This window comes from Mercenaria mercenaria, chromosome 3 (genome assembly GCF_021730395.1).
Source record: "Mercenaria mercenaria strain notata chromosome 3, MADL_Memer_1, whole genome shotgun sequence".
Classification (NCBI taxonomy): domain Eukaryota; kingdom Metazoa; phylum Mollusca; class Bivalvia; order Venerida; family Veneridae; genus Mercenaria; species Mercenaria mercenaria.
Window position 1 is genome coordinate 64,325,699 of NC_069363.1, and position 72,089 is coordinate 64,397,787.

Sequence of the window (72,089 nt, forward strand, 5' to 3'; positions counted from 1 at the left end):
TGAACTCTTCAAAAACGATGCACTATTTGGAAGATATACGAGTTTTCCTCAAGAGAGAGAGAGAGAGAGAGAGAGAGAGTATCACAACCGATCAATAGCAAATCAAGTGATATATCATACATAGACAAACTTCTGTAACTTATTGTAATGCATCATTATCATACTTCTGATTGACCAGTTTGCATTGTCCTTACACCAGTATCATTTCTAGTATGACTGGGACACAGTACACTTCTGAGTTTCAAAACCAGCTTTGTTGCGCTTCAAAATGGTAGCAACTCAATTTGATAGTCACTACCAAAATGCGTTGCTACCATTTTGAGGTGTAACACAGCTTCTTCTGATACTCGGCATTCAAAAGTTATGGATTTGCTTACATTGTGTCACGGACACTACAGTGTTTCAGTGGTCTTGAAAAGCCAAGTTCAAAAAGAAAATTATGAATAGACACATTTAAAAACCACTTGTAAAGATGAATAATTCTATTCACATACTTTCTCTTTAATATAAAAGTTATGCATATGGTAAAAATAGAAAATGCATAACAAACCACAGACTTAACTAAAATGTCTTTGTTCCGCCAACAGTTGTCTGGTTTTTCAATAAAACATGCGGCAAAATAATTTCTAATCAATCATTGTTTGACGTATATGATGCATAGCTTACAGTAACTCCTTATCTATTCAACACACAATGTTTAAAACACATAGATTTTCAAGTGCAAAAAAAAACATAACGGTGGAAATACTCATGTTTGGACCCATTCTCTGGTCTTGTAAATGTTTTACCGATAAAGGTATCGCATATGTACTTTGATTTGTAGAAATACATCACAGTTTTATCAAAAACATATGTTTTGATACATTTCATATAGTAACATTATTATAAGTGCACATAACAGGCAAAACTAAAAATGAGCATGGCGATATTTCAGCAAGTCATCGATAAGGGAGACAATTCAATATTTCACAAATGCTAAATTATCAGAATGTTCTCCCTTATTTATAATGATGTTTTCTTTTATCTTAATGCTAATTTATGAAAAATGAACTCATTTTCTGTTCATTTATTATCAAAATAGTCAGTGCAATATAGAATTGTTGACACAGGATCAGAGTCATTTGATGTGTTTAACGTCATACCAAAAATACAAAAATAACATCATTTGATTTGTCTCAAGGGTATTTCTATTAAGAAAGTGAATTTTTTTTTTTTTTTTTGTTTTACGAGATGTAGGAAAAGCGTTGTGGCACACATTCTTATATGTAGGCCTATGTAAAAGACATGTTTAGCATGACCTAATAGTATAAACACAATTCGCGGTTGATTGATATCAACTGGCTCAGTGACACCGTTAGCATTTTCATAACTTGTCGGGTTTGTAAATGTCAACGGAAGCTTGCTTTGTTAAAAAGGGCAGAATAAAATTATTTGATGACCGAATTGTACGCTTAATATGCTGGTCATTTAAACTTTTGGGGTTGAACTAATTCCAACTTAAACTTTTTGGTGTGGAATAAGAAGTATGTAAGGAAATATACATAGAAAAAAAAGTCCTCAAAAATATCAAAGCACATTTTTGAGATATTGCATCTGGAATTCCTAAGTAACGTCTACATGCATATAATACTTATTGCGGCCGTTACTGTGGACCATATGCTGTATTGTTCTTTTACTAGTAAAATAAAGCATAACGATGTTCCTTGAATATCAGTAAAAATGTAATTTTAAGATCTCCAGCACTTACTGATAGCCTACCTTTAGTATTTTACCATCTTTGTCAAAAAGCGTTCAGAACATAAGTGTCAAAATTCAGGACAGAGTTTCTAACAAAATGATACATACAAATTTCTAAAACAGACTCGTCGGCAAGAACAACGCATTCATAGGGGATTCGCGAAACAAATATGTATTCGCAATGTTACTTAAGATGGGTGGGGTACTTGATATTAATATTTGCTCGCAATTCATAAACATTTACGACAATTATTCATGCTTTTTGAAATGCTTTGTTGTGCAATGCATGCATGTGAATAAAGAAATGATAGAGAGATCTACTTATATTTTTAATTTATTTCATTGTAGATAAATTTGCAACATTTTGTGAAATTAAAATCTAAAGGAAGTTGCCCTTAAATATAATATTTTCAGAGTTTGGCTTGGATTTATTTTGAGGACTTTTCCCCTGTATTGTATACTTAACTGAAGATTATAAATCAGCACTAAAACTTCATGTTGGAATTAATCTGAGGTAAAGACATCTTGTCTAGTATTATAACCGGCCTATACATCTAACTGCAAAATTATATCTTACTGTGTGTAACGCAAATAATAAAAAAAAACAATATGTTATGAGTGTTTCATATAGCGTAAACTAAGATAAACTACAGGGAGAAGTGAAAACAACTGAACAACATCATGAGAAACTACATCAAAAATGAAAAAAAAAAGGAAAATGCTAGCACATATAAATATGATAATGTTTAGATGTTGTCTAATGTATATGATGTAAGGATGTTCTACCGCAACTTAAAGCTACCAAACGGTAGTAAATAGAGAGAAGAAAGTCACAAAGTTGACCTAACTGGTGCATGTTCAAGCAATCAAGATAACATATGTGAAGCAATCCTACTGATTTAATTTGAAATCTCTAGTATGACTAGCCTGTCTAATACATGTTTGTCTTGCTATCTATGGCAGAGGTCGACTCGAATTTCAAGAGAGTCTACGTCGCACTGTACTATATTGCCTGATTGTTGTTATTCTTAAAAAGGTTTTCTTCGTCAGATACCTGTGCATTCAGTACACTGGCACCAGACCAGAAACAAAATGCCACTGTTCTTGTTATACCATAGGCCACCACTAGCTATATGTAAGAACCAAGGTTCTTATAACATATGGTAGGATACAGCATATGCATTGGCATTTTTCTTTCTGGGTAGGTGTCAGTAATTCATTAAGTAACTATTATGTCTTTTTCCGTTAAAGCAGAAGGTTTTCTAGTGGTAGTGTACTCTTAAATGTAACAAAGGGAGATAATTAAAGACAATTTTACAATGGAGATATTTTTTCAGAAATATATAGGTTCCTGCACAATGAGTGACATAGGGATGTATTTCAATGGTAAGTAAAAGTATTTCACAGAAACCCATTAACAGTGAAAATTTTCATACAAATCCCTAGAAAAAAATAACTACTATTTCGTTGGTCTTATCACTTAAAATTTAGTAAAACACACAGTAATATGTCGAAATAACGTTATATTATTTAAATAAACCTAAAATAACAAACCTTTTAAAGTAACCGCAATTGCAAATAGTCCTTCTTGAATTGTTAAAGTAGTGTTTATTTCCTTGAGTAATTGACCTGTTAAAGTAACAAGTTCATAGTGCCAACTAAGTTTAATTTTAAGCAACTAAATAAATATATGTTCCTGTTATGACAAGTGATGAATTGATCATAACTGTAAGGTCAGGTCGCCAGGCGCATTTATGGAATTATTTAATATATTATAGGGCGTTAGAAATGTGATATGAACTTTTTTGAATATGTACTACAGAAAATAATGAGAATTGTGGCAAAAATATTAATGTGGTTGTGGAAGCGAAAAATAATATATGACGCCATAGCTTAAATTAGGTTCCGGTCGAGCTTTGTTTCAGTATTGATCAATGGTATGAAAGATATTTAAGTTTAAAAGAATTTAAATGAACTCAGTCTAAGTACACACGTCTTCATTGTTGTAATAAAATACTAGTAATATTCGATATAAAAAGCTTCTATTTCCCCGTAAATACAGTTAGTAGTACTGGCTTAAGTGCAGTTCTGTTATATGTAAAGTTAATATTGTATCCAGACTGTAAAAACTACGAACCCGTTATTATGAATTTCAGTTCAATCAAAGTGTTTTTTACATTTTCTCAAGCGAAGCTTGGAATGCATCTATTAACAGCTCTACTGGAATGTGTTCTTACTTTGTGTGAAAATATGTTTCAATAAAATAACTGCAACTTGTCGTCAAATAAGAATAATTTACTCCCAATGTCTAAGATTCATTGGAATTGGCGTCATACATATGAAGTATATCTCGTTACTAACATACAATTAACATATACAATGGTCTTATGATCACAAGATAAACCCATATAATCTCTTTAGAGAAGGAAAACACGTAACTTTGTAAGGGAGTTCAGCTGCCGTACTAGAGTTAACACGTAAAATGGTACATGTATTAACTAACAGTTTCTACTCCAGTGATGATGTCATACGAGATACATTTTCTGCCCGAATCCAAACCTGCCTCTACGCTTAGTATGTTAGGTACAAACTAATCATGGCTGTCAGAGACACATTTGAAAGTACCAAGAACATAAAGATGAAACTTCATTCTATTGAGTACAGATGTTGATGAAGAAGTATATATGCCAAAAGTCAAACTGCTATTCTACTTAAAATTATATTTATTCAGTACACCATTAAAATCAAATGTGAGGTCCATATGGACTCTATACGTCCAACAACGTTAGTTTTTAAAAGATCCGGGGTTTAAGCATCAATGTGAAGAATACAATCATAAAACTTTCTTGATTTAAATGTTTGTCTATCTAAAAATCTGCCGTTCGATCCATCAAATCCATATTAGGAGTTCAAATAAAATAAGTTTCATATTATGGAGTGGTAGTAGTGCCTTTTTTGTCTTTGTTTTAAATTAAACAAATGACACGAAAACGTTGTTTTATGAAAAATGATATATCCTGAAAGTTTTAAAACATTTCATAAAAACAAATCATAATCACATGAAGTCAAAATTGAAAATTTATAATTTTTTGGCATCCAAATTGTCTTAAATTTATTAGAACAGTAAAGTTAAGATTAGAGTTAATCAAGATATTTTAAAAATAAAAAATGTTCATATACCCACTAATGACCTGCCCTTTAACATAATATGAACGGCATTGTTTTTATTATACACCTACGCATTTTCTGTCTTAAATATATCATGTGTTTTACTAAGTGACTAACGTACACAAACCCTGTATTCAACTCTTATCGGATATGGAGAATATTCAGCCCGAAATGGTGATGGGGTCTCGAAATTAAATGTGTCAAAAACTTCACCGGTTCAAACGAGTTTTCATTCTTATTGATCTAAAATTATAGTTAATTCTGGCTGATATGACTCTAGAAAAATATAGATCTATATGTATACCCTTTATCTGCAATGATTCATTAGGCTCTCGTAGATATTGCCAGAACGGATCTCACACGGCTCATGCAGGCCTGGCAATATCCACTTGAGCCAAATACAGCATTGCAGTCGAAGATACTGTTATAATAACGCTGTTATATTGAAAGAGAAATCAAGGACAAAAGGAGGACCAAACATTAGTCCGAAAAAAAAAAACAATAATGTCATTTATCATTCCCACTGAACTGCAATGTTCCCATTTAACACAAAAATGTTACGTACTAAAGTGATTAATTGTTATTCGGTCATTTTGGTGAATTGCAAATCAACCATCAGTCAGCGACAAAGTAAATGGACCACATTCCAATACTTTAAAAGCAGAAAACCACACATGTCTACTCAATTATCGATATATGTTTGAAACTATTGTTCACTAATTGAACAAATAAAACAATGATATCTTGTCACAACTACAGTCGTACAAGCAATTACTATGACATTTTACTAAATGATTAATTACTTTTGACGTCAGTTGCACATGTCTTTATATACTTATGAGATATATGAATAACTGCTTCTCTAATTTAGACGTTCTTGATATAATTAATCCCGGCTTTCTTTCCTAATATCTATTGTGCTAAGGACTTTCTTCAATATCAAATCTAGGACATCTTAGGGTTTTCATGTCCAACTGGATGGGGAGGATAATAAAGTTATCATATACAAAATTAACAATTCCCTTAAGATAGGATTCAGTAGAATTTCCTTGCATCATTTCTGTATAGGTTAGAAGGTCCTTTTTAATATTTAGTATAATGTTCGATCATACATCTCAAGGAGAAAAATACATTTTTCTGCACCTCTTTGGCGTTAAATTTCATCCCAAATTGACGAAAAAAGAAAGAAACAGGAGAGTAAATGGTTCCTAGTGTAATACCAATAAATAGTGGTGTGCTACCATGGAAGAGGACGCATAATGGCATTTGTCTTCATCTGCATGTTTCAAACTGTGTAGTCCGTCCATTAAACCTCTGTTTCGAGTTTCAATGCACACTCTTAGATAAAAACCCCACTGAAAAAAAAGTGTGATTTAAGCACGTAATCTACATAGCCAATTTTGTCTTAAGTCATGCGTTCATACTTCTTTCTGCCATGTTGATTAAACTGTCAGCAATCCTGAGCTTATAAATTTCTTTACTCAATATATTTGTTAGATCATTATTAAAGTATATACTTAACCATATAATTACATCGTTGAATATATGAACAATTTCTATATGAGCCGCGCCATGGGAAAACCAACATAATGGCTTTGCGACCAGCATGGATCCAGACCAGCCTGCGCATCCGCGCAGCCTGGTCAGGATCCATGCTGTTCGCTTCCAAAGCCTATAGCAATTAGAGAAACCGTTAGCGAACAGCATGGATCCTGACCAGACTGCGCGGATGCGCAGGCTGGTCTGGATCCATGCTGGTCGCAAAGCCACTATGTTGGTTTTCTCATGGCGCGGCTCATATAATTATACTTAAAAAAAGTTTATGAAATCATACAAAAAATAGTTTACGTGTATTTATATTTAGATTAACTTTTCATTAGATTTTAAATAGTACACAAATAATATATATTATGCAATGTATAGAAGTATACTACATCTGAAAAACTGGAAGCTTTTTAACACCGACTGTTACTTAACGTCATTTAATTATGAATGTAGTTCTGCATACGTAATCAATTCATATATTCAATAAAGTTAAAGATATTATATGAAAATTTTCTACATTTTAAATAAATATTTAATGATGAAATGTTTTCGTGGAAGATGAGCGTCAGATATCTTTAATAAGTATAAATATAAGACACAGATGTTTAAATAAGTAAAATTAAAATACATTGATGATACAAAAAAAATGAATCTATAATGGGATATAAAATGAAAGCCAATTTCTTTACATGTCTTTCACATCAGTCTTCGTAAAGATAAATGACATTTATTTGATTATTGTAAAATGTTCATGAACACAACATTGTTTACTGCCTTTGATGTTTAACTAATTACTTTAAAACTTTTGTCTCAGAGTTAATTTTATTTCCGCATGCATTACATAGAACGTTAAGTTAATGGATTATTTATTTCAGCATAATAATAAGGAATTTGGGGTTTTTGCTACCTCGTTAACACTATGTCGCCGCTTTCTATTTGGTATTCAAATTGTTTTCTTATTCTTATAAAGTAAAATTCCTTCTAAGTATTGTAGATTAATCACTAGACTGCTTTCTTTAATGTTACCATTGCAATTCCCAATGCTTTAGCATAGATGCTTGTACTGATATTAAAATGTAGCACACGTTTTTTTTTTTGCGAAATTTATCCATTCCTGCAATCTTTCTAAATGAATTTATAATCCCTGGCCTTTTATTTTGTTTCTTTGTGATCCTTGTAGGACTATTAAGGTAAATCTGCACATGCAAATCAATTATTTACCATTAAGCAAAACTTCAGTTGACACCAAGAAAATACGGCAAATCGTGTGCTTGGCAGTTTTGCTTCCTTGAACAATTTGGACCTTGGTGGATGTCTATTAGAAAACAATAAGTGGCCTTAACAGTTGATTGGAGCGGTGCTCTAGTTTTTAATGTGTTGGCCGCTCAGTTCGGGGGTTAAAGGTTAAAAAACTTAATATCTCAAAATAAAGCACAAAGACCTTTGCATTTTGTATGACCATGCTATAGAAATATATTCATGAATATTACAACTGTGAGAAGTTTCGTTAAAATCTATGTTAGAGAAGTACATCCATTAGCAGAAATGTCATCAAATTTGAGATTTTCCAAAAGTCACATCTTCTGAAAATTTTCTAGAGGTGAAAATGTTCAGAATCAGTGTAGAAAACAAATCAAGCACATGAATTTCTTAGTGCACTACGATGCTTTGAAAAAAAAAAACAGAGTTAACTCAAATTGTACATTGAACCATGCAGTTCTACTGTATTAGAAGATACCGACAAGATTTACATACATGTCCAAATATATCATTGTATACGTGGACCATTGAACTTGATGGTAATAAATCACACGCTATTTTTGCCGTCAATTAACTGCAAAATTATTCAACCATTTGATTGATTATCGACTTTTATAATTAATTAAGTCAAATAACACCGACGTAAGGTTGATATGTTTTTATGTTTATTCATTGAAATGAAATATCCTACATGTACTAATGTAACACGTGTCCAGCAATATTGTTAACAGTAAACAAGTCTGATCAACGATGCTTGAACGACTCTAATTCGAAGATGGTCTTTTCGTACTCTTTAAATATAACGTTATACCTTGACAAAAACATTTACAATTTGCTTGGATTCATTATGTTCTGAAATAAAATGTGGTTTTCTAAATTCCAAGTGAATCAAATCATTTTGGAAGTTAAAAATGACATCATTCGTTGTCGCACAATGAACTAAATAAAATAGTCCCCCGATTTCTTTTTTCAGCGTTTGTACTGGCGGTAAAAAGGCATGTCAGCGTTTTTGTCTGCTGTGAAAAAGAAAACTAACCATAGATTCATTATGTTAATTTAAATAACACAACGACACTTAATTTGAAGACAAAACGTATTTATTTTAAGTTAATACATATGTTACTATATATAGTAACAAAAATGAATGTGTTTTTAGCAGGTTTTTGCTTTCACGCACTGATTATCACTTATCGGCCCGGGCCGAAAACTCATAATCATAATCCGCCCGGTGAACACGTGCGCGTGAAACCAATAGCTACATAAAACGTTATCATAGACGTTATAATGGTCTGTCACTGGTCTACACGTTAAACCGTTGTTTATCGCAGAATTACAATTCTTGGCTTAAAATCAGTAATAAAACATGACATGCACATATTTACTTTGGACCCAGAGTTCCGAGTTTCAACAGTGTTCGAGTATGCATTGGAAAACAGCATGATTCGCACCGATTTCGACGAAGTTGCGGGTTTCTTCTCAGTGAAAATGAATGACTGCTTTTCATAAACATAGACCGAGATATCTAGCTAGTAGATTCTAATAAAATCGAAGTTTTTTTTTCTTGTTTTTTTTTTTTTTTTTTTTCATGAACTGGCTCAAAATATGTGTTGTTCCATATTTTTAGAATGGCGATTTGATGAGTTTGATAGATACATTAGATCTACGAATTTACTTTTAGCTCCTGACCGACAAAAAATTCTGTAGATCTAATTTGTCTTAATGTGCAAGAATAAGTTTACTGTAGAACACTCACTTAGGACTCCAAATTGCTTCCGGCTACGCACAAACACAAATTTTGAGACAAGAGTACCCCAAACTAGGCTATTTAGCCATAGAAATCTAGCGACAGGATTTGTAATTCTACCTTCCTTGAGTAGTACAACAAAACATATGTATTAACGCGGAGGTGATAATCGGCCCGAAATTCATAATGGCCCTCGGACCATTATTCATTTTTCGGGCCGATTATCACCTCCCAGCCCGGCTCTGTCGTGTATTAACCTCTAAATAATTAATTAACTTATCCCAAGACTAATGTCTTATCAAAATAATTGGATGGTTCAATCTCCAAGGGAGAAAATAGTTTTAATTTTACAAACTCTGTTTCGCTTGAGTTGTTATTCTTTGTTAGCCGAGGTTTCTTCTGATATTATTTTCTCGAGTTTCAGTGTTCCAAGCATTTTATCAACATGAAACGTATTTAACTTGTACTTTGAATAACAAGACTCGATTTGAATTATAACACCTCTAACGTCAAAAATGTGGGCTCCCGCTTCAGGGGGCCGTTTTATCAAAGTGTCGCAGGTAACGACAAAAATTGGTCGCAGACGTTATTCTGCGACCTTGTCTTACGACCGTTTTACTAAAGGTGTCGTAGGATCGATGTCGCTACAATGTCGCAGTCTTTGTCGTAGACAATAAATCACGCGAGTCACAGTCTGTGTATACATTTCCGGTGACGTCAAATTGTTGTCTATCACAAAATGTCAGACGATAAGGTCACTAAAAAATCGAAGTGGAGCGAAGGGGAGGTTATTTTGTTGGTGGAGGAGGTTACCGGGAATGAGAAATTGGGGAAAAAGTTTAGCCCGGACAACACAGCAGTTGATAGGACCAGGTTTTGGTCTGAAACTACTAAAAAGTGAGTATCGGAAATGGTTGCTTAACCCCGCCCACCCAAGTGTTTATAAACAAGGCAAACGTGGTTGACCTACTTTGTTGAGGCGCTTTTAACTCCTTGATAATATAATCCTTTCATACGATTAAAAGATTTTTTTTTACTTGAAAACATGGTCCGAATTGTCCCTAGTCAAAATAGTTCGACGTTCAGATTGTTTATTCTAGGGCAATCTAAACATCAAAACCGTGAAGGACCAAAATAATGGAAGTTAAATCATAGTACACAGTCGTGCAAACAGGTAAAGTTATTGGTTTTATATATAGGTGTAAACACAAAGGAAACGCTGATCGTGTACAGTACACACAAAGTTTAAATCACCAGAAAATGTGTAAGTTTGAATATTATTTGATAATGTTAACATATCAGTAGATTAATGAGGAATTGAATCCCCTGGTAAGCAGTCTAACATGTATATTATTAGTGCATCTATAGTATCAGTAGATCTATTAATTATTATTCAGATCAATATAAAAAATCTAAGCATTGTTCTAAACCTGCAGTATACTTTATACATGATTGAGTATTTTATGGGCTAGCCTAAAACATATAAATATTTTTATCATTGCTGGCTGACCACAAAGGCATCCAAATTTGTTAAGGTTCATGAAAATTGACACCTTTTAGTTTTAATTGGATTGCTTTCTTAACCAAAAAATCACAGTTTGGAGCCTGTATGGCCAAAATCATATCTGGCTATTATAATTCTATGTGAATGCAGCTGCTGCCAAGATGTGAAACTTAGTCTCCGGTGAAAACCTATTAGAAAGTTTTATTTTTTTTTAATTAATTACATTTCAAAGTAATTGACACCAGGTCTGTTAGAAACATGAATTTCTTTATATAATTACAACAATTATTTGTTGTCGTTATATAATTACAAGATTGGCAGGTGTATATATTATATTGAAACTAAGCCTTCAGCAGAGTAAAAAATCTAAAGTCCTTAGTGACTTTAAAAATAGCTAAAGGAAATAGTCAGCTTACTTCTGAATTCTTGGACAGTTGCTTCTGACTAAGATTCTGACTAAGATTGGAAATTTTTGCAATATGAAAGAAACAAAGAAATACACCAAAGTCAGAAAAAAATGATTATACTGTAAATATGTAATAATTGTTAAATTTAAAAAACACAGTGTAGTAAAATAATAAGCAGTGAGTGGAAGCTTATTTACTTCAGCTGTGGCAATTCAAGATCCATGCAGCCTGACCATAATCTGCACTGTCTGCATGCTGTTCAGTTTTTAATTATCCCAAAAACTATAAATGGTACTGACCTAATTGGAAGATAAAGCAGGCCATTTTATAAATACATAGCAGGGTACAGAACAAAATAACCATCTCAAAGTTTAATTAATGTTTCTTTTCTTTTCTTTTTTCAATAGCTGTTAATTCTTATTTAAGTTCAGAGTTTATATTTTCGAATTAATATGAATTAAAATGTAGTGCCTGAATAAAAGTGTTCATTTTGTATATAAACTTTTACTTTTAAATAAAAGATTTGTCACAAAATTTCAACTTGTGTAATCTTTCCTTTTTTATGTAATAGTGACAAATGCAAGTCTATTTTAGAGATATTCCTAGGGACATGGCTGTAAGATATTGGTTGTAGGATATAGGCTGGCTGCATTCACAATCTTTAAGATAAAAAAATGTAATATCATAGTCTATGAGCTTGTCTGATGACAATAATAATGAAACAATTTCTGTATTACTTTAGACAATAATCTGGTATTAACTTTCAGAATCAATGCTGTTGGAGGAAAGGAGAGGAATGTAAAGCAGGTAGAGAAGAAATGGAGAGATCTTAAGGTCAGTGGATCTGTTAGTATTCTAATGTTTAGAAAATACACAGATTTTATTGTTGGTGATTATAGAATAAATATAATATTATTCCTGTAACTGAGATAAATAATTTAAAGCACGAGAGTCATCTTACACCCTTACACCTTTTCCAGCACCGTTAAAAATACCAGAAATCCCCGTCTGGTATGCAAGAAAACACTGTTTTATAAGACTGAAATGATTTTTTTCGACTGCCTTTATTTTGCCACAGTCTATGTACTGTGAAATGATTTTTTTTCGACTGCCTTTATTTTACCACAGTCTATGTACTGTTCATTTGGAGAAAAAAACCCATTGGATGTTTTTTTCTTTTCTGTATACAAATAAATAATTCCAATTGCAATTTTTTCAGAAATAATTTTTAAAATGTTTTTAATTTTCAGTTATGTAACAATGTGTCAATACTGGGTAATAGTATTATATATTTCTTTGTTTCAAATAGTATTAAATATTTTTGTTTCAATTAAGACAGTATAAACTTGTTTTAGTTTGAACATTACTCAGCTTGTAATTTAGAATTAACCTAGTATTACTAAATTGTAATTAATTGTAATTATGTAGCTGTGCAATTTTCTTGTAGAGCCAAACAAAATCAAGGGAAGTGAAGAGGCGGACAGAGGCCAAGAAGACAGGAGGGGGAGTAAGCGAAGTGTAATATTCTATATTAATTTTTATATGATTTAGTGCATTACACAAATCTAATATTAATTTCAGTGGAGTATATTGTCTTACAAGCTGTTATTTGTCAAATACACATTAATGTGTATTATTTACATTTGAAATATCAGGACTTTTACACATTTCACTGTAATTTTCCAGAGTTTTATTTTCTTTGTTGTTGTAGTAATATGAATAATTTATTGTATAATTTCATAATGATTTAGCTTCAATAAATTTGTTAACTTATCCTAACTGCTGTCAAATGTTAGTTTATTATCAATCAAACCATTATGAAAAGACACTTGTGTAATATCCTCTATTTGTTCAATTATTCAGAATTATCCGAGAACAAACGGTATTTGGTCATATAGGAAAACTGAGTCTGTATTGACAATAAGTTCTAACTTGGCTTTTATGAATCATTGTTGGAAGTTAAAACGTTTGCTTCATTGATAACTAGGGGAAGTCAAGTCATAGAGATTCTACAGATGACAGGTATAAACCATATACAGTACAAAATGTACCTCTTTATAAGTATGGCTGGCTTTTAAATACAAGAACTCGTCTAACAGGAAATGCCCCCCTTGGAACAGAAATTATATGCTCACTGTAAGCAAAACAAAAGCTTTACTGTTCTGGCTCAATGTGACCTTGACCTTTTGACCTCTGCTGGTCATGATCAACTTCACTATCAACTTTCATGATCCTAGGCCCAAGCGTTCTTGATTTATCATCCGGAAACTGATTGGTCTACATACCAACAGACAGACTGACAGCCATCTGTAAAAAATATACCACTCCTTAGATGGGGGGGCACAAAAGTCAGCTGTTCTTCTTCAGGAAAAAATGTCATAAAAAAGCAACAATAAATTCCTTGGTCTACATTATTATTTCGGTAAATGCCAAAAATGATGTTGTAAAAAACACATTTACAGCAAATCCAAATAAATGATTTCATTGAAATAATCGGACCAGCCGTGACCTTTTCTCCGAGCCAGACCTTGATGGTGGCAGCTGGCAGACAGAAATGTCATCACTGGTGTCACTTTCTGCCAAATCTTCATTCAGTGGTATCTGTCTATCAATACAGAAGTTGTGAAGCCTCACACAAGCTTCTGCGACTTTGCAGCACTTGCTTGGTTTCAACATCAGACATCCCCCGGACTTGTGTAAACACCTGAAAAAGTTAACAATGATTTATTCATGGAATAGGGAGGTAGAAAATTTTGGAGAAAGTCATTCAAATGTTATACAGTACTAAGCTATAGTTTTACTGATTTTTTTCAATCTCTGTGGCAAAACAAGTTCTCACCTAGAGATAGCTAACTTACAATGTAAAGTTATCACTCTCAACACTAACTCACAGTAGTGTTAATCAATGGGCTATAGATATATTTGTTTTACTTCTGTGTATTAATGAAACCAACATAGTTGTCAAGTTTGAATATAATCGATTCACAGGTTAGAGATCGAGTCCTGGAAACATGATAATATCAGAGATCACTATTACTATATTAGAGACTTATGCTTACTGGAACAGAATAGTAGGAAAGCACTTGTATGTCAAACAAAACTAGAGCTATCACTAAAGGAGATGAGAATGTACCCCCAGCCCCCCACCCCCCTGCATAATTATGTGGACTGTATGTATACAGTATAGTAACAAAAAGCAAGTGCCATAACTATGCAGAATATTTATCTAAAAGAACAAAACATGCCCCATGCACAACTAGAGTTGGTAATGATCACTTGTGTGAAATTTCATTAAATTGTGTGTGAGGGTTCGAAAGATTAGGCGCGCATAAGATTGCATATGCAGACTGTATGTACATAGTATGTTAACAAAAACAAAGTGCCATAACACTGCAATTTTTGTTCTTGAAAGAACCTAACATGCCCCATGCACACCTACTGTTGTTACTTATCACTTGTGAGAAGTTTCATTAAATTATGTTAATGGGGATGAGGAGAGATGGTGTGCACAAGACAGTGTCTATGTATATAGTATATAGTATAGTAACAAAAACCAGAGTCCCATAACTCTGCATTTTTTTTCTGGAAGAACCTAACATGCCCCATGCACAACTACTGTTGTTACTGATCACTTGTGTGAAGTTTCATTAAATTGTGTTAATGGGGATGAGGAGAGACGGTGTGCACAAGACTGTGTCTATGTATATAGTATAGTAACAAAAACCAAAGTCCCATAACTCTGCATTTTTTTTTTGAAAGAACCAATCATACTCCATGCACAAATACTGTTGTTATTTGTCACTTGTATGAAGTTTCATTAAATTGTGTCAAGGGGATGAGGAGAGATGGTGCTCACAAGATTGTGTCTACGGACAGACAGACAACCTGAAACCAGTATACACCCCCTTACAACTTTGTTGTCGGGAGCGGGGGTACAATTACTCATATGTACAAATAACATAAGCTTTTTTTTTTCTGAAAATTAATATACAATTATTTAAGGAAGTCATATCTTACTACAGTAATATTACATTAAAGCTCAAATCTTAGCAGAAAAGGGTTCAAGGTTTCTTTCTTTAACACTTATCATGATGTTATTGCACTATGCTGACAAGGTTAAGAATATAAACAAGAAGCTGCTGAAATTACTTATGTTTCAACCATTTATATGCTATGAACTTACTAGGTATTTACATGTATATATATTACCTGAATCTGGATTTAAGAACCCCAAAAGCCTTTTCTACAACAGAACGACCAGAACTGTGATGATTGTTAAAGTTTACTTCAGCGACTGATGAAGGATTTAAGATTGGTGTCATAAGATAACTCCTGAGTGGATAACCACTGTCTCCAAGGAGATATCCTAAATCAGCAGACTCCAAAACATCCTGGAAAAAGTACACACATGAAATTAATAATCCTTCCTCTTATAAGCGTGCCAGAGAAAGTTCTACATCTGACTTAATGCCTCTGTTATATAACAAAAATGAAATACTAAATATATTGATGTGTTATGTATATTTTAAAAATGAAAGTATAATTGACACACCAGGCAAAAAGCAGACTGTTACACAAATGGACCAACTTATCTGTTTGTGGAAATGTCTGCCTGGGTACAACAATCTTGTGCAGAATTGAAATACTGCTTATTATAACCATACAAAAAGGTATGATTTGCAATGAATGCCTTTGAAAATACCTTCAATCCACAATTGTTGAAGATGAAAGAATCATGTTGAGATCCAGGCCACCTTGCAACAATATCCAGAAATCTGAAAATTATACATGTAACTGGGTTGGTAATCAAGCACATTTAACTTAATATACCATGAAATGGTAGTAATATGTCTAACAAATAAATATAGACTAGTCAACCAATCAACTAGAGCATTTAATAAAGAGAAATTGTTTAAACTTAAAAGACAGTATTAATAAATTAAAGCATCTTTAACTTAACAATACATTGTAAAAAGTGGGAAAAGTGTAACTAACAATCAACACAGGATAGTTTTAAAACATTTGATTACTCGAAATGAAATTTAATGAAATGTAAATGAAACAAATATAATACACATACCTCATATTACTGTCAACAACAGCTTGCATATTTATGGCATGAAACCCCTTCCTACAAACATATGCTGCCTCATTTTCTGCTGGGGCCTGTGTTGGCAAGAAAAAGAAATGCCTTTAATATACATAATGTGGTACAATATTAAATATTATAATTCAATCCTCTTGATGATGGAGACAAATATTTCCAGTTTTGATACCATTGCATATGAATATCAGCCTGTAAATCCATGCAGTTACATTTCAAAAGTATGTTAATACTTTTGAATATTTTCACAATTTTTATTAATAAATAATCATTAATTTACAGAATATTATTCCTATTTTGTGGGACTCACAAAGGACAAGAAAAGTCCTTACTTTTTTGTGAAAATTCTTCCAGACAGTCTGTCAAATGAACTGATACTAGTAACTGATATACATGTCCACTATGCAATCAGATCAAGATCTTAACTGATTGCTAAAAATATGATTCAAAACTTTTAATTGCCACTGCCCTGAAATTGATAAGTTCATTGTAAAAATTCAGCAGGGTCAGGTGGAGTTGGTTCTAAAATGCTAGCGCAAGTATAAATTCACACACACACACACACACACACACGCACAAACACACGCATAATTAGGACATTTTTTCAATAAAATATACGAAAACCAATTCATACTGTCAATCAAATAAAATTAAAAATTAAGTGCTGAAAAAATTGTTCAATAAAATTGACTGAATGATACCTGTATAGGAATAAGTGTTCCGTCAATTGCTCCTATGACATTTGGCAACCCGCATTTGTTGTAAAAACTGTACTTTGTACAATTCAGGCTTTCCAAGGGAAATCTACAAAACCAAAAAAAAACGTACAATTACCTATACAAGTTTATCAGCTTCAAAATGTTGTCATGTTAATTTCTACAAACAATTGTTTGTTATTGTTATACAAAAGCCTAGCTCTTTACCAAAACTAGTATAACCTTGAACTGTGCTTGCTGAAATATCTAATTATGTTGACATAATTTCATGTAAAATTCAGTTGAAATCAGTCACAAGGTTTAGAAAAGGTTGTGTTGTAACACAAATTTAGACAGCCACTGATAAACTGCTCAGCATCTAAATGTCCAAGTAAATGGGCAGACACAAGCAAAACACATCTGTACAGTCTGATCATGATCTGCAACATGAAACTCCCTATGAATTGTAAATGCTGCTGCCTAAATTGAAAGATGAGAAGGTTTAATACCTTATGGTGTCTAATTTGTCATTAATAGCTGTGACAACTGACTCGACTGCATGGCAGACACTACTCCTGCTTACACCATGAAGGTCTGCTACCTCCGAGTAGAAGCTACCTTTAGCCAGGTATCTCAGTGTAACAAGAACCTGAAATATAAATTATTTTGCAATCATGTATATGACACTGGCAAGAGTAAATAACGGCATTACAACATAATTTACAGAGCTGCATATGTATATACTGCCTCTAGAGCATAGTGGTAAAGTGTATGCCTTGAATGTTGGAGGTCTGGGGTTCGATCCCCGCATACCAAAGGCGTGAAAAAAGGTACTGGTAGCTACCTTGCTCGGCACTCAGCAATGAAAGGGTTACTACAGAGGTAAAATAAGCACAGATAAGTACCTGTTACTGGATACCAGGTTTGTTGCACAAGAGCTTTGTAGCTTGTGTTGCATTCTACTGTATGGGATGATAAAAAAGCCTGCAGCAGTGTGTATATAATGTATATAATCTGTCTATGATATCGGTTGTCCGATTAGCTCAGTTGGTAGAGCATCTGACTTGCAAGCAGAAGGTCGCAGGTTCGAGTCCTGTATCGGGCTGCACATTTTTCCGCTCCTATTACATGTCTATGATATCCGATTAGCTCAGTTGGTAGACACACACCACAAGATGAATGCGCGCAGTCTTGTCAGATCACAGGAGCCTGAAATTCTATCTATAATGCTCCAAAATGGCTAAATATAAAAATGACCCCTCCTATATATATAGAATTTCAGGCTCCTGTGGTCAGATGCAATGCTGTTCGCTGACTGTCTCAAGTTGAACACTAACAGCATGGATCCTGACCAGACTGTGCAGATCCATTACAGTCACAAAAGCACTTAGCTGGTTTTCTCATGGCACGGCTCATATTTTAGTGCTCTCAGTAGTCAATTAAAAAGGCTCAGTTAGAGCTTACAGTATGTTATACTTATACTGTATTAATTTATTAATTGTCTTGACGACATAAATCAGACTTATATCTTATCTTATCTTATGGTAAATGCCAGCCTGTGTGAAATCGGTCTGCCTTGCAGGTTGATAGACAATTCCTCTGCCTGTCTGCTAAATTATTTCCATAAAAGTGACTGTCTTCTCAGTAGATCTATGTGGTTACAGCGAAAGTAACAAAAAACCTGTGCTTTTTAAGGAGTTAACATTTTATTCATTAGCTCAGGTACATTGATATAGATGTAGGGTCCATTATAGATCCTAAACAAACATTGAAAACATTACTCTGTGCTTTCAATGTTTGTTATATTTTTCAAGGTCAAGGCCATGATTTATACAGTAGGGTTACAGGTAGATGGTTACAGGCGCAAAGAAAATGTAAGAAGCGCAAAGGATAATAATTTGGTAAAGTGAGCGGAACCGCAGTAATCAAAATTAAAAGGAGGGCTCACCTGAATTTCTGCACTTATTGAACACGATCTCCGTGTAGGTTTCATCAAGTCGTCAGCGAGTAGCCCTATCAAAGCTTCGATCGACACTCTGTCTAACCGGTATCTAGACATCACCTCAAAATCTCTTAACTGATCCAATCCTATCCTTTCACGGAACAGTCTATCATTTCTCCTTCCTTGGCAATTGTACAAATGCAACAATGCGGCCATATTGAATACAATAGACTGACGTCGCTAAGACGTCTACGACGGCACGTATGTTGTCGTAAGTCTGCGACATTTTCTACGACGTCGTAGACCACGACAAACGTTGATAAAACGGTACCGAACTGTCTGCGACACCTCTAAGACAAAAACATGCCTGCGACATGTCGTAGAACGTTGATAAAACGGCCCCCAGTAGACTAGTCATATTATCAACAACGAAGTCAAGAACGGGACGACCGATGGTGTTATGAAAATGGTCATCAAGAAGATGCTTCGCAAGGATAAAGACAATAGCAGACACAGTATGGTTGAGACTGTTCATAAGAAAAAACGAAATGTGCAACATCCCTTATGTTCCTTAGCGCCAGTTTAAGCAAAACTTCATTATAAAAAAGCATATTGAATTGAATTCATTATTCAAAAGTAACCATGCATATAATAACAACACAGAGAAGACATGGAATGTAAAGTATCCCCGGCAGCTTAAAACGACCTATGTTGGACAGAAACATTTAATAGATTGCATGAATCTAATGACCAGAAATAATAAAGCAGTCATGTGCTTGAATGGTTAACAATGGTTAACAAATTGCCCGATCCAAACCTAGCAACCGAGTCCGTTATACAAATATCAAAATAAAGTATGAAACATTATATTAATGCATAAAATACAAATGTTATTTTTTTGCAGACACAATTTCAGTGTTATAAAAATGTGTTTTCCTGTACTTGCATTTAATTCATATTTTGGTTTCCTTTTAAGACATCTAATCATCATTATTTTGAAAATTCTTTGTGCATTTAGCCTCGGATTTTCGGTAGCTGGACTTGCCTAGCACAATGCATTCTCCTTGCATTGTCTAGTGCACGTGTGCTTATCATGATAGCTTCAGCAGCATAGCGTTGTCTAAGTTGTTTCTGTGCATTTTAGCTAGAAACATATTATTTCATGATATAGAGGATATTTGTTTGTTTCAGTGAAATATCAATTTTATTTCACAAGTGAGCATCAAATACTGATATTTTCACGAGTGGCGTAGCCACGAGTGAAAATGACTTTTTTTGGTGCTCACGAGTGAAATAAAATTGATATTTCACTGACACAAACAAATTTTCTTTTTATTTCAGGTGTAAAACTCTACTTTTGTTGCGTTATATATAAAATGTCCAAAATCGCGGGAAAGATCAACAGAAAGCATAACACAAATGACGTCATTTTAACGACGTCATCGTCATTATGGTCCCCGGTATTCATAACGCTCGGTATACAATTTGACTTTAATCGCGACGGAGGACCGGAACTAGTTCGGCAAAAACAGTGAAAAATAAAAATGATAATCTACTGTTTCAAAACTTTGGATTATCACTTTTATTTCACTGAGAAAACTCTATAATTCACTGGAAAACATAAAATAAAATATTTATATTTCGTACAATGTGCCATGATATTTTATTAAATTTCTGTAATGATGTTATAATAATAAAGTCACTGTCTTATCCCATTCAATCAGCATTTGTTATTTATTGCCAACAGTCAGAAGCGACAGCCGCTTTAAACCTAGCTCACTTTTCATCATGGTTAAAACAACATGCCTTAGAGAGTGAGGGAGTGTCTTTTATGTCCTACTGATAAGATAATGCTGATAAATTCATAGTTTTTACAGATAAAGATGTCTATACTTTCAAATTTTACTAGTTAAGGACTTTTCCCTTAAAAGTTTGTTGTCACAGGTAAAAGTAGCTACAATATACATGTATTTAGAATTATATGCTTTTAGAATTTTAAGTGGAGTGAGCAAAAAATCAAAATTTATTATATGAAACCATATCAAAATAGAAATTGGTATAAAGGAACGGCTGCCTTTTACGTTCTTTCAAAGTATTACAAAGTAAAGGAGCAAGGAAATAGCATATTCATACGCGGTGGTGTTTGGATTTTCAAGTAACTTAGTACGCCACGCTGCGCGCCTGTAATGTCGTTTGTAAGTTGTTAAACTTTAAAATTTATACGAAATGTTATGTTCAATAAATTCTAGGTTTTAGGGATAACGCATGTTTTTTCGTGTTATAACGTCTGCAGAATCCCGAGGGATTGGTTGGTACCCGAGCCCATAGGGCGAGGGTACCAACGTATCCCAAAGGATTCTGAAGATGTTATAACACGAAATGAACATGCGCTAACGCTATTCTAGCATAAAAAGCGAAAGAAAACACTAATATATGAATACATTCTCCCTCAGCGTCATTATTCCATGAAACGCGCGGGAACGTCTGCGTGTTTTTTTTTACGTTGACGTCATTTCGTTTTGAATTATCCGTTTTGGGACCGAATGACGTTTACGCTTTGCCACAGAACGCGCATATATAAAAAGGTGTTATAACAGCACGTGAGCGCGAGAATCTCTCTGTTAACACACGTTTTCACTCCTGTTAAAACACCTCCGAAAAGTGACAAGAACAGCAGTTTTATGCTAGAATAGGTATTTGGGAATAGCTGGGTTGTTTAAAATTCGGCGTTTCAGAAAATTACAGAAAATAAGAATTTGGATTTTGACCAATGAAGTATTAATAAAATAATTAAATACTATTGTTTAACTTTAGCTAGTACTTTTAGCTTTTGAACACAAAAGCTACTAGCTACTTTTAGGTAGTAGATAATATTTCTAAAGTTGACCTCTGTTCTCCCATCACCACCCCCAAAAGAATAAGTGAACAGTTGGGGAGGGGGAAAGGTGGCAAATGTCCGTTCCAATAATAAGCAATGGGAACAATGTCAACTGATGTGGGGGAGGTGTTTAGCAGACCATTTTTGTGCCCCCCCCCCCCCCCACACACCCCCATGAGTGGTAGGGGCATATAGATTTGGTCTTGTCCATGCGTCCGTGCGTCCGTCTGAAGTTCGTGACGCGCCTAGCTCAAAATGTATTTGATATAAATTAATGAAACCTTGCATGAGTCTTTATCATGACATGAACTTGCGCACCGCATATGTTTCGTCTGGCTCCGCCCACTATTTCCAGAGTTATGGCCCCTGAAATAGTCAAAAATGCACATTTTCACCTTGTGACACGCCTAGCTCAAAAAGTATTCGATATAAATTGATGAAACCTTGCATGAGTCTTAATCATGATATGAACTTGCGCTCCTTCTATTTTTCATCTGGCTCCGCCCCCTATTTTTAGAGTTATGGCCCCTGAAATAGTCAAAAATGCACATTTTCACCTTGTGACGCGCCTAACCCAAAAAGTATTACATATAAATTGATTAAACCTTGCATGAGTCTTTATCATGATATGAACTTGCGCACCTCCTATTTTTTGTCTGCCTTCGCCCCCTTTTTTTAGAGGTATGGCCCTTGAAATAGTCAAAAATGCACATTTTCCCTTTGTGATGCAACTAGCTCAAAAAGTATATGATATAAATGGATGTAACCTTGCATGAGTCTTTATCATGATATAAACTTGCACACTCTTATTTTATGGCTGGCTCCTTTCCCTATTTTTAAAGTTATGGCCCCTGAAATAGTAAAGAAATGCACATTTTCACCTAATTATGTGCCTAGCTGAAAAAGTATTTGATGTAAATTCATGAAACCTTGCTAGACTCTTTATCATAATGTTACCTTGGACACTTGGCATTCGTCTTGAGAATCTTAGCGCTTATTACAGAGTTATGGCCTTTGAAATAGCCAGAATAGTGGATTTTTTGTTTGTGATGCTCATAGCTCAAAAAGTATAAGGCCTTGAATAATGAATCCTTTTCATAAAATGTTTGTTTAGGCTATACCCCATTAAGACTGCAAACATTTGAATTATTACCCCTTATTTGTGACAAATGTACCAGTGGTGGGCACACACTGCGTCCTACAGACACATTCTAGTTCAGGGTGTGTGGTTACATTTCATTGATGTCATTGTAAATGTCCCAAGATGTAATAGTATTGTTTTTCTTTCTTCTTTTTTAAACTTAATAGAACAAATGGCCTGGAAATGTCCTTTTATGAAAACTTAGTTGTCCAGAAAGTTTTATAACAATTCATCAACAACATAAATTCAAAAATGAGAGTTAAAAAATTATTGGTATCCCAGTTGGCCGAAATTTATTTAGCACCAAAAAGTAAAGTTGAAAATAATGAAAACGTTCGAAACTTTAAAAATTTCATTTCATCTGGCTCTTTAACATGGTTCAAAACATGGACGGTTCAGACGATAGTCTGAAATAGTGTCACACATTGATTTATCACACTTAACGTCAGTTATACATGCCTTTATATACTTATGAGATTTGCTTGTCATATATGGACGTTCTTAATATGATTATTTCCGGTCTTCTTTCCAAATGTCTGCTGTGCTTTCAGGACTGTCTTCAATACCAGAAGTCTGGAACAGATTACGGTTTTCATGTCCAACTTAACGGGAAGGATAATTATAGCTATCATACATAAAAATAAGCAACTGACTGTTTTCATGTCTTTCTTCTACAAAAACGGGTTCATTGAAATTTCTGTATAGGGTAAACAATTGTTAACTTTTTTTTCAATTTTAACTATAGTACGACCATTCATCTCCAGGAGAAAATTACTTTTTTCTGCGCCTTCTTTGCACTAGATTTTATTCAAAAATGACGGAAAATGGGAAAAAATGTGAGATTAAATGGCTCCTAGTGAAATGCCAATGAATAGCTGCCATGACACATAATGGCTCTTGTCCTATCTTCTTCCAGATTCGTGTGTCAAAATGAACCTCTATTCCCGGGTTCATTGCACACAGCTTACCATAGATGAACAACAGACCGTAAAAATGCTATTTAAGCACGCATTCTACACGACAAATGCTACAAAAGAGCAGGATAGTCGAGTGTGTGTGAGTGGGGGGGGGGGGGGGGGGGGGGGGGGGGTGGTAATTAGAATTTATTTGCCCTAGAATTACATGCAATACCAATCATGAAATGATTCTGATTTATGATCACTTGTACCCAGCTTTTGCCGAAAATAATACATGTATGTACTTCTACTAAGCTAGTCCACTCCTTTCAACATTTTGACAAACATGTTCTTTGTTGTTTTTTTCAAGTAGTTCATTTATTACCTGAAAAATAACAAAACAAATCAAACTTTTATAAATGTAAAGAAACACGAGTCACTTCCATAAATAAAATCTAACCACGGTGAGCTTTTATATGCACTGAAAGGTTTCCTTAAATAACTCTCGATATGCCTATCCTGACCGGTATGAATGTCACATACACTTACTGAATGGCTTGTCGGTCAATAGTCAAAACAATTGCCCGAGGTATGACATGTCTTACATGACATCAGAAATGAATTTTCATAATTTAGTGGGTTTTTTTTTTAATTTTTCACTTATTAGCCCAATAAACATGTGTTGAATATAGACCACTGAGTCATACAGTACAAAATATGCACCAATGATTGATTTTAGTAAGGACTTCTTATTTTACGCCAAGCAACAGGTCGGCAACTGCGCAAAAGGTTGCGCAAGCGCAACTTCAGGAAATACTCTCAATGCAACACACCGACAAGACTTCAATATGTCCGAATATGTCATGCATAGTCGTGGTGCATTGAACTTGGTGGTATTAAATTACAAGCCATTTTTTGCCGACAATTAATTGCGTTTAATGCTTTGGTGTGATTGATCATCGTCTATCATAATCAATTAAGTCACATGACACCGATGTATTTTAGGATTTTTCATTGCGATAAAAATTTCCTACATGAACTAATGTTGCACGTGTCCAGTTGTTGTTTAACAGTAATAAAACCTTTTCAACGATGTTTAAACAACTCTAATTTAAAGATGATCCTTTAGAAAATATTTTGATTTTGTATACTATAAAGATGATATTATAACGTAGCTAGAATGTTCTACAATTTGTTTGAATTTACTATTTTTCTGCAATAAAATGTGGTAAACTTATTTTGACCGAAGAATAATTTGGAAACTAAGCATTGAATCCCTGTCAGTGGAACATAGAAATTGACCAGCGTTTGTTATGGGCGGAAGTGAAACTTTATGTTAAACAGTGGTAGTATCCGATAACGGTGGGACAAGAACACCATTTGTGCGTATCTCATGCCGTTAACCTTCGTATGTATTTCATCGCGACTCGAACAAAAGGAAAGATTTCTGTCAGATACAAAGCACGATGAAAAAAAAGCATTTTTTCGATTACCCATAAAGTTATCCGCTACTTTGAAGTCCATAAAATCCCTTAAAAACGGAATTTTGACTCAATTAATTCAAATTTGAGTTACCAACACGAAATTCCAACTAAGTATCCGCAGAATTTGATCGTCTGTCCGTCTGTTAGCTTGTATCTTGTATCTCTCAAATACGACAGAACATTAGCGCCAAGTATATATGTTGTGTATTAACTTCGAGTGTATTAATTTAGAGATGCTAAACCTAAATTTCGAGTTACTACCTGAAATTCTCGACATACGTAACTTAGGTTTCTCAGTTAAGTGACTCGAAAATTTGATTTACGTTTCTCGAAATTTATAGTTATTTTCTCCAAATTTCGAGTTAATAAAGAAATGCAAGAGGCATTAATGCTCTTCCGTAGCCAAAAATGCTAATGACCTACATGACTGTTTGATGACAAAAATGTAAAGCGGATACATCTACCTGCATTATCCATATACTGTAAAATTATTAATATTCGTGTGGGACTAATTTTCGTGGAGTTCAAGGCTGAGTCAATCCATGAACTTTAATCCCAACAAATAAGTAAAATTCCCATTCATTTTATTGTGAAATCCACGAATTCATATCCCCACGAAATTGCCGTTTTGAATAAAACCACGGAATTTCATGCCCACGAAATTTAATGATTTCACAGTAGACGAATTTACTCTAGGCTGGACAACGGAAGTAAATTTTCGCGCATACACATTCTACGTAGGACAAAAAGACATGGCCACACATTGTACCCAGCATGTAGGAACTTGAACATTTACTTCCAAATATCAATGCATAACCTACCCTAGCCACTACACCTACTCCAGGTATCAAACTTTATCCAAGATAAGTACCTACATTTACATATATATTATGTTCCAAAGGTAGGTGTAAACCTTCCAGATATTGTCAAAATAGTAAAATGTTTTATGTTCGAACACTACCCAGTTATCTTCTATGACATTTCATCAAAATCAAGAGCTATACGGGTATTCGTTCTTGGTATGATTCTTCGCTCAACGTTCATATAGGGTATGTCTATATGCCATTACCATCTAGGCTCAGACTTGAGCATGCTTAAAAAGTGATAATTTTAAGAGCGAACACAGTCAATCATCTTACATTACCATCTAGGGCTACTCGAGAGCTTCACAAAGTGCCTAAATTTGGCAAGGATCTATACATCTACGGATACTATTATAGTTAGTAACTCTAAATTTCGAGCCATTTAGTCGAAGTTCCAACATACGTAACTCTAAACTTCGAGTTAGATATCTCTAAAGTTTGTATCTCGAATTTTAGATACAGTATATGTTACTCGAAAAATTCGACTGCGTAACTATAAAATTCGAGAAGTATATCGAAATTCTGACTAAGTAAATCGAAATTTTGACAGAGGAACTTAAACTTTCGAGTAAGTTTCTCTAAATTTCGAATTAATAAATAACGTACATCTGGCACTAATGATCTGGCGTATACACTACGAACGGGCAAAATGTATGTACATAAAAAACAAACTTGTAATACTTGGAGTATATTTTGATGTAAAACTTTAATAACTTGTCAATAGGGATTTTGACAGCCAGTAAAAATATATCCTCGTATGTTCAAATGCACAAGAAATGTCACTTCTTGCTTTCAATCTCTAGGCGTTGAATTAACTAATAAAATGCGAATAAAAAGTCGTTTGTGCGTACTGTATGTGTGCATCATGTGTATATTCTGAATGACTTTTTAGTTCTATACAAATGCGTTCGTATTTTCAAAATTCCAAGAAAATTAAATCATTTTGAAGTTAGAATTCACAGCAATCGTTGTTGCACATTGAACTATATTCCCCATTATTTTTATCAGCATTCTTAATGGCGGTAAGAAGGCATGCAAGATTTTTCGTCTGCTGTGAAAAATAAATCTAAACATGAATTCATTAATCCGTCATCTCAGTATAAATAAAACCCCAACATTTCATTTAAGACAAAACGGATTTATTTCAAAAACAAATTATCCAAGTGCAAGGGAGAAAATAGTTTCAATTTTACAGTCACTGTTTCGTTTGAGTTGTTATTCTTTACTAGTTGGGTTACCAAGCGAAGCGTTCGCATAATCCTTTGACAAATATTTTAACTTCTTAAACTGTTTTAAAGAGAGCATTTAAACAACAATCTCAAAATGTTTCCTGTCGTAACCCAGGTTAATTATTTGGGAATGGGTACCAGCCTCTCCCCCTTCTATCTATTCCATCTGCATGTGCTGGCCCAATGCCCGCACCGCCCCACACTGGAAGACCATTCGATCCACCTCGTCCGCCAAAATAATCTTGAATTCCTCCTCTAACCTGATTACCGAAACTTCGAAACTGCATCGGATACTGAAAACCCCCAGGATACATGCCATTTATCATGTATTGTGGTTGTGCTGTTGTCATGGCAACACACGCAGCTAGCACACAGCTACACAAGACTGTTTGAATTTTCATCCTGAAAATTAAAAGAAAATGACTTTTATCAATCAAACATACAATGTCATTTATAGATTAATCAGACTATCACTGTGAAGGCTATTAATACCCAAAAATGTCTCTTAACCTCCAAGCGAGACCTTCACTTTTGACCTAGTGGCCTTGGTTGTGTGATCTGCACATTGTACTGATAAGGTAACACAACAACGTATGCAAGCTTTATGAAAATCCTACCCGTAGTTTAGAAGTTCCAAAGTCTTTTGACAGTTGACTACCAAGACCCACCATAACCTAATGACCAACGTTTTCCTCACATGAACTTCATGAAAACCATTCTGATAATACAGGTATAATACATGCATTGACAAGTTGATAATTAGCTACCCTTCATGAGTTAATGTATTTTAACAAATTTATCCGCTAATTCTTTTTAACTGTTTTATTCAGTCGATTGTCTTGTTTCCTATATGTCACTGATAGGTTTTAAAACAAGTTCTCAATTTTTCGATACGAATCATGTATAATTAACGTTATGATTACACAAACGAATACGGTTATTTTGTGGTGGGTCTTTAAGATAACGCCGAGTGAGAACAAGAAACATGAGGAACACGGACCTTTCAGTGTATGATAAATGTCCCTGCAACACACAGTCGTTAAATAGACATTAACACATGAAATTAAAACGTATTTTCACCAAAAACACAGCAGGTCAAAGCAAAAGACGATGCATTCAGGCTAAAAATGCCAATTATTTAGGAATTGCGAAGGAAATTCGTGTCAGAACCGCTTCTGAATGTTACATTATCAATCCATGCACATGAGTTTATTCCTACAAATATGCATTTACAATCCTGAATAGTTGAAATATTGTTAATCCAACATGCATCTGAATTATGCACTGGCTGCCTAGTTGCAAAACTTTATATAAAACTGTTCCACTATTCGCCAAAACACTGTACGCCTATTCGAAAAAGAAATGATGAAGTGTTTGGGCTTATAGGCTCCATACACTGTACTCATTGAATTAATAAATACAAGTTAAATGTACTGTATTTTACTTGCGACAGTCAAACAGTATTTACTGGTCTGTTTCACCAACGATGTCCTTGTCTTGGACAAGAAATAGAATCTGTGTACGTGTTTCCGCTAACATACGAGAAAAATATATATTATTATGAATGAAAACGAGAAAAAACTGGATGTTAGCTTCGATCTGCTTGAATTTGAATGATATCAGCGATGCTTTGGAGCCACATACTATTAAAATGAACAGAAATTACCAGTTACCGCGTCGACGGCAACTGTTTCTTCTGTGAATGATGATAAAGTCCCCGTCGTAAAGTCCGAACAAGTCTCTGAGATGCCGGAAATGGATCAAACACTGAGTTGTGCCACGTAACGATTATATGAATGATGCGTTAGTGATTAATGTGTAAAGAATCTAGTTATTACTATAAGAAATAATAGGTTAGAATTTATAAGTACGCATTTACCAAATTAAATTGGCTGCGCCGCGCTAGACCAATTTAATTTGATAAATGCTTACTAATAAACACTAACCTATACGAAAAGTGGAATCGAAACTGAAGTAATGACATATAAACTGGTCCATGACTGTTCTGAAAACGAAAGAAATTATAACTATTATTTTTAACTATTGGTTATCATAAAACAAAGTCAACACATTGAAATATATGAATGAAAAGAACTTTGAATAGACGTCTAGTTTTTTGACTAAGCGTTCAGTCCGGATTTTAAAAATTTTGCGATTAGTGGGCCAGTAATGTATCGAATAGTGGCACAGTGTAACCGGCATACATGTCTCAGAAAAACACATTTTCCTGGAAACGCATTCGTTACCATAGAGCCATGCTAGTATTTATCGATGCGTAATATATTTATCTACGAAGTAGCAAAGGTTTCAATTCTTTGCAAAAGCTCAAGATACATGTATTTCAAAGAACTGATAGTTTCATTACAAAATTGAACAAATAAAATACCAACATGTGATTTGATTTGAAATTAAGTATATTATGAGTTTTAACAGGCGTGTTTGGTATCAACGTAAACAGTAGCTCTTAAACAATACGTAAATTAAAAAGTATGCGATATTAACGAAATAAACAATGAAAATCCAAACCATCCGCTACAGCAAATATTTGTGTTTTGATTTTTGAACACCTAGTTTTTGGCAACTTCCGTTTGGGCGTACAGATAGTCTATACACTGTGTTAATGTGCAAAGACTCGACTGGCCCGCTTAAAGTCAGGACTTAAATCCTTTACCCGTGATTTAATCAGTTCGCATCCAACTCTTGTTGCTTTTTAATTTACGAATTTTTACCATGAAATAATGACATAATTTTTTCTTCCGTTTGTATACATATATTTGGTTTTTATGTAATTTCTACGGGGAGCAATAGTTCCAATTGTATGTTATCTACTAACTTGGAAGTTTCGAGACACTAATTCGAAACTCGGAATTCAAATGTCTGGTTACCGACTACTCTGTTTATGTCTTGGCTAATATTACATACCTTATGTAGCACTCCACCCCTCTCCCCCCCCCCCCCCCCCCCCCCCCGCCCGGTAGGCCCAGAGGGTCATAATATGATAATCGAGCAGCCATGGCAGCCATCGCTATTTAAACTGTTTAAGTCTGGGGTGTTTTCGAATCAGTTCGAGTCCATTTGGCAAGTAAGTAGATGAAAATCATGTCCTACATGAACGTGTAGTTATAAATACGGTCAAGATTAGGTATCTGGGTAGCTCTAGATTTTGAGAATTGCACATAGAATGTGATCGAGTAGCGTAGTAGTGTTCAAACTTAGTATATTTCACTATTTTCACCATATCTGGAATAAATTCGACCAGGTTCGAGCCCCTACCAGCAGAATATATTACACACATAGATGTAAGTATATATTCTGGTTATAGTTTAAAATCTGGAATAGGTAAACACACACCTGGCAGTAATGCTCTTCCGTTCATGTCATATAAAACTAGTCTACCGGTTATGAAAGTCAAGTAGTGTATATATATACACACTAAGTATAGTGTTCTCATGAAAGCTCAAATGTGATGATGTTAAGCTCAGCTCGAGTTACTCGTGCCAGTCGTAACTGAATAGTATCATAACTTCTTTAAGAATGTGATTGAACCTAATAAGCTACGAATACCATATTCTGATAGATATGGTCTGACAAGGTTTGTGTGCGCTGACAATTTAATAAGACTTGCAACCCACGTCCTTCAAAGAACGCGAGAACTCATAAACATTGCTTGTATTTGTAAACTACCCAACAACTTTAACTAATGCAAATTCTATCCGATTCTGTAAACAAAATTTTTAGAATTCTTAACGATTCTGAAAAGTTTCAGTTTCAATTTGATAAGAACACCAGAAAGACCTTACTTCAACATTTTGAAGACACATTTTATTAAAGAAAATTTTACAAATGTTATAAATATAAGAAATGAAAGAAATGCCTGCTTGCTATTTTGTGTTTTTATCTAGTTTTTAGACGGATTACTAAATACAGTCAAAATTGTAGTTGTATATAAAGATATGGTGACGTGACAAAGCTGTCTTTAGAATGGCTTGTATGTAAAGAATAGACCATGAAAATAATTTTACTATAGAAATAAACGGAATACAACTTTTAGATTTACTTTTTCCATTTCTTCATTTTCTATATAAAAAGAAATCTCACCTTGATCATGTATTACAATTCCCACTGATGTACGCTGGTAATGTTACTGTCTTACTGCGTGGAAAATGACTTACTATGACTATATCAATAAAACTCGAATAAAACCCAACATTTATGACAGTTTATTACGAATGATCTGAGGGCGAAACCTATTACATGTTTCATTAAAGCTTGTCATTCGGATCTTTCAATTAATGACCGTAGCGCATGTCCACATGTTAATATTTGACAATGTACATGTCTGCAGCTAAACATTATAATATATAGCGGATGTTATTTTAGTTAATTAATGTTGTAGATACTATATTGCATATGTAAAAAGGGCTGTAAAAACACGTGGACAATGATTAAGGAAGACAAATTTCATCATGTCGGTAATAAATCATTTTAGGTGTTTATTAATGGACACTGACCGCCCGGCGGATGAACAAAGAGTCATTCTTCTTGTCGATACGCTGATCATGCATTCGTTGTTACATAAAATCCCTTCACTTTTACATGATATACAGTAACTTGTTGCGCTTATTCGAAACTGCTTTACTTAAGGTGTAAGTAAAATATGAACCGGTTAAACGTAAATTTCATATTTAAATTTCAATATGCACACAGCGAGCACAGTAGTATGTTATCAAACGATCAATACATTTGCATAATATACACTCGTTCTTTTCTCAAAATCACGCAACATATCTGCTATAGACATTTACTGGAACTTCAAACTTGAACAGAATTTGATTGCGGCCAATTGAAAGTTCGATTTCCACTTTTATGTCAGCTACACATGGACCTTATCATTTAAATAACCACCAAGTGAAGGTTTAATCGGTCCTCTGGAATCATGGAGCTCATTCAAATAGTTTCGCTTAAGCTTAGTGCTAGACGGCTCTTGAGTTACTGCACATAACATTACCTCCTATGAACAATTTCATTCAAACCAAGTGTACTGTTATTTTGCTTGATTGCATTGCATGCGTCAAGGGATCTTCTAGAATTTAAGACGTACCCGACTGTTAACTGTGAAGGTCATTTTTCAAAAGCAGTTTAACTTAGTCGTCAAAAAATCGCTATATATTGTAATAAAGGCGTAACACCTTTGATTACATTACACTATATATATCAATCGACGGTCAATAATTTGTGCTATCGATTGGTCTACAGTCAACAATAAAACTGCTGAGCTAGAATTAAAATTTGAAGAGAAAAAATATTCGAAGAATAAATCTGATGTCATGTAAGTAAACTCTTACTGAATGACTGAAGAATATTTCTGATGTCATGTAAGTAAACTCTTACTGAATTACTTGCCAGTCAATAGTCAAAAGTACAGACCCTCGGTCCGATATTACAACATTACTCCTTATATAAATTGCTGGTACACAGTTTTGGCTTTTGACAATGCTGAATTTCAACAAAGGTTTTCTGGGCTAACGTCTAAAATTGAGAGAAAAAAAAACACCTGAAATTTATTCCTTATGTTATGTATTGAAACACTCACTGAATGGCTTGCAGATCAAAGGCAAAAAAATATTAGCCCCCGGTCATTCGGGACTAGGGCAGATAGTTTTGTCTATTGTCCGAAAAGCCTTGTCTCGGGCAAATAGTTCTGACTATTGACCGGCAAGCAGTTCAACAAGTGTATATCAACACAGTTTTCATAAAAATTCAGTCTTGCGAATAGTATGTGGACACTGTCCCTGAAATATACATAGACCCATTTTCCTTGCTGCATCATAGGGGCCTCCGCGGCCAAGTGATTAAGGTCCCTGACTTCAAATCACTTGTCCCTCATCGATGTGGATTCGAGCCTCACTCGGGGCGTTGAATCCTTCAAGTGAGGAAGCCATCCAGCTGGCTAACGGAAGGTCAGTGGTTCTACCCAGGTGCCCGCTCGTGATGAAATAATGCACGGAGGGATACCTGGGGTCTTCCTCAACCATCAAAGCTGGAAAATCGCCATATGACCTATAATTGTGCCGGTGCGACGTTAAACCCAACAAAATAAAAAATAAAATAAAATTGCTGCATCACTGACTTTCAGTAACCATGGCAGCAAGGATTTTTCCTTGATTTCTTATTGAATATGAAACAATACAATTTTTATTTTACATTTGTACTTCGTTCTATAGAACCTCGAGAGTGATTAAAGGAACAATCTATTAACAAAATGTTTTGACTAGTTTTATTTTATCGTAAAAAATGACTTTCATGGAGTGATAATTTTCACTTTAAACTTTAGCCAGTTAAAACTGTACAATAATCTGGATCTTGCAAAAAGGAGCCGCAATTAATAGAAAAAGTTATGTCGCGGATTTAGGGGCATTAGGAAGAATTGACCTCCAGCGCTCGATAACAGGGGTGACAACAGCTATGCTAAAGGTCGACAACCTATATATACGGATATTGCGATTCTGATGTTTTTTGCCACCAGGGTATTGATAAAAAACGTAGTATAATGCTGTATCAAAAATTATTGATGCTAACATCTCCATTAGAAAACCTGTTATCAAAATATAACTCTGCACCCATCGCGTAGTAAGGACCCTGACAATATGGGGCAAAAATTTAATGCCATAATTGGTCTCTTACCAAATGCTGTTATGCAGAATATACGAATGAGAGTATAAAAATCTATTTTTACATTTGATAAGCAACACATGTGAATATTTTATTTTGAAAAGCGATCAGCAGTAAGCATGAAAGACATCTAACAGACACAAATACAACAGAATCAGCTCGTCCACTGGCAAAATTCTCACCAACTTTGTCCATTCATCTGAAATGTAAAATATGCGTATAACTGTTTTCTCAAATACTAAAAGAAATATATTAAAATTACATTTATAATGTTTACAGTAATCGTCAGGTTTTCCGTGGTGCGTTTCGTAAGAACAAAAAACTAAACTTAAATCTGAACAAAATAAACAATTTTGAACAAAGTCTGCATTGTTTAAAGGCACTCACCTCCATATTTTGGATCTTTCAAATTGAAGTTAGGTCATATTATGAACATTAGAATATGAAATTTTGTTTCTAAACTATTTTAAAAATGCCAAATAAAGAAAAAAAGATGACCGCATCTAGAATTCTCATGTGTTCCCGTAATATGTCAGTCACACTACACCGTATATAGCGTTAACGGACGCCAAACGTATAGAAAAATTGCGACAAAAAGTTATCCGGTGAAGAAAAGCATCCCCCGCTGCTGCTCGATGCTCTAGCGATCGGTGTGTGGGGCGCATAAAACGCACAATCACTGCAACATTAACACATATATACAGGACGAACAACGTTCAATTAACGGAACATCGTACTAGTAACGGACTTGTACCGCGTAAAACGAAAGCGCAACGCATGAGAAACTGACAAAACGTTCTTGTCAGTTATTGTCCGTTGAACATACGTTATATCCGTTGCATGTCCGGTAGTAGTCCGGCGGAGAATCAGGTCCACCGGACAAGAACGAATCATGGTCAGCTTTTAACGAGAATTTGCAAGAATTATCTCCCTTAATTATTGACTATGTTAAAGCAATACCCTTCAAATTGGACTGCCTCCCTTACATAAGCTCAAGCCGTGTCATTCATGACCGAAGTCAATAATTCTTTGTCATGGATTTTGCATTGATCTAATATTTTGCTTTAGGTAATACACGGAAATAAGGCTCGCGTGTTACTCCATAAAAAGCAACAAAACAGTTAGCCAGTTTTTGATATAAATCATGTTGTTTTATAGATTCATACATAGGATTTTTCATGTAAAGATATAAAACATTTCTGTAAAAAACATTATGTTAGCTTAAGACATTGCGAAATTCGTGCTGTCATGTAACAGAAAATGAAAACATTTAAATAAATTTCTTTTCTTTTGAAACTTTGAATCCCGCCAAACATTGAAATCCGAAAATTATTTCATCAACGAGCTTTCCCACAAACACATGTATACATAATAGTTTTCCTCGAGAAAAACGAAACTTGTGTGAAGATACATTTATTCCCATTTTGACTGATTGTTCTTGTCAATATAACGGTACTTTTGTTTAACTTTCATGTCTAGAAGTTTACCAGTTTTAATAAACTAAACAATACTGTATTTGACAGGCAGTGGCAAAGAAAAACCCGAGCAATTTAACAAACTTAAAAAAACCATACATGTTACTAAAACACGCAAACACATGTTTTATTAACTGGTCTTGATCCAAGGTTTTCAATAGAAATCAAAGAAAGAAAGGATCTATTGAATTATGAATCAAGTTTCTGATTTTTTTCTGATCAGCATTGGTGTATGTGTATCATAGAGATCCTAACTCATTTTTTTTAAACAATTAGCTCTGATTCATCCTGTCTACTTGTTTATAGTGTCTAAGTTATAGTAGTCGCAACTTGACCGCGATGGTTGACCTTAGGCTGATTATTCATATCGATTATTTCATTCTAGTAATCAAGGGTGCTTAGTGTAGCCATGTATATTTATATTGAATAAGTTAGTATACATTGCAATATCAAAGTACATATACTTACATTTGATCGGTTAAAACTTTAAAATACGCTAATTTATATTTACATAAATTTATATTTCCTTTTTTCGTGCAGCTCGTGTTTTACGTACACTCCTTTTCAATAATAGGTTGTGCCTCATTATGCATTATAATGCAAAGGTCAACCATCGGGGTCAAGTTGCGTCCACTATACTTGATTATACATAAATCAAATATGCCATTCAGATATGTGTTTGTACATACAATACAATTCAATCATGAAATCAAATTTATCGTGTAAACTGAAGTCTTTAGCTGTAAAGGTGACTGTTTTTCATGTTTCCCACGAATAAAACCGTGGCAAAAAATGTAGGTCGTACTCAAGAGATAATCCTACCGTGATTTCATTTCTAAAATAGACACGACATTGCACGTCTGTTAATTTCACCCTGTCTTTGCACATCGTGGAAATCATGTTGTGTCTTTTGTTAAAATAAATGTACACATTCTCTCCCCCCCCCCCCCCCCCCCCCCCCCCCCCCCCCATCTCACCAGCTTTCAGTGAGCGCCTAACTTGCAAATTACACTATTTCATTAGAAAATTATTCTTTGAAGTAGTTTTTCTCCTGTGGTCGAATGTTTCAATATTCCAAAGATATTTAGCTTTCAGTCGGAAATAATGTAATTTATGTTGATTCGTATTGTTTTTATAAAAAGTTTGGTGAAAAATCAAAGCTCTTTTCTATTCTGTTCTTTCCTTTCTTTCTATTTTTTTTACTAATTAGACAATTATGAATGTTATTATTGTAAAAACTATATTGAATCGTACGTCAGTTGTCGGTATATGCAGTTCCGTAAATTAACACGGTTTAAGTTTCATCAGAACTTTAAGAAATCCACACGTATTTTTTTATTTCTTGGTACACTTTGAAGTAAAATGGAAGCAAGAAGCCTTTACCATATTACACTTAAAATTATATTATTGTATTGTTTATAAAGTCAAGAATACCTACATATGTGATAATAAATTGTCATGCTTTGGAAAATATGGTTTATTTGCCCCTAAAGTAGAAGAAATTGAAAAGTTTACTGTTTTTCACTATATGTTCAATATAAGCGACGGTGATACTTTTAAAACAAAATTGGAAGCAAGAAGATGTTCAGTTAGAATAAATATTTTCACATTAAATTGAAGAGAAGAAATTTAAGTTTTCTGTCATATCTGGTAAAATATTCACAAACCAAAAGACATATTAGAAATTAATCATTACAAATGAATTTCCTATATAATCTATTGCTCAAAGTAATGTCAATAGGGAAACCAATATTGAGTATCGGATAATTTTCAAGGGGGACAACCTACTATAATAAGCCAGTCAAATATAATAAAAGCTGGGGATGGCGAACCGGACAAGAACGGATGCGAACCGGTCAAGTTCAGAATAGGGAACGCACGAGTAACGAACAAAACGCAAATCTGCGCATTGCTACCGTACATCTAACGGACAACTTTGTCCGGTGTTGACGTTCTAAATTTTGAACATGCTCAAAACCTTCCACCGGATGGAACGAACATCGCCGGACAAGGAGCACAAGTGCCGCATGAGAAACGGAAAAGAAACGCATGCGAACGGACACGAACGAATTAAAAAATTTGTTATACGTTAGACGTCCGTTAACGCTATACGGTTTAGTGTGACTGAGACTTATCATATAATCTATCAGTAATTTTAAAGTTTCAAGGCATTCTTAAGAAATATAGCGTTAATTTCCAAAATCTAAAATAATATCTTTTTGTCGAACGATCTAGAGGCCAGTGCCTTTAAATCACTAACGACAGTAAAACATAGTCATTGTCCATAAACAAGCACAAATGACATACAACAGCAAAATTATACATAAACAGAATTACGTTACTCAATAAGACGCATTTTATGACTACATGTAGGTACGTGACTGGTCAGATGACATGTGTATTGGATATTTATTTCATAACCGTAATATGGATATTAAATACCAATTATTTATGAGAAATGATGCTACATATATGTATTTAATCAAGAAAATACCTTAGAAAATACTAATAAGACCGAAAAACTTGAATTTAACGCTATGAAAAATTCAAAATTCATTATATCTAAAAGACCTAAGAAATTATTACAATTATTGGAAAAAACATGGGTACATTTTCAACTGTTAATATCTTACAATTATTGCTACAAGTATTTGCAAATGAAATAAGGAATATGAACAGAGAATTTCATGCTGAATCGATGTATTATTTAAAATATTAAATTAAAGAAATTATTAAACAACATCAAAGAAACAGGTAGACTTACTATTTATTAAAGGTGTATCTATTTCAGTGAGTATCAGTTTCTCATACCATTGGCATACCTCTCCCCTGCGCCGGCACCGCCCCAGGTACCCATCCACCTACCCATATATCCCGGCCCTCCACCTATAAAAGACATAGGTGGTAATGGCTCATAGAAAAATGGCGGCGGCGGCTGAGCAGACACGGTCCATAACATCAGAACACACAAAACAAGCACAAGTTTCATTGTTTCTGAAATGTAAAAGAAATATTACATTACACCATATATTATCCTATCGTATTACAATATATAAATATTATTATATTTGATGTCGTGGGAATGAAATAATTTTAAGAGCCTCGCATTTTATTATTTATGAATTCGATATGAAAAGCCTCTCATGTAAAATCCACTTTATATCATATCATATGCATGCTAAACACATTAAAAGGTGGTTCACATACAAAGGCAGCCGCTCATGGTGCCAGATTCATCATCTGTCATCTGTCAGTACAAACATAAGCAACAGGGTGAGTGAGAGAAAACAGGCATGTTCGTTGAACTTAGCCACGTGCCAGGAGTATAGCACCAATACAGGCGAAGCCTTCTTTCATAAGAAGAAGCAGTACCAGCGTCTAAGCTGAGTAAGGGTCACTATAGAGCATCTCGGAAATTTCCAGTGCCTGGACCAGGTTTCGAGCCCCGCATCTCTGAACTGACAGTCAAGTGCCTTACCACTAAACTATCAGGCCACTCATACCAGTTTTCCAAAAATTAAATAACTTTTATGGCGGCAAAAGCGGCAAGAAACTCAAGGCTGAAATGTCTTCCAGCCCAATGCCATGCGTTATAGGAAAAGGAAATAAACTAAAGATATCTCATTCCCGTGGTAAATTGGTATTTTGTGGTCATAAAACAGGACAGAATTGAGAAAAGCGAAATAAAAGGAAAAAGAAAGGCATCTCGCGGTAACCAGCAAAAAATACAATTATTCTTAATATATGACTTTGCATTTTTCATTGTTTTTGTTTTATCATGTGACCGCCAATATATTTTTTTCCAATTTCATAGGCAGGAGACAATTTCGGTTATTTTTTCGTTAGTGCTTTTTATAATTAATCTATATCTCGTAAAAGCTAAATCTAAATTGTGACCACGAGCCTCCATATGTCCCATATCTGCTTCCGTGGAAGTGAATTCGTTTATATACGTATTTTTCTGTGTCAATGTTTAACCGCGTTTCTTTCTTTGTTATTTCTGGATGTGTTTTGTAATATCATGTGACAAGTTAAGTTCAAACATCATCTGACAACTTCCTTATTTCTATTATACTGGCTAACACGTCAATGGATGATTGTTCGCCAAACTGTCGTAAATGCTTAACCTACTTCAAGCGAAACCAAGACTTCTGCTCTTCGCGATCTAGCTGTCCTATGTCACACATAAAAATCGAGTATACTACAAGTTTAACTGACAATAAAGGCTTTACCTGTTTGTTTTCCATTCATTGAATATGTACTGACGAAAAATCTATATTTGTTTTATTTTTAACTGCTTGGAATAACAGAATGAATTTTTCTAGTATTAATACATACTGGACCATTAATTTTGTGATGTATCATACACGTCGTATTTTCAAGAGAGACAATTTCATCGATAAGCCAGCGATTTGGCTATGAAAGCTGGCAATGCCTATCAGATATTTGTTCTCGAAACTAACAGAATGTTGTTACGCAACTTTTAGCACATGCAAATCGGGCAACATGTTTTACACGTTTTATTCGTGTATTACTTATTTATGGTACTTTATGAGATTTGCTTGAACAGAGAGCAAGAAAAATCACCCGTGAGCTCTTGTCCACGAATTGAATGCCATTCAAAATTACGTCACTTGACGTTACATTCAATCGATAAGGTAAAAGCGCGTTGCTTTGGTTAATAGGAAGTAGACACAGGTATTAAACAAATTACAGAAATTCTATCACATCTACAGTTAAAAAAATCAAGAAAATAACAGAGACAATTTTTGACTATGATGCATCGCGGAAGTAGATAAATGTCCTAGCTTCACTTACCAAATTCATATAATTATATTTTTACAATAGTTGCCTTGAAGAATAGTAAAACCAAGTTCACAGTTTTTTCTGCGTCAGTACATGTATTTATTACATACTCACTTAAAAACTCCTTTAAATTCAATTGAACCTGAAACGTAGATATTTTTCAATATTGACGTTCTAATTTCATATCAGTACAAGGTTCTGACCCACAAATTTAAGGCTTTACACAATCAGTCCCCTGCCTATATTAGGGATATGATAGAAGTGTATAAACCGGTCAGAAACCTAAGATCACAAGACACACTGTCACTGGTTATGCCAAAAACTAAACTAAAACCATGATGTATGGCAATCGCAGCTTTTCTTGCACTGCTCCGAAGCTTTGGAACTCCCTTCCCGTCAAGAACAGGGAAGCTGACACGCTAACTGCTTTCAAAAGCCTGCTAAAAACCCACTTCTTTGTACAATATTTTGTTAATTGACCGATACATTGATGCTTTTTTTTTTTAATTTCTTCTTCTTAAAACTGCGTAGAACAGTATTTTATCCTAGGGTAACCTAAATACTTTTAAATATGTATGTATGTTTGTCTTGTTTAATCTATACGTTTTACATTTATGAACTGTGTAAATGTGGAAAGCATTATTTTTGTATGTGTATTTGTTAGTATTTTTGAAATTTTTCTGTGAAGCACTTTTGAAAGTGTACATGTGCATGAAAAGAGTGCTATATAAATGTGGTATAATAATAATAATAATAATAATAATAATAATATCGGGTGTGTGACGTCAATTGTGATGTCAGGTTCATGTTTACAAGCCGTCACGTTTAAAAGTTCTTTATTTATAATAGTTATAAAAGTAGATGTGTTTGTAATAAAAAGATTATTAGATTTGCATCGAGAAATATGAACTCGTTCTTTCGCGGAATACAATTCCGCTCCAAAAGTCGCGCAATATTTCTGCTGCAGAACAGAACTCATGCATATTTCTCAATCTATAAATGTTCTAGACTTATAATATGGCCGATTCATTTCGCATTTGCTGCGTACGCCGTTTCGCCTCTAGCAACCGACTAGGCATTCGTTTGGCCTCTCGGCACTGCCTGAGTCTATCCGGCGTATGCCGCTGTGCGCCGGTCTCGCGAGATAGGTTAAGCGGCATGATATAAATTTGTGTAAACCTTTGGAAATATGAGGTTAATACCCGTAAAGATAGAAATATTCCAGAAGAATAAAAATCGCTGACGCCAGAATAGAACATCGTAACAAACTAGCAAACTAACAAACTAACTTGCAGCTCACGTAGCCGGCGTTCGTCGAAGCGTTCGTTTATTCTAAATCCGGCGAGGATTTTGCTTTCTTTCCGCTCATGCGAACGGTGTATCCCGGCTGTGTGAAACATATTGGCCAAAAGCTTCTAGTTTTTCTTTTCTCTGTTCTACAGTATGCATGAATGTGTACATTAATAAATAGGATAATTTATCCTTTGAACAGTTTACAACTGAGGTGAGGCTGTCCCGTATTGTTTATAACCAAACAACACATTCCCTCTATGACAAATTGATATATACCAGCATCTGGTCATACTTGTCAACAGAAAGTATTATTTCTCTCATGAGGCATACTTCTAAAAGTATCAACCCACAAATCAAAATCTTTCGTAACAACACACTTGATTAAATCATGCCATTAAAGTTACTGCAATTACAAATATCAATGTTAAATATATTTACCACTTCCTGTGCCTATAAAAATCGACACTTTCACATCCTGTAAAATTAAAATTAACGCAACTCACCTTTTGTTTTAATCAGAGGCCGCCGAAAAACACCCAGTCGAAATGAACGCGAAGAAATTCTGAGCCACAGTTAACATCACATATCTTCGTATTTCATCATTGACGAATAAATCATTATTACCTCTTCAAAGAGCACGTAATCTATGTACAACATAACATGTGCATGTATGTCTATCCTTTAACATGACATAATCTGTTATTTGTTAATCATCAATCAAGGAGTATAAACTATTTTTGAAACAAATAAGAATATAGTCGGCACCAGGTCATTTTTATAAAAAAAATGTCGATTTCTAAATTTGCGTTGTTCATTAACAGCAGAAAAATGAGATATGAATTTTGTTATTGAAGGTGTTCAGTCAAAACTAATTGTAGAACCTAAAACAGTTTATATATTTCGTATACCGCCTTGCAATGATGAACAAGTCTGTAAGCTCGTTGAACAAGCGCTGCAAACCATACTTTACTAAAACCAAAGTTATCGGAAAGCACATGTAATCAAAGGTTTTAAGTACTAGGATGTCCAATAAATATTTAAAAATTCTTACACTGGTTTCTGTTCCTTTCTCTTTTGTACATGCTTAACATTTTGTAAAGTTTTGCTCCCTTTATCTGTTTGATGTAAAGTATTAGGATTCTTTGAAAGAAGACCTATAATTACGTGATCTTTTCCATTTTGGCGATTTTTTTAAAAAAGTGTAAACCTGATTAAATAATTTGAGAAGGTAAAGCTGGCAACTAAATGCAGGATGAAGGGGTTGGGGGTTCAAGTTCGCTATCTCCGGGTTAGGCATCAGTGATCATATATCTATTTTAGCATACTGAATTTCAAGCAAATCAAGCAAAGGGCGTTGTAATGCTCTTAAAATAGCCTTAATCAAGCAAACGCTTCCAAAGATCTACCTGTAAATAAAGATCACAGTTTTTTTGCAACTATTTTCACATGTTAATAAAGAAGATTTAAAATAAGAATTTTGGCTCTCCCAAAAGTGTTCATATACAGGTTTGATTGTAAATAGATATTTGACACCTTTTTTGAACAGTAGCTCGCTGCAAAGAGTAATTGCGGATACAGTATTATACAAGCACATTTTGTCACACCATTTGAATTTCTTTGATATAATAAATATATTTAATGCGTCAATATAAATGCATATCGAAATTATCGTAACCATTTTAGGTGTATTTAGAAATATAATTCCACATATCACAGTTTTATTCAGAGCAAAAAAGCACAAACACACAATAAACACACAATGCTAGGAGTGGTTGGCTAGACTCGGACTTGACATCACCGCAGTCTGCAATATAAAACATAACAAGCTGTTCAAGAGTTATTTTACATTATGTATATAAGTATGGCAATCATTTAAAACTATGTAAGGGGACTCCGTGTGCAAGTGGATAAGATTGCTGAATACGAATCATTTACCCCAACCCCATCCCAGCCCAAGTTTCATTGGGTTTCCAACGTAAAATTTATAATGCCCAGACATTTGGTCTAGGCTAAAATCCCTTCGTATTACCTGATCCTCGGTATGATGTTAAACCTCACAGACAAACTTGTGTTCAGTAAATAATATGACTATTAATTATAACAAGAACGAATGGGCGATTTAGACAGTTCTGCTACTAGATCTAATGTTCCTTTTATTTGTGGCAACGATTTTTTAAAAAGTCTTTCGTAGATATAATAGGGTTATTATAACAGTAGATTGATCTGGGACTCTGTATTCGGCTCGAGTGGATTTTGCCAGATCGGATCTTACGAGGCGCACAAGCGCCGAGTGTGATCCGACCTTGCAAAATCCACGAGAGCCGAATACAAAGTCGCAGATCTAGCTACTGTTATAATGACCCTTTTATTATATACCTTTACCATTTTGATTCTTGTTTTGTTTTTGAACGAAACCTTCAATGTTTATCGATATTAAATGGAACTTAGTGAAGTTTTTATGTGCGCTATTTATAGAAATGAGTCGGGTCATGCATATTTATGAAAATAGTCCGGCAGCATACAATACGGAAGGTACAATACGGAGTTTAAAAGGTACAATACGGAATTTTTGTCTGTCTGTTCATATTTACTTGTGAAATACAAGCCATTTTTTTACAGAATTTATATAGGTATATAATAAAGAAATTTATAATAAGTTCTGGCTGAACAATTAGATTTTAATGTAACTGCTAAGAATGTAGATTAAAGGAACAAACTCTTGGGCAGGTTATTGTGAAGGCTGTGTCCCCTAAATGGTTTTAATTTATGGCTTTGGAGCTGCCCGGTCATTCCCATGTGTTAATGCTGTCCATATTTGAGTGGCTATGAGGCTTTTTCTGGGTGTTGGAAAGTATATATTTAACGCAGTTCGTCAAAAGAAATCTTGATGGATGTTTTGGCTTCGTTTATGTAATACTAAGGTTTTACGGCTTAATAAAAAGATTGCACGTTTGACTGGTTGCAAGGCAAATGATGATATCAAAACATAGTATTTTCGTGCTAAATCAAGTAAATCTAAGCCAGTTTTGTAATATTTCAAACAGTGCACCAAAGTTTACTATTGTGCCAATAGTGCCATTACGTTCTTGAATAATAAAAATTTACTTGAACGGAGACAACTTTTTCACATACCAGTCATTAGTTCAGGAAGGTACAAAGAAAGTAAGAATAGTGATGATATAGAGTAAGATTCTTGTGTAATCATGTCTCATCATTTCAAGGGGGTTGGGGGAGACATATTGCTTTGTCATCGCGTCTAATTGTCCGTCCGTCCGTCTGTCAGTCCGTCCGTCTTAGGCTTGTCCACGCTTGTTCTAAACCCATGGCTGAGTTTCAAAGAAACGCACTGGAGTGTAGTTATGCATATCGCAGGCACGTCTCGCTCACATTTGAGAGTTATGACCCCTTGAATGTCATTCATTTTTGAATAAGTTTATTCGGACTACTAGTCTTATTTGATTTTATACTCTGTACCAAGCTTTGATGCGCCCATATTACGAGTTTTACGGTTGAACGACATGTAATGCAATTATGACCTAACATTCTTGTTCATGTTTACTTTTTCGGTATATCACTTTCTGACTGCCACCTACCCACCATATCACTGCAGTGTTACAACCACATTTGTAATAAAAACCAGATTTGTAATAATTATAACATTTCTCGTTTTTATTACAAAAGTGGTTGCAAAGGTTCAACCACATTTGTAATAACCAGATTTGTAATAAAAATCGCAAACTTTTTTTTTCGAGGGATGTGTTTTTCCACGTGATATTCAAGCTAATGCATGCGTGTTTAAGCACGTGCAGGTCGAATTGAACTGTCCTGGGTCATTTAAGACTCCAAATATTTTACCTGAAATCCCTGTTCATGGACATATTTTACTTAAGAAAATTATTACATTTCTCGTTTTTATTACAAAAGTGGTTGCAAAGGTTCAACCACATTTGTAATAACCAGATTTGTAATAAAAATCGCAAACTTTTTTTTTCGGGAGGTGTGTTTTCCCACGTGATATTCAAGCTTATGCATGCGTTATTAAGCACGTGCTGGTCGAATTAAACTGTCATGGGGCATTTAAGACTCCAAATGTTTTACCCGAAATCCTTGTTCATGGACATATTTTATTTCAGAAAATTATTACATTTCTCGTTTTTATTACAAAAGTGGTTGCAAAGGTTCAACCACATTTGTAATAACCAGATTTGTAATAAAAATCGCAAACTTTACTTTTCCGGTGATGTGTTTTCCCACGTGATATTCAAGCTTATGCATACGTTATTAAGCACGAGCAGGTCGAATTAAACTGCCCTGAGTCATTTAAGACTCCAAATGTTTTACCTGAAATCCCTGTTCATGGACATATTTTACTTTAAAAAAAAAATACATTTCTCGTTTTTATTACAAAAGTGGTTGCAAAGGTTCAACCACATTTGTAATAACCAGATTTGTAATAAAAATCGCAAACACTTTTTTTCGAGAGATGTGTTTTCCCACGTGATATTCAAGCTTATGCATGCGTTATTAAGCACGTGCAGGTCGAATTAAACTGTCCTGGGTCATTTAAGACTCCAAATGTTTTACCTGAAATCCTTGTTTATGGACATATTTTACTTTAAAAGATTATTACATTTCTCGTTTTTATTACAAAAGTGGTTGCAAAGGTTCAACCACATTTGTAATAACCAGATTTGTAATAAAAATCGCAAACACTTTTTTTCGAGAGATGTGTTTTCCCACGTGATATTCAAGCTTATGCATACGTTATTAAGCACCTGCAGGTCGAACTAAACTGTCATGGGTCATTTAAGACTCCAAATGTTTTACCCGAAATCCTTGTTCATGGACATATTTTATTTCAGAAAATTATTACATTTCTCGTTTCTATTAAAAAAGTGGTTGCCAAGGTTCAACCACATTTGTTATAACCAGATTTGTAATAAAAATCGCAAACTTTTTTTTTCGAGAGATGTGTTTTCCCACGTGATATTCAAGCTTACACGTGCGTTATTAAGCACGTGCAGGTCGAATTAAACTGTCCTGGGTCATTTTAGAACTCCAATTGTTTTACCTGAAATCCTTGTTCATGGACATAATTATGTTACTTTAAAAAATTATTACATTTCTCGTTTTTATTACAAAAGTGGTTGCAAAGGTTCAACCACATTTGTAATAACCAGATTTGTAATAAAAATCGCAAACTTTTCTTTTCCGGAGATGTGTTTTCCCACGTGATATTCAAGCTTATGCATGCGTTATTAAGCACGTGCAGGTGGAATTGAACTCTCTTGGGTCATTTAAGAAACTCGAAATGTATTACTTGAAATCTCTGTATAAATATTTGTCTGAAGACACTGAACTGGCATTTTTAAAGGTTCTAGCTTGATGGAAGATGTCGGAAAATAGTTATGAATGTAATCCGGAAATTCTTACGTATATTATCTTTGCAAAAAAATTTTACTTGCCAAAATGCCTGTAAACAAAAGCCATTTCATCTCAGCAGGTTTTAGTGGGTTCTTTATGTAAGCTAATTCGTAGCTATACGAGGGGCATTTCAAAAGTAATGCACTGATTATCGTGCGGCCTCGCCTTGCACGGGATTTTCTTGAAAATTGTACCGATATAGCGAGACATCCATTCTCTACACAGATATACTACATTTACAGGTGTACACGCAGTATTATCGCTAATACAGTGATAAACGCAACATATACTCATTGATACTATAGTAAAATGGTTGGCAAGAGAAGTGTAAAGGCAGCTGAAATTCGAGGTTATATAAAGACTCGATGCCAGCTTAGCGTATCAGCGAAGGAGATTTTTGACGAATTGTGTGTTGTTCATGGACAGAATGAAGTGTCGTATGCCACCGTCACGAGGTGGATTAAGAAGTTTAAAAGCGGTTGTGACTCCATTAATGATGCACCAAATTCGGGACGTCCTTGTAGTGCTACTTCTAACACTATGGTTAACAAAGTATGTGATGTGGTTAAGTCTGACGCCAGACTAACTGTTCATCAGATAGCTAGTAGAGTTGGTATTTCAGCCGCAAGCGTATTCCGCATTCTAAAACGTAATTTAAAAATGAGATGTTGTCAGACAAGCAAAAGCATGTCCGACTTGAAACCGCAAGAAAACTGCTTAAAATGTTTCCAAAATATCAAAGAAAGCAGTTTTCTGACATTATTACTGGAGATGAGACATGGGTTCACTTTTTCGAGCCTACCAGAAAAATAAACAACAAAATATGGGCTACCAAAAACTGTCGCCGCCCCTCAATTGCCAAAAGATTGATTTGTGCTAAGAAAGCAATGTTTGTTATCTTCTTTGATATACGTGGCCCTATTATGCAACTGGTTGTACCAAATAGAAAATCTATGACTGGTATACTTTATAAAGAAAAAGTGTTGAAGAAACTTAAAAAGCAATGTTTCGAACGTCGTCCACACACTGGCTTTAAGCACCTATCCTTGTTGCATGACAACGCCCCTGCGTATGAGTCTGCTATTGTGACCTCGTTTTTGAACAAGGAAAGGGTTCGAGTTCTTCCACATGCACCATATTCCCCAGACCTAGCCCCGTGTGACTATTTCTTGTTCCCTAAATTGAAAAACAAAACATTTAGCTGGTAGACGGTATAGGTCCCGACAGGCCTTGGGGTTCGCTGTTTATCAGTGCATGTTGGGTATACCTAAAATGAGTATGAAGATGCCTTTAAGAACTGGATTAAACGTTTGAAACTTTGTGTACGTAACAAGGAGGATTACTTTGACGGTATGACGCGTACATAATTTAAAATTTATCAAACGTGCGCTTTATATCACCCCAGTTGCATTACTTTTGAAACGCCCCTCGTATATCACACATGCACAAATAATTTCTGTAGGGATTAATTCCTCAAAATTTCATAAATACCATCTACTTTTAATTCTAAATGACCATAATCCCGTTGTAAACAGTTGTCATCTTGGGGTATTCAAGATCATCTTTAGTGAAAGGTCGTTTTTGCATTAAGCCTATACTCTTACAGCTTACCTGACACATGGACATAGACACGAACACCAATGGCAAATGTTGGACTTCAGCAGAATCATTTGATACAGGAAATAATCAAATAACAAGCTTATTAAGATTTAGCTAAGTTTATTAGGTCTATATCCTTTAGACCCTTTAAAGACACATGCTCACAAATAACGCAAAATTACACAACAAGTATCGTAGTATCGTAAGCAGGCATGAAGTAAGGGACAATGCTACAAAATCAGGGTTCCAACATAGCCTTTAGTATCAGTCAAGTCAGTGTCTTTGACTTTAATGACCCCAACACCTAACGTCTTCCACGATTCACGTGCTGAGTCAAAGCAGGTGACAGATGCAAATAGTTACAGACACACACACACGAACATTTACACACACGCACACGCACACGCACAACCTGGCTGGTAGAAATATACATGAGAGTTTAACAATACTTTAATATGTAACAAAATCTAACTTAAAATGTGGCATAGATATGTAAAAAGAAAAAAAACTCATAACAGAGTTGTGGGGGAAATCATTACTAGTGTAAAGTGTTATAGTAGAGATCCAATTTCAGTTTCTAATCAATACCTTTGAAAGTTACTGATAAATTGAACTTTATATAAACCTGTACCATAAAGGTTGTCGGTGCAAACGAAGCATAACTCTCTCTTCTATTAGGGATTATGGAGATTGTTTCTACTAGTGTAATCTTTGATATTAAAGAAATATTTTAAGTTTCAAATCAATAGCTTTCAAAGTAACAGAGATGCCATAAACAATAACTTTAATCTAAAAATTCTAAGTATAACACTTTACACTAGTAATGATTTCCCCCACAACTCTGTTATGAATTTTTTTTTCTTTTTATATATTTATTTCTGCCAGGTTGTGCGTGTGCGTGTGCGCGTTCGTGTGCGTGTGTGTAAATGTTCGTGTGTATGTGTGTCTGTAACTATTTGCATCTGTCGCCTGCTTTGACTCAGCACGTGAATCGTGGAAGACGTTAGGTGTTGGGGTCATTAGAGTCAAAGACACTGACTTGACTGATACTAAAAGCTATGTTGTAACCCTGATTTTGTAGCATTGTCCCTTACTTCATGCCTGCTTACGATACTACGATACTTGTTGTGTAATTTTGCGTTATTTGTGAGCATGTGTCTTTAAAAGGTCTAAAGGATATAGACCTAATAAATTTAGCTAAATTTTAATAAGCTTGTTATTTGATTATTTCCTATATCAAATGATTCTGCTGAAGTCCAATATTTGCCATTGGTGTTAGTGTCTATGTCCATGTGTCAGGTAAGCTGTAAGAGTATAGGCTTAATGCAAAAACGAACTTTCACTAAAGATGATCTTGAATACCCCAAGACGACAACTGTTTACAACGGGATTAGGGTCATTAAGAATTAAAAGTAGATGGTATTTATGAAATTTTGAGGAATTAGTACCTACAGAAATTATTTTGCGCATGTGTGATATATAGGTACGAATAAGCTTACATAAAGAATCCCCTAAAACCTGCTGATATGAAATGGCTTTTGTTTACAGGCCTTTTGGCATGTAAAATTTGTTTGAAAAGATGAATATACATCAGAATTTCTGGACCAGATTCATAACTATTTTCCGACATCTTCTATCAAGCTAGAACCTTTAAAAATGCCAGTTCAGTGTCTTAGGACAAATATTTATACAGAGATTTCAGGTAATATATTTGGAGTACTTAAATGACCCAAGAGAGTTCAATTCAACCTGCACGCGCTTAATAACGCATGCATAAGCTTGAATATCACGTGGGAAAACACATCTCCCGAAAAGAAAAGTTTGCGATTTTTATTACAAATCTGGTTATTACAAATGTGGTTGAACCTTTGCAACCACTTTTGTAATGAAAACGAGAAATGTAATAATTTTCTGAAATAAAATATGTCCATGAACAAGGATTTCGGGTAAAACATTTGGAGTCCTAAATTACCCATGACAGTTTAGTTCGACCTGCACGTGCTTAATAACGTATGCATAAACTTGAATATAACGTGGGAAAACACATCTCCCGAAAAAAAAAAAGTTTGCGATTTTTATTACAAATCTGGTTATTACAAATGTGGTTGAACCTTTGCAACCACTTTTGTAATAAAAACGAGAAATGTAATAATTTTTTAAAGTAAAATATGTCCATGAACAAGGATTTCAGGTAAAACATTTGGAGTCTTAAATGACTTAGGACAGTTTAATTCGACCTGCACGTGCTTAATAACGCATGCATAAGCTTGAATATCACGCGGGAAAACACATCTCCCGAAAAAAAAAAGTTTGCGATTTTTATTACAAATCTGGTTATTACAAATGTGGTTGAACCTTTGCAACCACTTTTGTAATAAAAACGAGAAATGTAATAATTTTTCAAAGTAAAATATGTCCATGAACAAGGATTTCAGGTAAAACATTTGAAGTCTTAAATGACCCATGACAGTTCAATTCGACCTGCACGTGCTTAATAACGCATGCATAAGCTTGAATATCACGTGGGAAAACACATCTCCCGAAAAAAAAAGTTTGCGTTTTTTATTACAAATCTGGTTATTACAAATGTGGTTGAACCTTTGCAACCACTTTTGTAATAACAACGAGAAATGTAATAAATTTTTAAAGTAAAATATGTCCCTGAACAATGATTTCAGGACAAACATTTGGAGTCTTAAAAAACCTAGGACAGTTTAATTCGACCTGCACGTGCTTAATAACGCATGCATAAGCTTGAATGTCACGTGGGAAAACACATCTCCCGAAAAAAAAAGTTTGCGATTTTTATTACAAATCTGGTTATTACAAATGTGGTTGAACCTTTGCAACTGCTTTTGTAATAAAAACGAGAAATGTAATAATTTTCTGAAATAAAATATGTCCATGAACAAGGATTTCGGGGAAAACATTTGGAGTCTTAAATGACCCATGACAGTTTAGTTCGACCTGCAGGTGCTTAATAACGTATGCATAAGCTTGAATATCACGTGGGGAAAACACATCTCTCGAAAAAGATGTTTGCGATTTTTATTACAAATCTGGTTATTACAAATGTGGTTGAACCTTTGCAACCACTTTTGTAATAAAAACGAGAAATGTAATAATTTTTTAAAGTAAAATATGTCCATGAACAAGGATTTCAGGTAAAACATTTGGAGTCTTAAATGACCCAGGACAGTTTAATTCGACCTGCACGTGCTTAATAACGCATGCATAAGCTTGAATATCACGTGGGAAAACACATCTCCCGAAAAAAAAATGTTTGCGATTTTTATTACAAATCTGGTTATTACAAATGTGGTTGAACCTTTGCAACCACCATTGTAATAAAAACGAGAAATGTAATAATTTTCTAAAGTAAAATATGTCCATGAACAAGGAATTCAGGTAAAACATTTGGAGTCTTAAATGACCCAGGACAGTTCAATTCGACCTGCACGTGCTTAATAACGTATGCATAAGCTTGAATATCACGTGGGAAAACACATCTCTCGCAAAATGTGTTTGCGATTTTTATTACAAATCTGGTTATTACAAATGTGGTTGAACCTTTGCAACCACTTTTGTAATAAAAACGAGAAATGTAATAATTTTTTAAAGTAAAATATGTCCATGAACAGGGATTTCTGGTAAAACATTTGGAGTCTTAAATGACTCAGGACAGTTTAATTCGACCTGCACGTGCTTAATAACGCATGCATAAGCTTGAATATCACGTGGGAAAACACATCTCCGGAAAAGAAAAGTTTGCGACTTTTATTACAAATCTGGTTATTACAAATGTGGTTGAACCTTTGCAACCACTTTTGTAATAAAAACGAGAAATGTAATAATTTTCTAAAGTAAAATATGTCCATGAACAAGGATTTCAGGTAAAACATTTGGAGTCTTAAATGACCCATGACAGTTCAATTCGACCTGCACGTGCTTAATAACGCATGCATAAGCTTAAATATCACGTGGGAAAACACATCTCCCGAAAAAAATGTTTGCGATTTTTATTACAAATCTGGTTATTACAAATGTGGTTGAACCACTTTTGTAATAAAAACGAGAAATGTTATAATTATTACAAATCTGGTTTTTATTACAAATGTGGTTGTAACACTGCAGTAATTCCGTACGTTCCATGGAAGTTTGCATTAATTATACGTATTTACTAAATTGTTTAGCTGACATTTTCTTTGTATTTATTTAGTTGAATATATTTGTTGTTTTTATTTCAGTTGTCTGCTTCAAGTCCACTGCTTAGTTATACTATTTTCCTACGGTTCCCTTATTTATTTATTCTTTTGATATTATGTAAAGCCCTGATGTATACAACGAACGTGTATAGCAAGATGTTCATGGTGACAATTTTGTTTACCTTATATATTTCCAATTGGTTAATTTAAGTAAAACACAACTTTGCTATACTTTTTGATAAAGTATAGAAGCGCTCTTTCTTGGTCGCAACAAAAATATTGACGTCAATTAACGGGGAAAATGACCTGTCGCTGCAAATATTAGCTTATTTCTCTATCACTTTTTCAAGCTCAATAAATCCTCATAACGACCTCACTAAAAGACAATAAATGTAAATTATTTTTGTAATCTTTATTATCAATATCATTTTAAGAGACAAATTACGACGAGTATTTAACTTAAAATTTGTAAAATAATTTACTTTCTTTTTCTTAAGCGTATTTGCAATGACTTCTAGTTTTGTTAAAAGTAACTTACTTGTACTGTATATCAATCCGTTTAATGTGGATGGAAGTGTCCGTGTGATGCGTGGTACTCTCTAGTTCCCGGGGGTCCATGTCCGTCTGCAAATAGCACTCCTGCTCCTGCTCCACCATACCTACCAACCCACCGACCCATATAGCCCGGATACCCTCCTATCGGATACAGACGTGGTGGACCAAAGTAGCGATAGAGTGGTTGGGCATTCACGACCGCTAACATCACAACGCTGAGCAATAGCAGCAACTTCATCGTTACTGTAATGGAACAATATGGGAACATAATTCGTGTGCGTGCGTGCGTACATGCTTGTGTGCCTATGGTCTTATATTGTTAACAATCACCACTAGTTACTAACATGCGCGACTCCACATTGCGATACAGAAATGTTTGGGGTTTTTTTATTTCCAATAAACTCCTCAGATATGTTAACGGTATTCTTTCATTTGACGAGAATAAAGTAAAAATCCAATTGGAAGCAAAACTGAAATGCTGAAAAGACATATCTAGACAATACAATATATTGCGTGCGATAATTTACAGAAATGTACAAATTTGCTCCAAAGCCTAGAATATTGTTATGATCGCTACCTAGTTAACGCGAAATTTTGCGCTGAAACAGTTTCAGAAACTAAAGACTGAATACCTAGAAAATTAACTACTGTGTTCAGAAAATGCACAAATGTCCTGGAAAGTTTAGAATTTTACAGTGATAGTTATTATATAGCTATCTTGTGGCAGAAATATGCTACCATATTTACCTGAAATATATTTTCACACTGTAGAAATAAAGAAATGTAAAATAAAATCACTTTGACATAAACATATAATTATTTGGTATCCACGTATATATTTTAGAATTAGTATCGTAAGGAAAAATATATGGAACTTCAAGAAACACAGGAATCATGCCATATAAGACTATGTACACGAAAAGTGCTTTTTAAAGTTAACTTAGTCATCTAATTAAATTCCGAAAACAATATGTACTTTTACATATGAAGTTTATAAAGAAAGAAAGCGTTTTTATGCGTGAAAAAATGTTCAAAAGGTAACTATATCTTTAAGAACAAAATCAATTATTTCAAGTAAGGATGCTGTCAGTATTACAGCCACGTAATTGTTCACGAGAAGAAACAGTAATTTTCCTGTCTGATAATTGAATGACAAGCAAGAACACATTTTATTCTATGCTTTGTAGATAAATATAACTTTGGTTTATATAGTTACTTTAATTCTCACAAAATATTTCCGTTGATAGGATTATACCTCAGTAACATGGCGATATCTTCTATTGACATATGTTAGGTATCATCTGCAATTGTATTTTCTATAATTAAATTTTAAATCATTCAAATATTAGAAACAGTTTAAGACCTAAAACAGATCCATGCTGAACACCTACTGCAACGGTTTCAGATTCAGGTTTGCGACCAGGAATGTAAGTTTTTTGTGACCTTTTGTAGAGATAAGATGTAAACCAGAAGTAAGGAAGAATCGTCGAACTTATAGGGCTTCAATTTATACAAGAATAAAGAATTTTTAAACTGATCAAATGCTTAGATAAATCTAAGTTATTTCATGGTTACAAAAAGTTGTTATTCTGTCGTCAACTAATCGGTTTAGTGCAGTAGGCATATATTATTTTTTTCTCGGAAAAAAAAAATATTGTCTTAGAATTAACAGAACAATTCTTTCTATATACTGTCGTAAGTAAAAGAGCGACCTGACTCCCTAAAACTAATGATTACACAAGAAGAAAAGCAATTGAGCCGGTTTACTTTTTAATTTAAGGTAAACAAACTATATTAATAAGGCTAACAAAATAAACTGCATCACCGTTTTGGTAGAAGTGTAGTTCTTATCTTGGCATTTAGAGAGGAATACATGTAATGAATTTCAAACTGTATGATTACAACTACAGGCACGGGTCCAGTGTATATTTTCTGTTTAATTCAATATAAAAAAAAATCCTTTTTTTTCACACGAATATACTTTTTATATGTTAGTCAAATGAAAAAAAGATGATGACAAAAAATCCGGTCACAGTAGCATATACATCAGCTGCCAAACTAAGTGAAAAAAACCAGGAACACGTCCGCTATCCGGAATGAAATCGCCGAGGATAACTGAAATATTTCGCTCGTAGAGACTTGTACTGTGCATTTCAAAGCAATTTATGGGGTCAGTTTAGTATTTATGGAAGGCTTTAAATGTTTCGAAGGTGCGATCATGCAGGTAGCGGCTGCAAGTGTATAAACTCTGATTTTGGAATGTTCTACAAGTTTGCCGAGTAGCTTCCCATAGCATTACGCTCGCATAGTTCACCTTTTCAATGTATATGATACTGTGACCGGATTTTTTGTCATCAATTTTTTTTTTCATTTGACTAACATATAAAAAGTATATTTGTGTGAGAAAAAAAAAAGATTTTTTTTTTTAATATTAAACAAAAAATATACACAGGACCCGTGCCTGTGATTACAACTATACCCATCTTTATATGTAAAACTGCTTTGTGTTTGAAAAAAGTATCAAAATGAAAAAAAAAATAAATGGATTCTTTTGTACAGGAAAAGGAAAAATGTATATGTTATTTATGTCACTGAAATACTCCTTTTATTTGTGTCTAATATAATTTACTGTCAGTATACAAAAGTATCAACAACAAAAATTGAAAGAATTTTTTCCTATTATTTTCATTTCAGACTTGCGTTTTAAAGTGGCATCCAAGTAAATCTTCAAACAAAAAATTGTTGCTTTGTGGTGTAGTTTAAGAAAAGAAAAATATCTGACACTGACTAATCCTGTACACAAACATTTTGAAACAAAGAACTACATTCATCAAATTAAATGTAAAACATAAATTAAACTTGATACCTGTCAAATTAAATATTTGCATGCATTTAAGTTGTTATAACTTTAACTTACGTTATTGCAATCGGAGGCCACCGAAAATCACGAAGCACCATGCACGGACGATATCTGAACCAGCTCTGAGTTCACAGCTGTACCATCAGTGCTAAAATTGAGCCGTGCCATGAGAAAATCAACATAGTGGGTTTGCGACCAGCATGGATCCAGACCAGCCTGCGCATCCGCGCAGTCTGGTCAGGATCCATGCTGTTCGCTAACGGTTTCTCTAATTGCAGTAGGTTTTAAAAGCGAACAACATGGATCCTGAGCAGACTGCGTTGATGCGCAAGCTGGTCTGGATCCATGCTGGTCGCAAACCCACTATGTTGGTTTTCTCATGGTACGGCTCAAATTATGATTAGCTTTTAACTGATCACGAAAATCATGTTTGACATTACAAAATGCTTGTAAGTCAGTCCGTATTCAATATACATTTATTGTGATTTATTGACGAAAGCCAACTCAGGTTTTTTGCCGATGTCGAGATCATGTTAACGATATTTTATTTTTGTTATATGTGCGTGTGTGCACGTGTATCAGCTTTTTTCACTCAACTACATATTTGTCAAGATATAGTTCAATTCCTGCGAAAATAAACGAAACTGAACAATGCCAATGTAAATGAAGAACAGTAATCATGGTTTTGTGTTCAAGTTGAGGATCTCTTAGGAATATTAGTGGGCTGTGCGTATCTTCATCAAGTTTGTTACAGGCAAGACAGTGAGGCTAACAAAATATTTCCAATACGAACCAATTGATAATAGAAATAAATTAAATGTTTCACGTAAACAGATTTTAAAATATAATAAGATACATAAGAAGTTCATTTTAAAGCATGGAATAAAACTCAAAGAAATAGTTTTATTGAGGCTGTACATGAGAGGTTGTGCAAAGTACAAAACCTTTAAAAAAACCTACAGCATCGGCTTGAGCGGAACTCTGTTACCTAGAAATTTTGAATGCTTCTTTTGGAATCAAACATAATATGTTAGTCTAGTCCAGATATGAATTCCTAACTCCTCTTCCATCCGTATTCCTAGGCATTTAACCAATAAAGAAGGACGTACCCAGCCTATCCTACACCAGGCATTTCATTAAGTCTAAATCCGGGGAGACATTTTAAGAGTCACAGAAACGGCACTTAAAGACTACTTTTTGCATACCAGACTGGGAGTTCTAGTGATTTCACCGGTGCTGGAAAACTCCATCTTACACCCACTCTCGTGCTGTAAATGACGTATAACGAACTATATATGTACAGAAGATTTGTGTAGTAATAATAACGTTTTACGTAAAACGGGATAAAAATAAAATACCTTGATAGTTTCTCTTTGTTCTTTATAACATATTTCTCGATTCAAAAAACGTCATTTTACGGAAATAACATAACGTTTTAATGCAGATAATAAAACAAAACCGGAACTATTACGTTAATTTCAACTTCGTAATGTCACGACATTCTTCCTGTTTACGGACGCAAAGTTCCCGCGCTTTGTTAGTACGCTACTATAAGAAAAAAGTGCTATAAGAAAATAATTTGTTTGAATTTATTTTTACTATTATTTTTTTAATATGGCATGCAAGAAAAAGATTCAATCACCGGCTGTAGGTGCAGATGGGAAAATATGGCTCTCGGGTAACTGTTAACACGGTAACTCGGCAGGAGCCTCGTTACCGCTTAAACAGATACCCTTGAGCCAGATATTCCCATCTGCACCTACAACTAGTGAAAGAATTTTATAGTAATGTTTAATAAAATCTATTAGAAAAGCTACAATATTTTAGTTAGTTGGTGCACAATTGGGAGGAAAATGTGTACAAAGTACTAGTATGCAGCGAAAACTGTAGTTTAGGTTGAAACCTTTCCAACCTGATACTTGATTTGAGGTTTATGTGGTCCTGTTCCTATGTATTTAAATTGATGGAAGGCAGTTTGTAAATCCGCATACCGAACAGGATGCGGTGCCTTTGAATTAAATCCATGTCATTGGCTGAGTCTTACCACAATAGATGCAAAAAACGGTAGAGCAAACAGATTTAATTAGATATATGTCCTTGATGATAGATTACTTTAATTCGTGATGACATGAACAACATGACTTGCATCTAATACAGAAATGTATTCAACAGCTGCACACTTGACAACAGTTCATTTCATATCAATAACTCTTCTGTCATAGGGACTGTGGTACGACGTTATCTTATAAATTATAGTGTACATTTTAGAGTTGGTAAAAGTAACAATAGCAATTTGCAAATAATCTTGCTACTATTATAGATATCTTATACATGTATATTCTACCAGATTTATAAAGCTCGCTTTTCATCATCAGCACGTTCGTTCGAAGGTGTTTAATTACAAAGATGGCAGTTATTCAGGTGAAGTCCGGCTAACTTACAATGTGGTCTAGCTTTTTGTGAATAGACAATCTGGTTTTTAAACATGCCCGGTGTATGATACCGGTACACAAGAAAACCTCTTTCCTGGGAAGAATCGGTACTGGCGTTTTAGTTGGAATGGAGACCCTTCACATAAACTGAGAAATTTCCAGGGCCAGGATTTGAATATCAGACCACTGGACTGACATTCAGTCATGTTGCCCCTTGCCCACCTTGCCACGCTATAATAGCTGGATAAGAATTCATTTATGCGTTCATGGCAGAAACTGCGAATCAATCGTAGACATGCTCTGGTTTTCATTTTTAGCAATAAAGTTTGATTAGGTCTGCAATGAAACGAAGGTATAAATGTTCTATGCGTCAGTAAGATGAAGACCATACAATTTTATTGCTATGTAAATAAACCGACATGCAAGTTGATGGAATAGTTATATTGCTCTATAAAGAAAGAACAAAAATTATTCAAAATTGAATTAATAGGATCAATTGTTGGATTTCGTAATTGCAATATGTCAAAAGAGCAACTCGTAGAAATATGTATACTATTCCTTTAAACTGTTTGTATACATGAAAAAAACTCCAGTGATAAATAACATATATCGCCATACTATAAACTTAATTAATGTCATTATATCATATTGAAGATTTCATTCGAAATGTGTTACATTTTATCTAGAAACTGCGGAAAAAAAACACGATACTGTCTGTTTGTTTTCTTAATAAAACACAAAGACTAAACTTAATTTCACTATCTGTATAAAGTAAATTACTTGAGTCTTTAATGCAGAAGGCATTTGCGTAGGAAACGTGAAATATGATTTTAATATCAACTGAAATGAAACTTAATGTAAAGAGTTAATGAAGAAAAAAAAACTTTATATAAACTTGTTAAAATTGTGGTTGTAAATAAAAGTGGTATATAAATGTCAGTGGTTTTCCTAAACCAATATGAAAATAATCCGAGACGTTTCAAAATTTACTTTTTACATTGTTTATTTTGCAATAATTCAATACTGGTTGTTGTAAACTCTCTAAAGTAAAACGCGTAACATTTGAAATGTAATACATCATGTTTCGTAAAATTGCAATTGTCATGTTATGGCGATGTATAAAAGCTGTATAAAACTTTTGTTTTAGCTTGTATTTCTTGATTTCATATTTTAAGAGGAAACTCTGTAAAATGATTATTTTAATGGTGGTAGTATACTGTAATAATACATTTTGATATTTCTTTTTTGTGGGGCGGATGTTGTATATATGCTATATTCATATATTCGCCGCCTCGGCAGCCTAGTGGTAGAGCGTCCGCTTCGACTGCGGGAGGTCATGGGTTCGAACCCCAGACGCGTCATACCAAAGACGTAAAAAATGGTACTAGCAGCTTCCTCGCTTGGCGCTCAGCATTAAGGGGATAGTGCTAGGACTGGTCAGCCCGGTGTCAGTATAATGTGACTGGGTGGGGTATCATGCAGTTCTACGGCGTGATATTCAGTGGCTAGCTACAAGTTAGGCATGGCTCACAGTCCATGTGACACAGTCTTATGTGAACTGTTAAAACGTAACCCGACAAACCAAACATTCACATCGCGATCTTGTGTGAGAACGTCATGTTACGAAGATCGTGTTCTACCATCCGCCGGAAAGCACCGAGGCACTGAGCTCTCCAACCAAAGTTGACGCATGCCTATAATGTGTCGATGCCTTACTCTCCCCCCCCCCCACAAAAAAAAGAGAAAAAGAAATTCATATTTCAAAAAAAAACAAACGTAACTATCAGTCTTAACATTATGTACCCCTTGTAGGTAAATGACTGTGTTGTAAATAACAGTAATTTCAAAATAAGCGTATTCACGACATCGCGATCATACCATTATGTAATGTATTTAGTCTGTGAATCTCGTAAGTTTCCTTACATCACCAATTCATTTCGCCTTTATCTTATCAGTTGGCACGGAGGAGATATCATCTCAAGTTTGATCATTCCTAATAAAATGATTGGCACCATGTGAAAGAAGGATATCGATGAACTTCTTAATGTCAAGATACGTTTCGATTACTTTCCGAAACTTAAAACAACATGCTGGGAAAGTAATAGCTTTTAACTGCATTTTCAACATCATTTCAGTTATATGCTGTATGTCAGTTAACCGTATTTATTTTCCTGTTGTTGTTTTTTTTCAGCACTATTTTAGTTCTACGCCGGTTAGTTAATCTAATCTAATTTCATGTTTTGCCCCATTAAAATCATACGTCGGTCAGTTACATTGTCAGCACAATTAGAATTATACGGCGCTCATTTACATGTAACCTAACTTATTTCCGTGTAATTTCAGCACCATTAAAGTTTTACGGCGCTCAGTTAACCAAACTTAATTCCCGGTATTTTCACACCATTAAAGTTATACGGCGCTCAGTTAACCAGACTTAATTCCCTGCATTTTCAGCACCATTAAAGTTATACGGCGCTCAGTTAACCAAACTTAATTTCCTGTATTTTCAGCATCATTGAACTTATACATCGCTCAGTTAACCTAACTTAATTTCCTGCATTTTTCTGCTCCATTCAAATCATACGTCGTTACGTACTTTGTTATCCATAAGTATCTGACAACTTCCTCACACAGGTTACATGTAGAGGACCAATGACTTTAAGCGTATTGTCTTCTATCGAACTCCTGAGAGCACATACTGCATATTGCCTCTTACCGCTGTTGGTTTAAACACGGACAAAAGTTCAACAGGAAATTATATATTCAAAGAACGTAACCGCCCGTGCAGCACACTACATGCAAAAACGGGTATGCATACAGCGGTACATACTAACATTAACAAATGCAAAAATAATAACAGACAGACATGAATAATGTAGAAGGAACACAGCAAGTCACTGCCGTGGATTTGCTGGCAACAAACCTTAGTGTATAACTCCTGCAATGTTCCTATATTAAAAAGCAGTTCTACGCAGATACCGGTTCATGTACTATTAATACTGAACGATATTACCCAGTCTGTGCCAATATTACTGAAACTCCGAACAAAACAAGTGAATATTGAAACAGATGCCTGTCTCACAAATCGATAAGTAATTAAATCTTCTTTTAATACAAAAAGATGGATATCCGGTTTTTCGAGACCTCGCGGAAAGACATGGCATTACGGGTCTTGCTGATTCAATTCAATGGTTTAATACCCGATTCATTTATCAAACAGATATAACGAAGTTCCATAGTGGAAAATGGACATGCTTTCCGCAAAGGCAATAAGGTGAAGGACGGACCTGCGGCATATACAAACAAGAATGTAACTTTTATTCAATAAAACATCTTAATGCAGGATCATGAGTTAATCACCTTATTTCACCAGTTAAATACCCATCAATCATTTTCTGTCGCGAGGACATGAAGAACATGAGTTTGCACTTATTAAACGTGGTAAAACTAACAATTTAATATGGTACTCAACAGTGTTTGAGAAGGTCAAGAACATCTGAAAGAAACGATTACAGAATCAATTATTTATCAGCCAAATACTTTGACATGCAAAAGTATAATATTCAATGTTTGGTTTTTCCTACATTACTCTTTTAATGTATAAAGTAAACTTAAGACACATATTTACAATTTGTGGGATATTAATTTACAATGTACAATATATGCAGCACTAATGATTATGGATAATAACTGAAAAAAGAAGTTTTTTTCGAAACCCCTCAACAGTTTTAAAATTGCAGTTATCTAGTTTTGTGCACTCAGATGTCGATTAGATATACATGTTTCTATGTTTGAAAGGCCATGATATTATAATGGCAATCTACTAGAAAACATATGATAGCATGCAACCTTAGTGTAATACGGCGTTTTTTCTTATTCCTCAACGACAAACAGGTTATAAATAGAAAATTAAAATTGACTGTCATTTCATATTGAATTTGTTCACCGAGTTTAAAAAAAGAACAAAAAATGCAGAGCTCTGTCGAAATTTTATCATTTTAGCTAGTCTTCTTTTTGAAAAAAATGTATGAGGTTTTGTCGTCACTTGATCGTCGGCGTTGGTTAAATTTTTTGTTTAGGCCCACCTTTGCACTTGTTTATCATCATTATATGAGTAACTAGACCAAGAACTATAACTCTAACTTACATTTTCTCAGAGTTATAGCCCTTCTTGTACTTAGAAAATTTGAATTTCTTGGATAAAAGTTTGTTTAGGCCCACTTTACATGAATACTATAAGAATTCTCATTATGAAACTTTTCAGACTTGTTTATCGTCATTAGGTGAGTGAGAACGTAGGCCAAGAGCCAGAAGTCTGATATGTATTTTGTCTGAATTATGGCCCTTGATGTACATTTAGGTCCACATTTCTTACATTCTATAAAAGCAATAGCTTAGAAACGTTGTGCACTTGTTTATTGTCATTAGATTAGTACGTAGACGAAGAACCATAACTCCCTCTTGCAATTTGTCAGAATTATGGTCATTTTTAACTAAGAAAATCGGTATTTCTTGGTGTTTTTTGTGTGTGTTTAAGTTCACATTTCTTGAATACTTACAATAGCTTTGAAACTTCATACATTTTTGTCATCAATTAAGACAAGTAAGAAGGCCAAGAACCATAACTCTTTTCTTGCATTATTGTCCAGCACTTACAGACGAACCATGGCTACCGCAGGCGGTGCTCTTGTTATTTAAAGGGTTAACTAATTAAAAAATCAATGTGTAAAGACACAATTGTTAGATTACTTTATCACATGTTTAGTTTTTTTCTGATGGAGTAATGAAGTTACATCTCTGTTAAGCCATTACAGACGAAGTCAGTCCGACCAACGTCTTCTATAATGTCAAAATGTTATTCTTCTTGTGGTTTAAGTCTATCATTTGTTTTCCCGTAGACATCTATTATAAAATTAAAACGTGTACGGTAAATCGAAACATTAAAATCTTATCACATTTCTCTTCAAGAATTATCTTAGTTCTACAACCTACCAAAATAACGGACGAAAATCATATCAGTAATGATACTTTGAGTATTTTCATTTGAATGATATGATCCTCTGCTTACATAGGAGGAAACCGTTTTTTTGTTGCTTTTTTTTTTCTAAAGTTTGATCAGATATAGCATGAATTGTAAAAATGTATAATCAAATACTACTAACAAAGGATGATTGAGTTTTGAAAAAAAATATTTCTTAGGCTTTGTTCCCATATATGACAAGTCAGAACGGACCAATCTTTTACTCCTTAGAATACATTTACCATGTATCTGATTACCAATGTCCTAGTGTCATATCAAAAATATGGCATGGCTTTATTTCACTTTCACGACGACAAACATTTTATAACAACGTTTTATTCACCGTGTCATTAAAAAGAGAGAAAAATACAATGCGTTTCTTGTCAAAAACAGCACCAGAGCTACTATATCAGTTACCTCTTGTGGTTTTAGACAGGCTGAAGCTAACACAGTACTTGTTAGAAAACTTGCGTTAATTTCATATACATCTGAACCTTAATGAACAGGCACTTCTTAAGGGACATTTAGATTAAACAACTTAGTAAAGTGCTGCGAAATGTGTCGTTGTTGGGTTAGAATTTCCCGTGAATGAGATTAGTGTAACAGCTTTTAATAGCCAAAATTTGTTTGAAAGCAGAAATTTGCATACATATATTGTCTTTGCCATCCTATGACTTATATGGTGATATCAACACTTGATCCATGCTGAATATTTACCTATAAAGCGAACTTATTTGGAATACAAGAGTTTCTTTATTACTTGTGATATGCGCTAAACAATCACATTGGATTGACTGGAATGTTTTGTCTCTCAAATTACATCCACCAGAATTAAGTAAAATGACATCTCGACCGCCTCAGACAACCATATATGTATTTTAATAATTTGCCTTCATGTAAAAAATGATTAGTATTGTCCTGTTTAAAACTGTTTATATACTAGTATCTGACTCGACTCTCCTTTCCCAATGAACAAATGAGTTGATTATTTACATAGTATGTGTCATTCTCATAAAATTATAAAATGATGTATTCGTCTCCATAGATCTGATACAATATTGTCCGAGAATTGTATATTTATGTGGATATTTCTATACTATTTGATACTTTCAACACTTAATAATGTACCATTTGGAGGGGCATATTTCTGACATTATACAAGTTGACTTTCTTAACAATGGAATAACAATAAACAGTGTATCATAAACTAGTAGCCGTTTTAATATTCTGTTACCAGATCTTTTTTCTCTTTTTTGATCAATGCTAAGTTAATTTTCCGGTTTGAAATGAAAATTACACTCCTGTATGATACAGCCACCTGGGCACTGTTACATGATCCGCCATGAATACGAATGTGTACGCAAAAAACTTTTGAGTTTATATTGTTGTGAGATTTATTGCAATTTCATAAACACAGTTGGGCGAAGTGTTTGAGAAAAGTGCTGAAAACTGATAAAAGGTGCTTTGTGCGGAGGAAAACACTCATTTTGCTGTCTTTGAAGCACTTTAATTTATGAAAATCTGTCAAGTAGTAAGGAAAATATAGGCCAAATGCTACCTGAACCGAGACGTTTTTTGTGAGAAATTATTGTTGCATGTTTTACTTTTTTAATTGATCGCAATGTAATAGAATATTGTAAGAAGAATATGTTACCATGGAAATACAGACATGGTGACATACCATTTTCCAATTTCATCAGCAAGATTGTAGTTGAAAATGACAATAACAATTCATAACAAACAAGCTGATCTTATATAAAATCATCAATCACTTACCAATCTAGGTAAAAGATATTCAAGAACTGTTTGCTCTAGTTGCTATACATACAGCTGCCTCTCGTCAATATTCAGACAATGAGTCATTGCTATTGACCTATAGAATTAAGACCTGCATACATAAATAATTCAGTAAAGCTGTCTATAAATAACCAACTGCTGACCGTCTAATATTTTTACTCTCCCTTAAAAACTGGTATCAGTTTTCTACACCTCTCACTGTTATGACAGCTCGTTCTTACAGGAGTCAGTTATGAAATAAAATCTCAGTAGTTTATAATGGGTAATGGTCCATCAGTTTTGTTAAATTTATATAAAAAATAGATTAACAATGCCATTGACAAAATTTCTGTTTACATTTGGCTTTATTTTTCAAGGTTCTGATATATATGTTATACATAATTTAAAAAGTTTTTATAGATGTATCAAAAACTTCTTGAATTTCAAAGATTTACGTAAGAGTGTCAATTTAATTGACAAAATTTATTTCCTGTTTAAAGTTCAGTACTAAAAATACAGAAAAAAAAGAAATTAAATAAAAATGTTCTTTTGAAGTTTATACAAAAAGAAATTCAGAGATTGTTGTTTTTTAATGCTTATAAAGGTTATCTTCAAAGTTTTATAATAATACATCAACGAATACAGTCAACATTTAACATTTTAAGTATCCAAAATTGCCGGACTTTACAATGAAAAATACCCTATCAAAATCGTTTCTTGCTGATAGATTAAGCAACTACTACTAATAAAAGATCCTATAACCATCCTTAGAGTTGATTAGAAAAATTTATTAAGGATGCCCGATATTGTCATATATCTAAAAACAGTGAAAAACTTTGTTACCGAAACAAAATGGACCAAACAGTATACAGTATTTTGCTAAAGCAGTCTTTCGTTAAAATAAAGGGGTCTCGAACAAAACGGCGATCTTTGAAAAACAAATGTTAGTGCTTGTCCTTTCAGAAGCTAACTTCACTACTTCAGGTAATATAATGTCAAAAAAACTCCACTACCCAAACTAGCTATTCCCTGTCAAGGTCAATCATGTTGGTGGAAAATCGAAATTTCCTTCCACGTAATTAAGCATACGCCTGGTGACAACTCAGAAGTCAAGACAAGCAATTATCATTTCTCAATATGGTGTATTGCAGTTTCATCACATTTTTGTACAATACAATATGCTTCAAGGAATTAATTGTTATTTTATGACGAAAATCTTCCTTCTCTTAGCCAGCTTGTAAGAAAAAGCTAATTAATTACTCTAGAAACACGGACGATATGAGCATTCGTTCCACTCATATTTTCTTGCAAATGTTACATTGCAGGGCGGTATGATTTATTTCAAATGCAATAATAACAAACAAAAAAAAAAAAAGAAACCACACACAATTGCATAATTATCCCATTCACGGACGATTTTATTACTTTTAATCTTACTGACATTTATTACTGACATAACATCATATGTTAATTGTATTATTTTCACTACATGACATTTTGTTTATTCTTACGCTACGTATGGTTTTAGCAAAGCAATTGACTATCATTACTAAAGCCAACAATCAAGGTCATTTGACTGATATTGTTTTATTATAAAATTTAAAAAGCCTTTATCTTTATCGTTTATTTGAATCCCGTCTACATATATTACATACAAGCAAGATGCAGCAAAAGGAAACTCTGCGCCAAACAAAGCAGTGTATGTAGGACTGATAGAACAGGAGGAGATATAACTATGTTGGTGGTTTTGTTGTAGACATTAGGCAAACAGATGGGGTTTCATTAATGTTGGACAAAGAGGTATAAAACTCACAGTTTGAATGCAGCTATTTAGATTACCAATTGGCATATAATTTAACCTTGAACTATAATGCCATACAAAAGTAAAATCAAGGATGTTAATAACGTCCTAGGTAAAATTAACACAATTTTATGAAAAATACTTAGATTACATGTCAAGATTTGATTTTTTATTCGTGTGTTTGTGAAAGTTACAATTTCAGTTTTTAAATGTTAAACTACCTAAGCATTAAAAAGTTCAGAATAATAAGTGTTTATAAAATACACCTGGGATGACGATAAGTTACTCTAAAAACGACTTTTAAGGAAATAGTACGTAAATTACCAAGGACATAAATATCTTCTTCAAATAACTGCATAAATATACGGATTACCTTTTTCTATTATTTAAAAAAGTGTACATTTAAAACAGAACGGCTCGGGCAATTTACACCTTCAATCATGTCTGTTATTTTTTCATTTGTATCATTAAACAATTTTATATGAAAGGTCCTCTTATGAAATTTAGTCGAAAGATAAAAACAGTATATCATAAATGATAAATTTGCGTTGCGCGATTTTAAAACGCGCAGACTGATTAATTTCGCGAAACATTTGCGCAGCTACTGTCAATATCATTACGCAAATTACGCAAACGGTAATTATTGCAACAAACTGAAAAAATACTTGAATATGCTTACATTTAGAACAATACGTACTTGTAAGCCTTCAATAAATGATTTAGAAATGCACATTCACATGTTTTACAGTTTATAATCTTTCTAGCGCATTCATCAAACTGAAACGGAAAGGAATTTTCCAAGTGATATCCGACAAAAATTGCTTTATTTTCTGCTCTTTGATTTCTTTCCTGTCTTACGAAACTTATATTTCTCGATTGTGTTTTTAAAGTTGCTGCCATTATTATGGGCCATGTCAGACATTTGAAATTTTGCAAATCGAAAGGACAAAATCGTCATTTACGACATACATTGCACTGACAAAAGGCCATCACAAATACTATACTCCTTATATTAACCGCCGCCGGCCAAAAGTTTGTGCTGTTGACTATAGTTCAATACTAAATTTTATATGACTAAAATCAAAAATTCAACAAAAGTTTTATGAATATTTATTCTGCTGTCATGTAATAATACACTTACTGAATGGCTTGTCGATCAGAAGTCTGAATTATTGCCAGAGTCCCGAGCTATAAAAAATAAACTGACTATAACTTAACTCTTGCTGCGATTGGTGTGAAAATAAGAATGTTTATAATGATGTTCTATTCGGTTTTCGTGATAGTCGGTCTACACCTGATACAATATCAATTCTTCATTACATTATTAAAAGGTATTTATAGGCGTTGACAGCCTTGTTGAGATTTAATATCATACAACCTTACTGCTATAGAAATATACTGTATAGAAACTTATTTGAAAACAGTAATTGAAACGAAATCTCTGCTGATACACGTGTCACATACAGCCACAAGCTTTAAACGGAATTAATATCTATTACTTCTAGATTAATTTAGCTTCATTGTGTTCGTTTTATTACTGTTGCTTCTTTTTTATATCATAAATGAGCCGCGCAATGCGAAAACCAACATAGTGCGTTTGCGACCAGCATGGATCCAGACCAGCCTGCGCATTCGCGCAGTTTGGTCAGGATCCATGCTGTTCGCTAGCGGTTTCTCTAATTGCAATAGGCTTTGAAAGCGAACAGCATGGATCCTGACCAGACTGCGTGGATGCGCAGGCTGGCCTGGATCCATGCTGGTCGCAAATGCCCTATGTTGCTTTTCTCGAGGCGCAGCTCAATTATACTTTCACACGTGTACATAGTGAATACATATGGCCAGTTGCAGGACAGATCGTCCGATAACTCGCGGATCAACGCTGAGCGGCGGGTTGAGTTATCTACCTATAATCTCCAGATTATCCCGGAGTCAAATGGGTTGCGCATGAAAATTTCAAGTCTTACTCAACTGAGTAATGGATGATCGACGATTTATGTTTATTAAAGCATTCACATGTATAGTGGGTGTATGTGTATACACGGTATAGCATCATAAAATTAATGGTAATGATAATACTAATTTTATTTTCTGGAGGTTACATACTTAGTGTACAAATACAAATATTGAACAACTTATTTCTAGTATGGCCTTCAGTTGAATTTCATTCACACATCTGCACAATCATACAGTCAATTTATAATTATACATTTATACAAAAATACACATATCAGAATTACTTAAATTTTCTTCGACAAACGGGTCTCAAATTAAAGAAGTCTTAAATAAACATAATATAGACAATTTGTAAGTATAACAATAACTATGTTTTAAAAGAATTACCATGCGTCGAAAAGATTAATTCACGACAATTAAAATGTGCAAAAAGGAAACTATGTCCAATAAAATAATATACATGTTCCAGATTTGGATAATAAGATAATACATTTATAATTATTATTGTTAACCGAGTTATTCAACAGTCACACTCATTTGAAAACAAAAGAACCGTGCCATGAGAAAACCAACATAGTTGTTTTGCGACGAGCATGTATCCAGACCAGCCTGCGCATCCATGCAGTCTGGTCAGGATACATGCTGTTCGCTAATGGTTTCTCTAATTGCAATAGGCTTTGAAAGCAAACAGCATGGATCCTGACCAGACTGCGCGGATGCTGGTCGCAAAGCCACTATGTTGGTTTTCTCATGGCGCGGCTCAAATAACATTAATTCAACAAAATTCTTGTTAATACAAGTAACTCAAGATGCCTAGGCAAAAGGGCGTTTTATTTTCTCCTTGTGGGAATTAAAGAAGTTTTTATAGAGCTTGCAGAGAGTAATAAGATGATAGAAAGCAAATGTAACAAGGCGAAAATATTGTTTCAGAAGGAGGGGGCTTTGACGGAGATAGTAACATCATTGTTATAATATTGCTTTATTTAAACTCTATAAAGTTTCTCAAACATATCCAGGTAATCAAACACATACATACTTTAATTTACCTCATGTACAATTGAAAACAAACCATGTATATAAATTGAAATATGCTTTGACTCGGCGATAAACCTACTAACAACCAGGTTTGTACAAGAAGTGTCCACTGAGAAATCATTACCGTCGTGCAACCCAGCCATACCTTGGCCAAGAATTGTAACGGTTACCCAAGAAGGCGTTTCATGCAACCTGTTTGATCGGCGGATCACAGTAACTATCGCTTAACTCTAGCTTATAGTTGTCTTGCAACCGGCCAATAAACTTTTCATGAAGAAGGTTCTATAGAAACTGCAGCACGACACTTTCTTAGTTTTAGTTTATTCTTTATTTTGTATTATGAATCCGTTGAAAGTTTAAATAGCTGCCCCATAACATATTCATTTAGCAGCAGTCATTTCTTAATTTAGTTAGATTGTATATCTACCCGGTGTCTATCTACGTTTCGGTACATTTTTGAAGAGTGCGATATACTGCAAAGAATTGTTGATCCGTGACTAATCCTCCTTTTCCGGAAGTCATTTAACTCAGCAAGCAAAAGGAAGAGCTGGGATATGAATGGCTCATTAGCTGCAATCACAGTTGAGCGTCAATCCTGTTCATGTTATTCATTAAGATCACAAGTCTCAATATAGCTGTAATTATATTAATCTTAGCTCGAGTTGCATTAAGTCTGTTTACACATTTCAGACTTTGTAAAAGCTCCTTTAGTCTCGTCACGGGAAGTTCCTGATATTTTAGTCAAGTTGATACAGTTTCCTGATAAAAGAATTTATGTTGAAATGTTTTCTCAAAGTATTAACATGTATACGGGCAAAACAGAAGTTCATATCATTTCAGTTGACAAATAATCAAAATGATGATACATGTTTGTATTCATAAATTCAGCATGTACCGAATGTTTCAACAGATTATTTTTACTAGGATTTTTGGTAGAATCTAAAGAATTCTGACATATATTACAAATTTTTAACATTTGTGATTTTTTTAATCAAATACGAAAATACCTAACATTTTAAAATTTAAACAGCGACACCGAATAATTCAACAAGTCTAGAACATGTCTAAACATTACAATTGCAAATGAACCCGTCTGATTTACATCGGATAAGCATCAGACAATTGTTTGTACCGTTGCTGACTGTGAGATATTTTACATATTTCTGAAAAAGACTGCAGATATATATGCTGCAAATCTTTTAGAGGCGCCTTCAAAAGCTGTGAATAAATATTCATCTGACATCGTTCAGCATTTAACAGCTACTATTGGATGCTAACAGGGTAATTTCTTTACTTTACTTCTGCAAACTCCTAAATTCCTGTTTAGCTTTTTTGTGTGTGTTTAACACATCATGGACTTCAACTGGCGAAGATTTCTTTTTTACTGTCCTGTCATTGGGATTTAGAGTAAGGGTGTATGCCAAAATGTAGAACATAGCTCGTTTAAGGAGGTGCGCACAATTGGTGCTGGAGGACCACTTCCACACATTCTCCCGATATCAATATAAAGTGATACCGTCTGGTACTACGTTGGATGATATTAAGCAGGTGATGATCTGGAAATATAACATGTTCTGTAAACGTCA

General features: G+C 34.2%; 3 protein-coding genes and 3 long non-coding RNA genes across 6 annotated transcripts in view; 1 reads left to right on the forward strand and 5 right to left on the reverse strand.

The window, feature by feature from the left end:
• The window catches only part of LOC128555675 (uncharacterized), an 8,643-nt gene extending 5,215 nt beyond the window's left edge, over window positions 1–3,428 (reverse strand). The window contains exon 1 of the mRNA XM_053538753.1: window positions 3,292–3,428. The gene's annotated coding sequence lies outside the window, so the exon portion shown is untranslated. The remainder of the gene's footprint in view (window positions 1–3,291) is intronic.
• A 6,580-nt stretch (window positions 3,429–10,008) lies between these two features.
• On the forward strand, window positions 10,009–12,887 carry LOC123535026 (nuclear apoptosis-inducing factor 1-like). Its single transcript, XM_053539741.1, has 3 exons — window positions 10,009–10,351; window positions 12,133–12,199; window positions 12,813–12,887. Exons 1-3 carry the CDS (start codon window positions 10,194–10,196, stop codon window positions 12,885–12,887), a joined length of 300 nt encoding a protein of 99 aa, XP_053395716.1. The 5' UTR covers window positions 10,009–10,193.
• An 875-nt stretch (window positions 12,888–13,762) lies between these two features.
• On the reverse strand, window positions 13,763–19,505 carry LOC128546195 (putative nuclease HARBI1). Its single transcript, XM_053538754.1, has 7 exons — window positions 19,113–19,505; window positions 17,674–17,813; window positions 17,171–17,273; window positions 16,446–16,531; window positions 16,068–16,140; window positions 15,575–15,756; window positions 13,763–14,069 (listed from the first exon to the last, which is right to left on the reverse strand). The coding sequence occupies exons 1-7, from the start codon at window positions 19,320–19,322 to the stop codon at window positions 13,847–13,849; spliced, it is 1,017 nt and encodes a 338-aa protein (XP_053394729.1). The 5' UTR covers window positions 19,323–19,505; the 3' UTR covers window positions 13,763–13,846.
• Window positions 19,506–27,055: 7,550 nt separating this feature from the next.
• On the reverse strand, window positions 27,056–31,912 carry LOC128556049 (uncharacterized). The gene is made up of 2 exons (XR_008370406.1): window positions 31,696–31,912; window positions 27,056–27,999 (listed from the first exon to the last, which is right to left on the reverse strand). It is a non-coding gene; the product is annotated as an uncharacterized LOC128556049 (long non-coding RNA).
• Window positions 31,913–34,344: 2,432 nt separating this feature from the next.
• On the reverse strand, window positions 34,345–42,469 carry LOC128556050 (uncharacterized). Its single transcript, XR_008370407.1, has 3 exons — window positions 42,347–42,469; window positions 38,509–38,738; window positions 34,345–34,468 (listed from the first exon to the last, which is right to left on the reverse strand). It is a non-coding gene; the product is annotated as an uncharacterized LOC128556050 (long non-coding RNA).
• A 1,075-nt stretch (window positions 42,470–43,544) lies between these two features.
• Window positions 43,545–56,681, reverse strand: LOC128556051 (uncharacterized). The gene is made up of 3 exons (XR_008370408.1): window positions 56,544–56,681; window positions 53,610–53,869; window positions 43,545–43,647 (listed from the first exon to the last, which is right to left on the reverse strand). It is a non-coding gene; the product is annotated as an uncharacterized LOC128556051 (long non-coding RNA).
• Window positions 56,682–72,089: the final 15,408 nt, after the last annotated feature.

What these genes read in the sequence shown, in the direction of transcription:
- LOC123535026 (XM_053539741.1), top strand. Translation starts at nt 10,194, where the DNA reads ATGTCAGACGATAAGGTCACTAAAAAATCGAAGTGGAGCGAAGGGGAG. An exon ending in TGGTCTGAAACTACTAAAAA is followed by an intron (nt 10,352 to 12,132) that starts GTGAGTATCGGA and finishes ATTAACTTTCAG; the next exon opens with AATCAATGCTGTTGGAGGAA. An exon ending in AGAAATGGAGAGATCTTAAG is followed by an intron (nt 12,200 to 12,812) that starts GTCAGTGGATCT and finishes ATTTTCTTGTAG; the next exon opens with AGCCAAACAAAATCAAGGGA.
- LOC128546195 (XM_053538754.1), bottom strand. Translation starts at nt 19,322, where the DNA reads ATGGCCGCATTGTTGCATTTGTACAATTGCCAAGGAAGGAGAAATGAT. An exon ending in GACAAATTAGACACCATAAG is followed by an intron (nt 17,274 to 17,673) that starts GTATTAAACCTT and finishes TTGGTTTTGTAG; the next exon opens with ATTTCCCTTGGAAAGCCTGA. An exon ending in GAACACTTATTCCTATACAG is followed by an intron (nt 16,532 to 17,170) that starts GTATCATTCAGT and finishes TTGCCAACACAG; the next exon opens with GCCCCAGCAGAAAATGAGGC.